The following is a 71,530-nucleotide window of genomic DNA, read 5'->3' on the forward strand; positions in this document are numbered from 1 at the left end:
TTGTAATTTGTTCAGCAGCAAAAGATCTGGATGCAAATGTCCCTCAAATTCAGAATTGTTTTTGTCCAGGGTTTTGGGTTAGACCCATCTTTAATCTCTATGAAAATTCTTTTTTGTTCCTTAACATTTTCCAAAAAAAAATGAGAAAAGGAATGTTGTATTAAAACCTGGTATCGGAAATTATACTTTGGTTTTCTGTTTTTTTTTTCTTTTCCTTTCCAATAGGGTTCTACTATTCTCTCTCTTCCTTCTGAGCATAGTATGGGGAAGTCAGTTTAATCTTAACTTTTGGCACTCAGTGTGGGGGAAAAAAAATCACATGACCCAGAGTGTTTGATTAGACTGTGCTAATGTTCAGAGAGTAGCAGTGCACTAGGAGACCGTTCAGGGGAAGATAATGTTGGTATTTCATGCAAGCTCCCTGGATCAATTCACCATGGGAGAGTTCCAACAGCAACTTCTCACTCTTTGGGGAGGTCTAATTTGTCTGTTTACTCTGGTGAAATGCATTAGATTTTTGAAGGATTTGTTCCCGCATGTATGGATTGCTTTGCCTGCGTCTTTCTTTCGGTCAATGGGAGAATGGGCAGGTAATAGAGCTTTCCTTACATTGTTATTGCTGTAATTGAGTGATGAATTTCTGTGTAATTAATCATGAGTATTTCTTCCCCCTACCCTCTTTCAGAACTAAACTTGTAACTTTTTCTGGGGAGGGAGTTTGTTCAGTGATTTTAGTTTGTATGAAGCAGAAATTTTTGTATAGGTGGGAATACAGGAAAATAATCAGAATGATTATAGAAATGCATAGTTTCTTAATACATATGTATGGATTTTAACTTCCCTGCATTCTTCCCTGCAGTGATACACGCCAGTTCTAGCACCCTTTATTCTGCTTAAGTGTTTTAGTTTTAAGAACATCACACATAAAGCAAATAATTTAACATCAGCATCTGTCCCCATCCTTGGAAGCTGTTTGCTTTTATCTGGGGTTACTTGCTCCCCGTAGAGTTTGTCTAAAGCAGTTACTAGTCAATAATATCATTGTCATTGTCATCAGCCTTTAGAGTAAACTAAAAACTTGTTACGTTGTCCAATTGGCTGCTTCATTTTAAACCTACCACATGTCCTCAGAAGAAGAATCTTTAAATGTTGAGACATGGTTAAAAATAAAATATTTTCTTTATATTGAATACTGAGGCTTTTATTAGGCTTGTTTAACTACTGGCATTAATAGTAGGATTGAGAAATTATTGCAGCTTCTGAATTGCTATAGTATGAGTGTCATGACCTAATAAATTTATCCCTGTCTAAGATACCATAGGGCTTCTTATTTGTGAAGATACAGACTAATATGGCCACCCCGAGACCACTTGGTAGCAAAAATGTCAGCATAATCAAATGCCAATTTTAGCATCAACACTTGTCTCTCCCCAGTTGCAGTCTCAAGATCCAGGTTTCACTTACTCCAGGGGGAGGGATAGCTCAGTGGTTTGAGCACTGACCTACTAAATCTGCAGTTGTGAGTTCAAGCCTCAAGGATTTAGGGATTGTGGCAAATAGATGTCAGGAATAGGGCTTGGCCCTACCAAGAGGGCAGGGGACTGGACTAGATGATCTCCTGAGGTCCCTTCCAGTTCTAGGAGATGCATACATGTGTGTAGTTAATGGGAGTCAATCACAACTTGCTGCACATACTACAATTGGCAACCACTTCTTTTTCAGAAGGCCAGCACAAGGCTCAGGTGTTACTCAAATAACCCCTAAAACCTGTATCAACTTGCAACTTTATTGGCAATACAAGCCTAACCGTGGCTTTCTGTGGGAGGTGGATTTCTTTAAGTGGAAATTCTTTGGTTGAAATCCTGATCCCAATTAAATCAATGAGCTCACTGACAAATGGCAGGTTTATTTAAACAGTTCATTGCATCACATCGAGCAGGATGTTCTAAAGGTACTAATTCAAACTGATAGATCCAGATCTATAAAACAAAGCAGCAGAAATGTAGCACTTCAAAGACTAACAGAATGATTTATTTGGTGATGAGCTTTCATGGGACAGACCCACTTCTTCAGATCAATTACTTTTCCAATACAGACTGACATATATAAGTACAGAGGACCAAAAATAAAAAAAAATGCAATAAAAACTGACAAATCAAATAGGATAGAAGGAATGGGGTGAGAGATAGGGGGATGTTAATTGTCCTTTCTGAGATAATTACCAAAATCAAAGGAAGGGCAGCAGTCCTTGTAATGTGTGAGGTAGTTGAAGTCTCTGCTCATACCATGTGTTAATATGTCAAATTTGAATATGTATTCTAACTCAGAAATCTCACTCTCTAATCTATTATTAAATTCTCTGTATTTCAGGACACAAAGTCTCAGGTCTTTAACAGAATGGCCCACTCCATTTAAGTGTTCACTGACCGGCTTATGTGTATTGAGTTTCTGGATGTCTGCTCTGTGTCCATTTATTCTTTGGTGAAGGTTTTGCCCAGTTTGTCCAATGTACATAGTGTCAGGGCATTGTTGGCATATAATGGCATATATAATGTTGCTGGAAGTGCACGAGAATGTGTCTTTGATCTGGTAACTAACATGGTTAGGTCCAGTGATTGTATCCCCAAAATAAATATGTGGACAAAGTTGACAGCAGGGTTTGTTGCAAGGAAGAGTTATAGGATGTTTATTACTATGGTGTAGCCTGTCATTGGTGGTGAGAATCTTTCTCAGGTTAGGAGGTTGTCTATAGGAAAGGACAGGCCTGTCACCTAGAACCTTCTGGAGTGTAGCATCCTGATCCAGAATAGCCGTGTCTACACATGCACGCTACTTCGAAGTAGCGGCACTAACTTCGAAATAGCGCCCGTCACGGCTACACGTGTTGGGTGCTATTTCGATGTTAACATCGACGTTAAGCGGCGAGACGTCGAAGCCGCTAACCCCATGAGGGGATACGAATAGCGCCCTACTTCGACGTTCAACGTCAAAGAAGGGACCGTGTAGTCGTTGTGCGTCCCGCAACATCGAAATTGCGGGGTCCTCCATGGCGGCCATCAGCCGAGGGGTTGAGAGACGCTCTCTCTCCAGCCCCTGTGGGGCTCTATGGTCACCATGTGCAGCAGCCCTTACCCCAGGGCTTTTGGCTGCTGCTGCGGCAGCTGGGGATCCATGCTGCAGGCACAGGGTCTGCAACCAGTTGTTGGCTCTGTGGATCTTGTGTTGTTTAGTGCAACTGTGTCTGGGAGGGGCCCTTTAAGGGAGCGGCTTGCTGTTGAGTCCGCCCTGTGATCTTGTCTGCAGCTGTGCCTGGCACCCTTATTTCAATGTGTGCTACTTTGGCGTGTAGACGTTCCCTCGCAGCGCCTATTTCGATGTGGTGCTGCGCAATGTCGAAGTTGAACATCGACGTTGCCAGCCCTGGAGGACGTGTAGACGTTACTCATCGAAATAGCCTATTTCGATGTTGCTACATCAGAATAAGCTATTTTGATGTTGGCTTCACGTGTAGACGTAACCAATAGGTTGTAGATTTTTAATGATGCACTGCAGGGGTTTGAGTTGGAGGCTGTAGGTGGAGACAAGTGGTGTTCTGGTGTTGATCTTCTTGGGCCTATCTTGAAGTAGCTGGTTTCTGGGTATTCATCTGGCCCTGTCAATTTGTGTTTTTACTTCTCCTGGTGGTAATTCAGTTTTATGAATGCTTGGTAGAGGTCTTGTAGTTTTCGGTCTCTGTCAGTGGGATCAGAGCAGATGTGATTGTATCTAAGGGCTTGACTATAAACGATGGATAGTGTGGAGTAAGCTGGATGGAAGCTGGAGGCATGTAGGTAAGTGTAGCAGTCAGTGGGTTTCTGGTAGAGGGTGGTGTTGATGTGGTCATCAGTGATTTGTACTGTGGTATCCAGGAGGTGTATTCTTCCAGAGTCTCTTTACCATGGGTCCAAATGATAAAGATGTCATCGATGTAGCGTAAGTAGATGAGGGGTAATGGGACGAGAGCTAAGGAATACAGACCTGTCAAGTCTGCTGCTTTGCCCTCACAAACTACTGCCTTTCAACTATTGTTCTACTGGGAAACCTACTTAAGTACTGGTTATTTTGTTGAAGGGGTTCTGTTTCCATATGATATAGGGGAGTAATATATGTATTAAAAGCTACGATTGGCATTAAAACTGTCTCTCATAATTTAGACTACCTGAATCCATACTTTCCAGGGACCCTCACAAAACAAACTGTTTTAAAGCTCATATTGCACATTTAATTCCATTCATTATGAAGACTTCTTGGGACTACCTAGGAATTGTTCAGTTTGTTCCCTGTGGTCAGTTTGTTTGTTCATATGGCACCCAAAGCATTCTGGTTGCTGTGCCTCTTCCCTGATGATATTTCAAGCCAAATTAAGGGAATTATGAATACAAAATTGAAGGGAACAAGTAGGTGAGTGGATGGGTGAGGGTCACACACATGGCAAATTTGCTTTGATTGCAATCTGTATGGCTACAGTTACGCTAGTGAGTTTTGTAGACAAAACTGGGATTTTGTAGACAAAACTCATGGAGCATGCGCACACACAATGCATTTTGTCAACAGAAACCATTGACAAAAAAGCTGTATGATCCCTTTTGTCAACAGAGCAGATCAAAATATGGATCCACTTTTATGCGTAGATGTGATCTGTCTGCAGAAGTTTGGTTGGAACATCTCTTCTGTCGACAGATCACTGTTGTATAACCATAGCCTCTGTGTTTATGTCTTGCTTGGGGATCATTGCATCTTTCAGCTTTGTTCTCTAAGAGGTTCAGATATCATATTTTAGGACTGGGTGGGGCAGCAGTGGACTGAATGGAACTGGAGTGGTGGGGAAGGATTTGCCAGAGTAAAGGAGTCTTGAGGTGAGACCGAAGGGAAGAGGCAGGCAAAAAGAGAAGAATGCCAGGTGGACAGGGAGACAGACCAGGATGAGGAATTGGAAGGGAGAATGGATAAAAAGGATCAGAGTGCTCAGTAGTGAATTCCACTAGCTGAGTGCAAGGGGGTAGTCCATGACTGTAGTAGCTCCTCATTAGGTGATGGGGAATGATGGGAACTGGTGGGTCTGGTTCACTCCCTGAAGCCTCTGCTTCTAGCTGGAGACCAGGGCAACCACACTTGGTACAGAGAGTTACTGGGCACCTTGACAGGGTACCTCTACACTGCAATGAATAACCCCTGGCTGGCCCGGGTCAGCTAATGCAGGCTTAGGCTGCAGGGCTATAAAATTATGTGATAGTTGTTTGGGTTTGAGCTGGAGCCTTGACTTCTGAGAATCTCCAAGGCAGGAACCATCAGAGTTCAAACTGCTGCAGTGCAGTTTAGTAGTCACACAGCCTGAACATGAGTCAGCTGCACTGCAAACGTATCCATAGTTTGGTCTGAGCCATATGGAGTGGGAAAGAGGCAAAGGGCCTGGCATGTTACTCAGCCCCACCTCTGTCCAGGGAGGGAGAAGTGGAGACCCAGTGGACAAGATTCAGCCATTGCATCTTTTACTTTTGCTACTAGTTGGTGTGAGGAGGAAACTCTGAGGGACATGGGATTTTTACAGGTTACCTGAAGAATCCTCTGGGCTGATGGTATTTATGACAGGTGCTTAAACATGGGGTAAGTCTGGAATCTTCAAGAAACCCATCTCCCATGACTTTCAATAAAGTAGTGCTCCTGACTGCCCCTTTGTGTCCTGAGAGATGAGAACATTTTGGTCAAATTCTTTTGCAGAAACAAATCAAGTCCCTTGCTTTGGTATCCTGCCTTCAGCTGCTCAGAAAACTTTCAAAAAATGCAAAGCCAGTGTAATGGACAATTATGCCACAACATGCCTATACGAGAATTTTCTTCCTAACCACATGCATTGGATAATTGGCTTGTCTCTGACTCAGTTTCTCCATCTATATTGGGGCTAATACTGATCTAAAGGTACCTAATAGGGTTGCTATAAGGATTAATTAACCAATGGTATTAAAATACTTTGTAAATTAAAAGAGCTAAATGAGGTGATACTTAATTGAAAAAAAATTACAATGCCAATAAATGAAATATCTAGGACAAAATGACATTGGTTCAGAATATTGTTCTGCTGACACTTTAAGGGAAATTATAAACCATTGTTTCTATACATTATATTTAATCATGGATTAATGGAAGCAGGTTCCTTGGGAAAAAACTAAAATTAGACTAAAGTTTCTACTTTTAGCTTAGCCTTTTGAGCATTGGGCATTAGTATTTATCAAATTCTAAAGCAGGGATGAGCAACCTTTCTGAGGTGGAGTGCAGAAAGTTGACCCTTGGACCTCTATGGATAGTCCGAGTGCCAGTGATACATTTTAAAGTCACTGATAGTCCTACTTACAACGGGCAGAATTTCTTATGACCCCAGCATTGTCTTATCAATCATAGAATCATAGAATACTAGGGCTGGAAGTACCTCGAGAGGCCATCGAGTCCAGCCCCTGTCCTGATGGCAGGACCAGGTATTGTCTAAACCATCCCTGCTAGACATCTATCTAACCTGTTCTTTAATATCTCCAGCGATGGAGATTCCACAACCTCCCTTGGGAATTTATTATACTCTTTGACCACCCTGACAGTTAGGAACTTTTTCCTAATGTCCAACCTAAACGTCCCTTGCTGTAGTTTAAGTCCATTGACTCTTGTTCTATCCTGAGGCCAAAAAGAACAAGTTTTCTCCCTCCTCCTTATAACGCCCTTTTAGATACCTGAAAACCACTATCATGTTGCCCCTCAGTCTTCTCTTTTCCAAACCAAACAAGCCCAGTTCTTTCTGCCTTTCTTCATAGGTCACATTCTCTAGACCTTTAATCATTCTTGTCACTCTTTTCTGGACCCTCTCTAATTTCTCCACATCTTTCTTGAACTGCAGTGCCCAGAACTGGACACAAAACTCCAGCTGAGGCCTAACCAGTGCAGAGTTGAGAGGAAGAATAACTTCTTGTGTCCTGTTCACAACACACCTGTTAATGCATCCCAGAATCATGTTTCCTTTTTTTGCAACATTATCACTAAAACAGCAAACATGATTCTGGGACGCGTTAATAGGTGTGTTGTGAACAAGACACAAGAAGTCATTCTTCCTCTCTACTCTGTGCTGTTTAGGCCTCAGCTGGAGTATTGTGTCCAGTTCTGGGATCATTTTAAAAGTATAAAGGGCCTTTTTCTGCTGTGATCTGAAATGTTTTTTCCCCAGCAATACACAAAAGTACAGACTTTGTTGAACTACTGATATGCAGTATTTCAAAACCTAACTCATGGTTTTGGACATTTAAGGTTATCAGTATTCTATTTTTTAACATAAAAATGCATAAACAAAAGTGCCTGGTATGTACAGATTAATATCATTGTGACTCCTCTCATGCTCTGCTGTAATTTCTGTTTTTACTGGCACAGGAAAAGTACCTGGTCTTATTTCCACTGGTACACTGGGCTTATGTTTTGTTGTGTAAACATCAACTAATAATTTACCTTGTCAAACTCCACAGTGTGGTCTCCAATTACCAAAGTACTTTCAACAATCATATTAATAGATTTTTCTCCACTTTTACTTGGTACTCTGAAAATCGTGGCAAAGCAAATGTCCCCACAGAGGCTCTGGTGCGGGCTCCAGCCCCAGCCGTGTGCTCCAGCAGGGACTCAGTGGCAGGGGTTCTGCAGCTGGGGATCTGTCGCCTGCCCCGGCCCTGTGCTGTGGTGGGGGCTTTGGCCCCAGCCTTGCACTCTGGTCCCATGCTATGATGGGACATGCACAGGCAGCCCCGGCTCTAGCCCCGCACTGCAAATGGGGCCCTGGTGGGTGCTCTGGCAGGGGTGCTGAGCTCCAGCCCTGTACTTCAGTGGGGACACCACTCCCGAGCCCCACAATCTGGCAGGGGCTTATCTCCCTCTTCCCCCCGTGTTGCAGCAAGGCCAGTGGGGGCTCCAGTTGTCACCCCAACCTCTGCGCTGGCTGGCCTCAGTGCAAGGTCCCAGCTGCATGGGGGGGAGGAGCAGTGGAGCTCAGCTCCCGCCTCATGTGCCTTTAGAAATTGGCTTGCAAGCCAAGCATGGCACGCATGCTGGGGTTGCTGACCCCTGTTCTAAAACATGAAGATTCAATAATGAAGAGATGAAAATGAAAGGATGTTATACATTTATTTTTCTTCCTCTAGTGGTCACAGGAGCAGGAGATGGAATTGGAAAAGCATACTCTCTTGAGGTAAGATAAACACTTTTAAACTCAAAGTGGAAATATGGAGGAGTGGGAAATTTCTTTGCTTGCACAGTAACAGAGAGATGGCCGCGTTAGTCTATATCCTATCAAAACAAAGAAGCAGTCCAGTAGTATTTAATGTCCACCTAATAAATTATTTTATTAGTCTTTGAAGTGCTACTGCCTTTTTCTTTGCTTCCAACAGTTTCTGCAACTGTTAGTAAACTGTTTCTAAAGTTAAGAGCTAACATTATACATGCTTAAGAACCCAATGTTTCTTCTGTTTGTATGCAGAACTTATGTTATGACTTAGGGTAGGTCTACACAGGAAAGTTATTTTGAAATAATTATCATAGTGTCCACATGACACATCCACTATTTTGAAATAAATTTGAAATAGCAGTTGACTTTTTTTAAATTGGTAAACCTCATTTCATGAGGCAAAGCACCTATTTTGAAATAGAATCATAGACTCACATAATTCTAGGGCTGGAAGGGACCTCAGGAGGTCATCTAGTCCAGTCCCCTCCCTAAAGCGAGATCAACCCCCAACTAAATCATCCCAGCCTTGACTATGTCAAGCCGCCACTTAAAAACCTCTAGGAATGGAGATTCTACCATCTCTGTCAGTGATGCATTCCAGTACTTCACCACCCTCCTGGTGAAATAGTATTTCCTAATATCCAACCTACACCTCCTCCTCTGTAACTTCAGACCATTGCCACTTGTTCTGCCATCTGTCACCATTCAGAACAGTCTCTGCTTATCTTCTTTAGAGCTCTCCTTCACAAAGTTGAAGACTACTGTCAAATTGCCCCTCAGTCTTCTCTTCTGCAAACTAAATGAGCCCAAATCTCTCAGCATCTCCTTATGTCATGTGCTCCAGACCCCTAATAATTTTCGTTGCCCTCCTCTGAATTCTCTCCAATGAGTCTACACCCTTTCTATACTGGGGGCTACACCCTTTCTATACTGGGGGGCCTAGAGCTGGATGCAATACTCCAGATGAGGCCTCACCAGAGCCGAGTAAAGGGGAATAATAACTTCTCTAGATCTACTGGAAATGCTTCTCCTAATGCACCCTAATATACCATTAGTTTTCTTGGCTTCGAGGGCACACTGTTGACTCATATCCAGCCACTCATCCACTGTAATCCCCAGGTCCTTTTCTGTTTCACTGCTCCTTAGCGCATAGGTTCCCAGCTTGTAACAGTGCTTGGGATTCTTCTGTCCCAAGCGCAGGACTCTGCACTTCTCCTCATCAAATTTCTTTTGGCTGAATCCTCCCATTTGTCTAGGTCACTCTGGACCCTATTCCTACCCTCTAATGTATCTACCAGACCTGCAACCTTAGTGTCATCTGCAAATTTGCTGAGGGTGTAATCCATCCCCTCATCCAGGTCATTAATAAAGATGTTGAACAGTATTGGTCCTAAAACTGAGCCCTGGGGCACTCCACTTGAAACCGACCACCAACCAGACATGGAGCCATTGACCACTAGCCGTTGGGTCCATCTGTCAAGCCAGTTTTCCATCCATCTTACCATCCGTGTATCCAATCCATACTTCCTTAACTTATGGGCAAGAATGTTGTGGAAGACTGTATCAAAAGCTTTGCTAAAGTCAAGGTATATCACATCCATTGACTCCCCCCCATTCACAGAGGTTGTTACCTTGTCATAGAAACTAATCAGATTGGTCAGGCATGACTTGCCCCTGGTGAATCCACATTGACTACTCTTGATCACTTTCCCCTCTTCCAAGTGCTCCAAAATGGATTCTTTGAGGATTCCCTCCCCGATTTTTACCATGGATTAAGGTGAGGCTGACCCATCTATGGTTCTCTGGATTGCCCTTCTTTCTTTTTTTAAAGATGGGCACTGCATTTGCCTTTTTCCAATCATCCCGGACCTCTCCTGATCTCTACGAGACTTCAAAGCTAATGGCCAAAGGCTCTGCAATGATATCTGCCAATTTCATCAGTACCCTTGAATGCATTAAATCTGGACCCATGGATTAGCGTGTGTCTAGCGTTTCTAAATAGCTCTTAAGCTGTTCTTTCCAGACCAAGGGTTGGCCAGCTATATGAAATAGCTATTTCAAAATATGAGCTGTTAAGGCAGGGAATAACACCTGTTTCAAAATAAGCCATAATGCATCCAATGTCTGTATTTTGAAATAGGCTCTATGGCTACATCTACACTATGCCCTTAACTTGAAATAAGATATGCAATTTGCACTACACAAATTGCAGATCCTATTTCAAGTTAATTTCGGAATAGGCTATTTAGGCTTGGTCCAGCAAATTCTCTCGTTTGGGACTGGTCTGGTCCCAAGAATGGTGGATCAGGGAGGTCCAAAAAACAATTTTTGTTTATTGTGTCCAAACCAGCATCCATTATCCAGGGATCACATCTTTCCAATGCAGCAGAATGAGTCAGTTTCATTATCTGCAGCATTTCTTCTTCCCTTGCCTTTGGTACTGTTCTCAGTGAATGGACAGAGGGTGGTGAATGGATCAGCTATGGAAGAATATGCAGACTAGGGGGAATTAGCATGAATGTCCAATTACATCTTCAAAACTACATTTTTGAGTGCAAATACTTGGAACAGTACATGTAAGCAAGTGTTTGGATGACATTTAACTGATTTGTTGTTACAAGTGGTTGTGTTGCCCTCACACGTGGGTTTTGCATCCATACAAAGGGGTCAGATTCAGCACATACAGATTACTTTGTGCCACTGGACCAATGTAAAGCAACTGAAAACCCATCTTATCACCACATCTATCACTGCTTTGTGTTGCTGGAGAGGTACAGAATATCTTGATTGCTTTTGGGAAGTCTGGCTCTTATAGACCAGTCACTATTTGGAGCATTTGTTAATTATTTTGGCTTTTGAGTATGAGTAAGAGGCAGATTCTGCTATCTTTACTGACACTGAGTAGGCCCTTACTCTACCACTAGCCTTATTGATTTTAACTTTGCTCAGCTAATCTACAGGGTAGAGGCCAAGCACAAGAATCTGTGTCTTGCCTCTTCTGATTTACTGTACTTATTTGCAAGTATAAGCCACTCTGAGGTGCTGACTGTGCCTCATGTTCATTAAATCCTTCCGCAGGCTCAAATATTTGAGGCTGTAGCAGTAGTAGAAGAAGTTACATTTTTAAAAGCAGTTTGACAGAATCTGTTTCTCTTTTCAGTGAGCTTCATCTTTGCAGCCTTTGCAGGGGCTTTGGTGAGGGCTCCAGCCCCAGCCCTGTGTTCCAGCAGGGGTTCCATGGCTGGGGTTCTGCAGCAAGGGCTCCAGCTCCTGACCCAGCCCCATACTCTGGTGGGGACTTTGGCACCAGCCCTGCACTCTAGCCCTGGGCTATGGCAGGGATGTGCGATGGGTGCCGCTGGGCATGGGGCCCTGGTAGGCACTCTGGCAGGAGTGCCTCGCTCCAGACCCAGGTTTCAGCAGGGATGATATGCTGCACCCTGGCCCTGCTCTCCAGTGGGGGTTTGCCTCTCCATGCTGGAGCAGGGCTGGCAGGGGCTCTGGCTTTCGCCCCAGCCCCTACCTCAGCCGTCCCTATTGCAAGGTCCCAGTTGCATGTGGAGGGAGAGGCGGGGCTGAGCTCCCAGCTTGTGTGCCATTAGAAATTGGCTCGTGTACCAGGAAGTTTTTGGAGAATGTTGGGGATAACATCTTGGTACAAGTGCCGAAGGAATCGACCAGGGGCCATGTGCAACTTGACCTGCTGCTCACAAAGAGGGAAGAACTAGTAGGAGAAATAGAAGTGGGTGGAAACCTGGACTGCAGTGACCATGAGATGGTAGATTTCAGGATCCTGATAAAAGGAAGAAAAGTGAGCAGTGATATGCAGACCCTTGATTTCAGAAGAGCAGACTTTGACTCCCTGAGAGAACTGATGGGCAGGATCCTCTGGGAAACGAAGATGAAGGGGAAAAGAGTTTGAGAGAACTGACAGTATTTTAAAGAAGTCTTACTGAAGGCACAGGAACAAACCATCCTGCTGCATAATAAGAAATGCAAATATGGTAGGCAACCAGCTTGGCTTAACAGGGAAATCCTTAGTCAGCTTATACTCAAAAAAGATGTGTATAAGAAATGAAAATGTGGACAATTGACTCAGGAGGAGTATAAATATATGGCTGGAGAATGCCAAGCAGTAATCAGGAAAGCGAAAACAAAATTGGAACTGCAGCTGGCAAGGGATGTGAAGGGTAAAACAAGAAGGGTTTCTACAGGCATGTTAACAATAAGAGGGTTATCAGGGAGTGTGTGGGGCCATTACTGGATGAAAGAGGTAACCTAATGACAGATGATGTAGGAAAAGCTGAAGTACTCAATGCTTTTCTTGCATCAGTCTTCACGGGCAAGGACAGCTCCTACACTACGATGCTAGACAATGCGGTATGGGAAGGTGGAGGGCAGCCACCAGTGTGGAAGGAATGAGTTAAGAGCTACCAAGAAAAACTAGATGTACACACATCCATGGGCCTGGATTCAATGCACCTAAGGGTACTGAGGGATTTGGCGGAGGTCATTGCTGAACCTTTGGCCATTATCTTTGAAGACTCTTGGAGATTGGGAGAGATCCTGGAAGACTGGGAAAAGGCAAATGTAGTGCCCATCTTTAAAAAAGGAAAGAAGGACAATTCAGGGAACTATAGACCAGTCAGCCTTACCTCAATCCCTGGGAAAATAATGGAGGGGATCCTCAAGGAATCCATTCTGGAGCACTTGGAAGAGGGAAAAGTGATCCAGAGTAGTCAACATGGATTCACCAAGGGCAAGGCATGCCTGACCAATCTGATTAGCTTCTATGACAAGGTAACAAGCTCTGTCGATGTGGGGAAGTCAGTGGATGTGATATACCTCGACTTCAGCAAAGATTTTGATACAGTATCCCACAACATTCTTGCCCATAAATTAAGGAAGTATGGATTGAATGCATAGATTATAAAATGGATAGAAAGCTGGCTTGATGGTTGGCCCCAATGGGTAGTGGTCACTGGCTCATTATCTGGATGGTGGTTGGTTTCAAGCAGAATGCCCAAGGCTTGGTTCTGGGTTTAGTATTGTTCAACATCTTTATTAATGACCTGGATGAGGGACTGGATTGCACCCTCAGCAAGTTTGTGAATGACACTAAGCTAGGGGAAGAAGTAGGTTCGTTGGAAGGTAGAGAGAGGATCCAGAGTGACCTGGATAAATTGGAGGTTTGGGTCAAAAGAAATCAAATGTGGTTCAACAAGAAGAAGTGTAGAGTCCTTCATTTGGGATGGAAGAACCCAAGCATTGTTGTATGCTGGGGACTGACTGGCTAAGCAGTAGTGCAGCAGAAAGGGACCTAGGGATTATGGTGGATGAAAGGCTAGATATGAGTAAACAGTGTGCCCTTGTAGTCAAGAAGGCTAACGGCATATTAGGGTGTATTAGGAGGAGCATTGCAAGCAGATCTAGAGAAGTGGTTGTTCCCCTCTATTCAGCAATGGTGAGACGCCATGTGGAATATTGTGTCTACTTTTGAGCCCCCCATTATAAAAAGGATGTGGATTTGCTGGAGGTTCAGGTTCAGCAGAGGGCAACAAAAATGATTAAGGGGCTGGAGTACGTGAACTATGAGGAGAGGCTGAAGGATTTGGGCCTATTTAGTTTACAGAAGAGAAGGCTTAGGGGTGATTTAATAGCAGACTTCAACTTCCTGAAGGTGAGCTCTAAAGAGAATGGAGAGAAATTGATCTCAGTGGTGACAGACGGCAGAACAAGGAGCAATGGTCTGAAGTTACAGAAGGAGAGGAGTAGGTTGGATATTAGGAAAAACTACTTCACCAGGAGGGTGTTGAAGCACTGGAACGCATTACCGAGAGAGGCGCTGGATTCTCCATCCCTTGAGGTTTTTAAATCCTGGCTTGACAAGGTCCTGCCTGGGATGACTTAGTTGGAGTTGATCCTGCTTTAGCAAGGGGGCTGGACTACATGACCTTCTGAGGTCCCTTCCAGCACTAGAATTCCATGATTCTCTGATTCTGTTCTAAGTGTGGCATGTGTGCTGTAGGTTGCTGACCCCTGCTGTAGAAAGCTAAAACAACTTTTGTATAGATCATAATCCTGTAATTTTAATTTATCTGAGAATTGCCAGTTTGTGTATGCAACTGCAGTAAGAGCATGCACCAAAGAAGCCTAAAATCTGTGTGACAGTTTCAGAACTGGAACAAAACAAGGGACTCTGGTGAATAGTCATCAATGGCCTATGCTCCAAGATGTAGGAGGGGTAGAGGCTCATTCTGGAAGCTGCAAAAATGCATTACAAGGTGTATTTTTTTTTACTGGTTGGATGTGTGTGAATGCCTGTCATTGGAGTCTATGCAGTACATTACAATGCTTGCTTATGCCTCCGTCTGGCCCAAGCCTTCTAATAGCCTGTTTCACATGCTTAGACGCTTGTTGCTTGGCAGAAGTAGTAATGATGATCTTGCCTTTTAAGAGTCCCACAAGTTCGTGAGCATTTAAATCCTTTACCACTGGGAGTCAGGATTTCCTAACACAAACAGGTTCATGTTGCATAATGCTGCAAGCTATTGCTTGCCCTCATATCCAGTGGGAAATTCTGCTCTCTAGCTGCATCACAGACCCTGTCTGTAGTAGGGAAATGTATTGTCTTAGAAAGTGCTTTAAATAAGATATTTTAACTAACAGAATATTAAACATAACTTTCCCTTTAAACATGACTGATTAAAAATGAATTTTCTCAGTAATAACCAGGCCATAGTACAGGCTAGGACAGTGTGATTTTCCAGCTTTCTATTTTTCATTGAAAAATTGGCCATTGTCATGTCTCATTTCCATTGAGTTTGCTATAGAGAAGGTAAAATGATGGTCAGTCTTCTGTCACAATCACTCTATGAGGATTTTATTACCTGGCCATAAACATTTATACTTGGCTGAAATTAGGCATCCAAGGTCTTAGCAATAAAAATCACAGTCATTTGCTTTTTTGCAGCAAACTTCAATAAAAATCCATGATGTGTATTTTTTAACAGAGAAGCTCAGAAAAATAGCTCAGTTTTTGATGATATTTATGTTGCCAGAATGTACCTGAATGCTTAAAAACCCATCTAAATGGTCCCAAAATTACAACTTGGAATGAGTGACCATGGAAACAGCGATCATGTCTCTGTTGCCTTCCAAATGGATTGGAAACAGCTTGAGTCAAGCTTACTGTGGACAAAGGGAAATTTGCCAGTACACAGACAATTAGAGTTCTCTTCCTGAGGACTTCAAATGCAGCCCTTCAAATGAGCTTTCAAAACACCACAGTGTCTAAGTGTTTGCATGTCTCTTTGCAGCACTGGACAATTATGTAAGAGTCTCCAAAAGCTCAGAACTGTGAGAATGGTCTTTGTGCTGAAAATGCAAATTTTTTTTCCAATACATTTAGTGGACAATTTCCCCCTCATGCTCTCGATGTAGCAAATTTTTAAACAAAGATCCTTATTTCTTAACATTCTTTTCATTGTTTCAGGAAAGCTCAGTGGGACAAACTGTTTCCCTGGAATAGATTTAGGGGAGAAAGCGTTGCAGGGAGTCAGTTACGGAAATGAATGCCTTTTCATGTGTGGGCTTCATCAGCTAGTTTCTTACTCTAAACCTGGTATTTTCAGATGAGGCTGGCCTTAACTCTGCACATTCATTTAACTCTGTCTCTCCCTGCTTCCATGGACAGCTCTCTAGCTTCAGATGAATTCTCTCTTTTAATCATGCTACCAAGCTCTAGTGTAAGCTCAGCTTGTTAAAAAGGTACAGTCTTACAAGCTGGGGCATATATTTTTTTCAATCTGTGCACAAAGCTATAATTGGGAGTGGAAATGTTCATGGTGTGTGTGTGTGTACAAACACAGAAAAGTTAGATAAAAATATAAAATGCTCTTGATGGAAGGTTGCAATCTAACACTGCTTTATTTTTTAGACTTCTGAATTATAACACGTAAGCCCTGCAAACAGAGACAAAGCAGGCTGCCCCTTAAAACAGCCTTAAAACAACTCACTCCGTCTTAGTCAAGGCTGGCTGGCTTCATGCAAACTGACTGCTGCAAGGCCAAGAACTACAACAAGAAGCCAAAAACTAATCAGAGCCTATGACTATTTGTTTTGCATTATTTTAATATTACTTCACCAACTATAAATAGATTTACGTTAAAAAGTTTTTGCATCTACAAACCTTAACTCTTACTGACATTTGTAGGGATATGCTTTTGCATGCATAAAAGCTCAAGCTTGTTTATTTACTTTACTTGTTTATTTACTTCACCATATGTTATAAAATACAAATTCTAACCAAAGTCCAAAATATATAACCTCTGAAAAACTCATCCCAAAGTTAGGACCCTCCTGCTATTGAATACAACCCATTTAGCCCCTTTTATCCAGGGAACAAAATACACATTGGAACAAGATGAATTATTATAGAACGGCATAGTGATTAACAAATTCAGCTCCTGCTGAATTAATGGGAAAGTCAGTCCACAGCAGAAAAAAGCCATTTAATGTTTGCATCACCAGCATGTCATTGTTTTTAATAATAATTTTAAACACCTCTTTTATAGCTGGCAAAACGTGGATTAAATGTTGTTATGATAAGCAGAACACTTGAAAAACTGCAGAAAGTAGCCACTGAAATTGGTAAGTATTTTGAAGACTGCTTTAAAATAACTATCAAGCAGGGTGGTCTAATAGGGCACTGAATTCATGAGACCCTGGATTTTGTTCCCAAAGTGTTCACAAAACGTGAACTCTCATACCACTCAGATGAGTATCCTTATCCCCCAACTGATAGAGAGAAATACTTTGTGAAGGCATAGAGATTAATTTTTGAACAGTTACATAGATGTGAGGTGAGGCTAGTTATTGAAACCACATCTCCTTATTCTCAGTCATGTACTTTAACCACTAGAGAACGCAGCTGAATTGACAAGGGTTACTCCTCTAACACATTCCACCCCATGAGTTATAGTTATGCCATAGGAGGTCCCAGAACTGGAATTATACATGGGCAGAAGCCCAGAACTAAAATAACATTTATCTGAAGTGTTGGCATGGACAGTAAAATTTCCACCTGTTCAGACAGGAATACTTAAAAAAAAATCAAGATAAGACTTGAGAAAAAGACACGATGTGTGGAGTGCAGACCAGTAAAGCCATTGTATCTGTTACTAGTGTTGTACATTTTGTGCATTGTATGTAAAACATTGATCAAACTATAAAAGTAGAGCTATATTCACATTCAGAGCACTGGATGTATAACTGGACATCACATAGGGTTGCCAACTTGATAATTGCAGAAAACCGAACACCTTTGTCTTCCTCCACCTCTTCTCTGAGGCCCCAAACCTGCTGAGTCCATCTCCCATCCCTCGATCACTTGCTTGTTTTCAGTGGGGTGGGGCAGAAGTTTAGAGTGCAGGCTGCTGGCTGGGGGTACAGCAGGAGATGAGGGGTTTGAGGTGTGGGAGGGGACTTATGGCTGTGACAGAGGTTTGGGGCATGCAGGGGAGGGTTGGGAGGGGTGGTGTTCATAAGACAAGCTCTAAGCAGCCCTTTCCACAGGCACCTCCCAGAAAGCAGTAACATGTTCCCCTGGGTCCCAGGCAGTGGTGCATCTAGAGGCTCTGCACACTGACCTTGTCTGTAGGCACTACACCACTGTGGCCAACCAGTCTTTTAGGGGCTCAGTCAGCAGTACAGTAATGTCACAGTGAGAAGCCGGCTGTGTCCACATTATGGCGGGTAGCTATGTGTGTCAGCGAAAGGCTCTGGAGGACGGGAGGCACGGAGCCAGAGGAGAAAGGCTTCAAGTAGCTCCATTCTGCCAGAGCAGAACTGAGCAAAATATGGCCTGTGACCCAGATTTGGCCCACCAAGCCATGCGATCCGGCCTGTGGGTACAGCAGGAGCCTCAGTCAGGTTCCTTGCCTGCCCTGCCCCCACGTACCACTCAGAAAAGCCAGATGTAGGTCCCTGTTTGTCTGTGAAGAGCTGCCAGCCCAGCAGGAGAGGGGGAGAAGCTTTGTGCACCGGCCCTGCCCCCAGCACAGTCTTGCAGCTCCCATTGGTTAGTTGACAGGCAGCGCTCTCAGTGCTCCTCCCTCCTTCACTCAGGCTCACAGCTGTTCTCAGATGCACATGGCCCCATAGCCAACTGCTTTGAACAGCCTGCTGGGGCATGGAAGTCAGGGAACTTGCTGGGCTGCTCGCTGGGAGTCAACCCAGTAAGTGTCTTCTGGCCACAGCCTGCTTCTGGTACCCCATCCCACCCCATCCCTTTGCCCCACACTCCTAGTTCCCTGCCTTATATAACCCAAACCCTTTGTGCACTCTCCTGCACTCATACCCCCTCCCAGCACTGCATCCCAGTGCCCTGCCCCAGGTCACAAACCCTCCTACCCAGAGTCACAACTCAAACCCCTGAATCCCAGTCTGCTGCCCTTGGTTACAATCCCTTTCATTACCCAAACTCTCTCCCAGATCCCACACACCCTCCTGCACCTTACTCCCTTACCTCAAGCTCCCTTCTGCACTCAACCTCCATCCCAGACCCTGCACCTCTTCCATTAATATCAAGGAATAGTGGGGCCCTGGACCACTTGTCAAATTCTTGGAGTGCTTCTCCATCAAAAATTATTGCCCACCCCATGCCGGAAGTTTTCACTGTTGTGAGGAAAGGTGCTTTTTCTTCTAGGAGTGTCCCTGTGGGTGCTCCACTCTGGATGTTGGTGCCTCCTCATGCTGGTGCTTGGAGATTCTTCTACAGCCATGGTTTCCCACACTGTGCATATGCAGTAGCACTTCCTTGTGTTATCTGGTGCATGCACGACATGAGCCCCTCAGTTCCTTTTCTCCCATCCTTGTCTGCAGATGGAGCTTCACGCTGTCTGAAAGACAAAGAGTTAGGTGGTTAGGTTGTTAGTTTTAATGTTGTTTCCCTTATCAAGGTTTCTCTTCCCATTTGAAGAAAAAAAAAAGAGTTTATTAAGTGTTAGGATTTGTTACTGCATCATCACCATGCTCCCTGGGCTTCTAGTCATGTGCAACGTGCTGGGAAGTCTCTGATGGTCACTCTTCCTACATCAAGTGTTTGGGTGAGGGCCACGAGACCCAGTTCTACACCCAGTACTCCAGCCTCATGGTGAGGGCTATAAGGGGCTGAGCCCACAGGCTCAAAACTTATTTTCATGAGACGTCCCTCTAACCACCAGCCCTGCAGCAGCCTTCTGCTAAGGATTTGGCACGGGAGACCAAAGGAAAGGAACAGTGGCACATCCCTCTTCCTCAGTTGGGCCCCACTCCGGCAGTCATGGACCCTTCTCTGGCATGTTCCTGGCCTATGGCACCAGGTTAATGGGTCACATCAGTGGGAAAATCTGCTGTACTCTCCCCAGCATCATCTGTGCCAGCACCACAGAAGAGGCTGCTCTCAGAACCAAGCCACCAACACTTGTTGCCTCCGACACCGTTGGCACTCCTGGCCTCAGCTGCCTCTACTCCAGGAGCTAAGAGGTCCTCAAAGACTAAGTCCTCACCCTCAGTGCTGGACCCAGAGTGCAAGTGGCACCGGTCCAAGTCTCCACAATCGCTCACACCAGGCACTGGACTTGCCACCAAACAAGTCCAGGTCTGACGCACCGCCCAAATCCCATGTGGCCCTGGAGTCGTCATGGAAGTAGCACCAGGACACCACTTCACTGAAACCTCCATCACCAGAGTGTGGCATGGTGTCGAAAAGGTGCCACGGAAGACTTGCCACTGAGCGCACACACGGAGCTGGTGCTGGCATTGCTCGGCTCTCTGCGCTGAGTGCCCCCATTGTCACTGGCCTTCCTGTGTCCATAGAATTGTCCAGGGTTTTTGCAAGGCTTGTGGGCTAGGCTGCTCACTCCAGGAAGAGGTGTTTCTGACTGTAGGAGTAGTGTTTTTTCATCACAACCCTCCAGCCCCATGCACCCCGACTGTACCTGCAGCCACCACCACTGAAGCTCGCATGCCACTGTTCTCACCCTCACAAACTGACGCTGCAGAGGTCCTCATGGTAGGTACCCCACTGCCATCCCCCACTGGCACCATCCATGGTGTCCAGGGATCATCCCCTATTGCCACAACCTACTACGTCAGCAACATAACCGCTGTCTCAGCACTTTGGGGCCAAGGATTCCCTGTCAGAGGGTGAGCATGGATTTCCTTGCCTTTGTCAGACGATGTGGTGCTCTCGGTGTTTTATCCTCCTGTGGATGATGCCAGGGCATTTCAAGAGTTATTCCAATGGGTGGCCCATGCACAGGAAAAGGATCTGTGGGAGATGCCAGTCAAACAATATAGGCTTCTCCACAACCTGCAGCCTCCTTCTTCTTCCAGAATCGCAATGCCTGTGGACAAGGCCATTATGAACCCCACTAATGTTATATGGCACACACCAGCATCCATCCCTCCTACTAACAAGCGGACGGACATGCAATACTTCATGGCCTCCAAGGACACAGAGTTCTTATTTACCCACCCACAGCCAAACTCACGTGTGGTAGATGTATCTGCAACAAGACAAAGTCCTTCCATTCCACCCTTCAGGACAACTCCAGAAAAAAGTGGGACACAATGAGGTAGAAAGTCTATTTGTCTGCCATGTTACTCCTGCAGGCAGAAAATTATGTGGCCTACGATGAACATCTGAACTATTCCAAATTGCAGACCTTACCTGAACAACAGCACTTAGCCCTCATCAACATTATCTGTGAGGGGCATATTATTGCCTGTTCATCTTTGCTGTCTGCAATGGATGTCGAGGACAAGGTAGCTAAAATCACGGGATCTGACATGGTCATGAGGCATGTGTCCTGGCTCCAGCCCTTTTAAGGTCCCCATAGACCTCCAGCAGAAAGTGGAGGACCTCCCTTTGACAAGCAGCATCTGTCTGCTGAAAAAAAACTGATGAGGTCCTTCATTCTATGAAGGATTCCTGCACCACGCTGCATACACTGGGAATGTACAGTCCACCCCGCCCCCGGTCAAGCAGGCCTGCTACTCTCCCTAACAAAGAGCACAGGAGCAGTTCCAGTGGTAACAGCAACATTGTGAACTGCACCAACTGCATGGGTCCCAGCGGCAATAGACTAACAGGCAACAGTAACAACAATCTGTAGCATCCCAACCTTGACAACCTAAACAACAGTTTTGAGGGTGTGGCCAAGACTCTGAGATCTTTCTGCTCTGGGCATTGCACAGTATGGGCACTGTTCATTTCATCACTGTCTTTGTTCCTTTTTCTACTGCTGGGCCACCTCAGATGACAGGGTCCTGGAGCTAGTGGACCAGGGATACTCTATCCCAGTGAAAACAAAAAAGCAGTAAAGTAGCACTTTAAGGACTAACAAAATAATTTATTAGGTGGGAAGCTTTCATGGGACAGACCCACTTCCTCAGATCATAGCCATACCAGAACAGACTCAATATTTAAGACACAGAGAACCAAAAATAGTAATCAAGATTGACAAATCAGAAAAAAAATTATCAAGGTGAGCAAATCAGAGAGTAGAGGGGTCGGGGGGGAGGGGAGTCAAGAATTAGATTAAGCCAAGTATGCAAAAGAGCCCCTATAATGACCCAGACAATTTACATCCTGGTTCAAACCACGTGTTAATGTGTCGAATTTGAATATAAAAAAGAGTTCAGCAGCCTCTCCTTCCAAAGTAGTGTGAAAATTCCTCTTCAGTAAGACACAAACTCTTAAGTCATTAACAGGATGGCCCACTCCATTAAAATGTTGGCTGACCGGTTTGTGGATCAGGAGTGTTTTTATGTCTGTTTTGTGCCCATTAATTCTTTGTCTGAGAGAGTTTGAAGTCTGTCCAATATATAAAACATCTGGGCATTGTTGGCACATGATGGCATATATGATGTTAGTTGAGGAACATGAGAATGTGCCCGTGATTCTGTGACTAACCTGGTTAGGTCCAGTGATGGTATCTCCAGAAAAGATATGTGGACAAAGCTGGCAGCCACCTTTGTTGCAAGGAAAAGTCCCAGGACTGGTGTTCCTGTGATATAGACTGTGGCTGTTGGTGAGAATCCTCATAAGGTTGGGAGGTTGTCTGTAGGAGAAAACAGGCTGTCACCTACGGCCTTCTGGAGTGTGGCATCCTGATTAAGGATAGGTTGTCTGTCTTAATAATGCGTTGCAGTGGTTTGAGTTGGGGGCTGTAGGTAATGGCCAGTGGTGTTCTGTTCTTGGCTTTTTTGAGCCTATCTTGGAGTAGCTGGTCTCTGGGTACTTGTCTGGCCCTGTCGATTTGTTTTTTTATTTCTCCTGGCGGGTAGTTCAGGTTTATGAATATTTGGTAAAGATCTTGTAGTTTTTGGTCTCTGTCAGTAGGATAAGAGCAGATGTGATTGTACCTAAGGGCTTGATTGTAAACAATGGATCTAGTTATGTGTGCAGGATGGAAGCTAGGTAAGTATAGTGATCAGTGGGTTTCCAGTGGAGTGTGGTACCGATCAGGCCATCCTTGATTTGTACTGTAGTGTCCAGGAAATGTATCTCTTGTGTGGAGTAATCAAGGCATAAGTTGATGGTGGGGTGCAGATTGTTAAAGTCTCTGTGGAATTCTTCTAGAGTCTCTATACCATGGGTCCAAATCATAAAGATGTCATCAATGTGTCTTAAGTAGAAGAGGGGTAATAAGGGTGGTTTCCAAACTTTTCTGTATCACACACCCCCCTTTTGATTTTTCAGAAACCCTCATGCCCCCCACCTCCTTTTACCATCATACAATCCCGCTTTTAACAAAAATTCAATTCATAATTTAAAATAAACACAAAAACTTGGTGTAAAATGCTATTTAAAATTAAAAATAAGCACAAATAATTTTTTCTTGGTCCCTTGTGGGTACCTGGTGCAGCCGCAGCTGGCTGGGTGCCTGAGCTCTGTGCCAGCTGGCAGAGCTGCCTGCACAAGCCACCCACTCACCTGAGATCTGCACTGCCAGAGCTGCCTGCCCACCTGTCCTCCACCCAAGCCCTGCACTGCCAGGACCAGCTGCTTGCCCACCGGCCACCCATCCCAGCCATGTGCCAACCGCCCGAGCCCCATGCTGCAGGGCCAGCCATCCACCTGCCAGCCAGAGCTGCCCAAGCCCCTCCCGCTCCAGCCCACATTTAATTACCTTCGCAGGAGGCAGCTAGCTCCATGTGGGTCTTTGCCGGCTGCTGGTACTTATAGTGGCTACGCCTGCTCACCCACATAAAATGGCAGGAGCTGAGAGCCAGAAGCAAAGACCGGCTCTTTCTTAGGGTGGGGAGAATGATGTGGGGGGCTGGGTTGCCTCACACTCCTCCCACCCGGAATTTCTTCATGCAATGCTCGGGGACATACCCTCCAGTTTGGGAAATCATGTTCCCTCCCATTTACGTCTACTCCTCCTACCCAGCACCCTAACCTGTCCCTCTTCAGGGACCCACTCTCTCATGATCATCTGCTCAAGCAAGAGGTTCAGCACCTCCTCCACATGGCAGCCATCAAACTGATCCCCACAGAGTTTCAGGGCAGGGGATGGCTATGTACTTTCTAACTCAGAAGAAAAACAGGTGGTGGAGGCCCATCCTCAACCTTAGGAAGCCCAACAAATAACATTCTCTATCAATGGTTCAAGAAGATGACTCTTGCAACCATTATTGCAGTTTTGGACAGAGACAATTCGCTCTCAGCTCTCAACTTACAAGTGCCTACTTTCACATTACAATCCACCCAGCACATAGACATTTCCTCTGGTTTACAGTGGGGTCCCACCATTATCAGTACTGGGTCAGTACTGGTATCCTCCCTTTTGGGCTCTCCACAGAGCCCAGGGTGTTCTCCAAGACTCTGGAAGTGGCTGCCCACCTGTGTTGGCACAGAGTCACCATCTTCCCCATCTGGACGATTGTCTCCTAAAAATATCATTATTTCCAGAGTCTCTGCACATGGAGCAGGTCACCAAAGACCTTCTGTTAAGTCTCGGCTTTCACATAAATTATGAGAAGCCCACATTTCAACCCATGCAGTTCCTAGAGTTCACTGAGACTCACATAAACACCACCATTGCCAGGATCACTCTGCCCTCCATGGATTCTAGGTCCCAAGTGATCTCATCCTGGTGATATGAATGTCCCCCATTGTTATAGTACTGCCAAGTATGTGGTCAAACTGACCAGACTTTGCATGAGGTGCCTTCAGTCGTGGCTGGCCACATGCGATGCCCCAGCCAGGGACCCACTGTCCAAGACCATGGCCATCCCACCACACGTTCTCACCTCCTTCCAATGGTGGACATTCCCAGGCAACATCCTCACCAAGGTGCCATTCAACCAGCCACTCCCATTACCCTTATTATGGAGGGCCCATTTGGGTTCTCACATGGTTTAGGACAAATGGTGCTTCACCAAGCAAGCGCTCCACAAAAGTCTCATGGAAATCAGAGTGGTTTGCTATGCTTGCAGGCATTTCCAAAGGCATCTCGTGAGCAGATCGGTCAACATCTTCACAGACAACACTACCTGCATGTATTATATCAGTAATGATGGTTTTTGAGATGTATCCCCCTGTGGGTGCTGGTGGGGTTCAGTCCCCATCCCTGAGCACAAAAGACATAAAACTGTGGACTTGGTGCTGTCAGCATCACATCACTCCGATTGCCACATATCTCCCTGAATTGCTGAATGTAATCACAGATGCCTTCAGTTGCTCATTCAGTGATCACCACAAGTGGGAGATGGGTGTAGCGGCCCTCAACCATGTGTTCCAGCTTTGGGCCAGCAATGTGTGTGACCTGAGTCAACAGAAAGTGTCACCAGTATTTCTGCAAGAGCGGGTCTGGGGAGACACTCACTCGGGGGATGCCTTCTCCATCAAGTGCGAGTGCCCTTTCTTTATGCATTTCCTCCCCTTCCCTTGATTCACAAGCTCCTGGTCAAGGTCAGACTAGATTGGGCCCACTTCCTCCTGATAACCCCTGCGTGGCTGAGACAAACTTGGTATCCTTACCTGTTTCTGATGTCAATAGAGACTCCTTATCCTTTTCCCCCTCAATGCATCCTTCTGTCTCAGGACTTTAGCTGCACCCTTCACCCCAGCCCATTCAGGTTATGTTGCCATGCGTGGCTCCTTCATGGTTCCAGAATGCTGAAATTGCATACTCAAGGAAGTGAAGAGGGTTCTCATTAACAGCAAACAGGAGTCCACATGCAAGTCCTACCTCTAAAGTGGAAATGGTTCTCTCATTGGTTGGGTAATAATCATTCTATGCCTCCTCATAGCACACCCCTTCCTGTCCTCAACTACCTGCTGCACTTGCGTGAGTCAGGCTTAGCCCTCAGTATTGTCAGGGTGGATGCTGTGGCACTGAGATCATTCCACCAGGGCAGACGATGGGGTTTCCTTTCTCACCCATTCCATCACCAAACATTTTCTGATGGGTCTGCAAAACACCTTCCTGTCAGTATGTCCTCCAGTCCCCATTTGGGACCTCAGCCACATACTCAACTGCCTCACGAAACCACCCTTTGAACCCCTGGCAATGTGTTTCTGGCTCCATCTGTCAGTGAATTTCTCAATTTTAGTTGCCATGACATTGGCCAGGAAGATTGGAGAGCTTGCTGCTGTCATGGCTAAACCTCCTTATACTGTGTTTACCAAGGATAAAGTCACTCTTCATAAGTATCTTCCTAAGGTTCCCTCTCCATTTCACATCAATGAACGTATCCACTTACTGAATTCTTCCCAAAGGTGCACTCTGTTCTTGAACATGTGGCATGGCACACTCTGGACGTCCATCAGGCATTAACCTTCTACACTGATCACATGAAGCCTTGGTGTAAATCTCCTAGGCTCTTCCTGTCCTTCACAGAGCAATCCAAGGGCCTGCTTGTTTCTTCTCAATGGCTGTCCAAGTGGATCTCCAACTGTACTAACCCTTGCTATGCACTTCATTGAAGAGACCTTCCAGGTGCTGTCACCGCCCATTCTACCCAGGCTGTGTCCTCCATTGCCACATTTCTCAAGATCATACCCCCTATGGACATATGCAAGGTGGTGACATGGTATCCAGGCAACACATTTACACAGCACTATGCTCTTTCATCTTCCATTGCTTCCTCCATTCAAGTGGGATAAGCAGTGCTGTTGACGGTAATTGTTATTGGGCTCCAAACCCACCTCCAAGCTGTGACTACTGCTTTATAGTCACCCTGAGTGGAGCACCCACGGGGACACTACTTGAAGAAGAAGAGGAAGTTATTCGCTTTGGGCAGTCTTTATGGCTTTTCAAGATGTCTCCACTTCTCTCCCTCCTTCCCCTGCTTTGGAGTGTCCTGCTCTATTTGCTGGGTGGAGAAGGAATGGAGGGGCCCACACTGCATGCACATCAGATAGTACAAGGAGGTGCTACTGCACATGTGAGGCATGAGAAACCACAGCCATAGAAGAATCTCTGAGCACTGGTATGAGGATGCACCAGCATCTGGAATGCAGCACCCACAGGGGGACACATCTCAAAAAACCATCATTATTGCACAAGGGGAGTGACTTCCTCTTCTGCCACCAGAGTCTTTCCCCATAGATTTAGCACTAGATTCTGCAATTAATTCAGGCTCCTCTTGCATTACTCAAATGCAGTAGCTCAGAGAGCACAAACCTGATGTAGATGGCTCCTGTGCCTGCCATTTTCTCCCCACAGCATACTGGGGCGGGGGGGGGGCAAGGAGGGAATAAACTGGAGCTCTGCTCAACTCCCTAACACTGATTGTCTCATGCCATGGATAGTACAGACCCACAGAATCAGCGACTTGTAATTGGCTTCCTGACAGCCTTCTTGTGGTCTTGTCCAAGGCAGAGCTCAGGTGTCTGGGAGATGCAAGCTCTTACCAAAACTGAAGATATGTTGATAACTGAGTGGAATTAGAAGCTTGCAATTTTTGGAAATGCGGGGTATTCTCCTCCTCCCATCCCATCCCAGAGGCCAAGCTCTGTTGCATAAGGGTCACATATGAAAGTTAGATACAAAGACCATCTCCATATTGCTATAGAGTCAGTTTCCATTTCACTGAAGGGAGCTCCTAGACTTTCTGAAGTCTATGTACATCTGAAATGGTCTCTGAATTTCCACTGTTGACAAATGTGTGTGTTCAGATCACCATTCAAGAGTAGGCAGAGCAGAAAGCCGTTCAATTGGTCCTAGATTCATTTAGCAAATCTTTCAGCAAGCCTGGTCGAAGGTTCAAGATGATCTTGAAACCTGGAATCAGGTTTAGTACTAAATATTTCTCACGTGAGTCTCCTTCTCAGGAAAGTTATCATCTGAGCCCTCTCACACAGAATTTCAGGTTTCATTTCTGAAGTCAGTCAATCTCTCTTCCATGTGAGGACAGCATTGAAAATGTAAACATGATATAAACCAAGCAGCTCAAGATAAGATTCTACAGCTGGGTTCCACTTCTGCAACAGAGGAGTAGGTGTGGGAACGGAAAGAAAGTATAGATGCTCTCATTTCTCCATTTATGCAAAACGAGTCGAAGTTGAGGTGTATCCCAAAGCGTTGCCTCAATAATCCTTCCCCATATCCGTAGGCTGGCTGGCCCATCTTACAATGGTGTGATTATGAATAGTAATTAAAAAAAAAGGCTATTTTGTAGTGTGAGGCAACAACGTTTCACAACCTGCCCACAACATGCGAAGTCCAGTTCTACTTGTTAAAATTTTCATTTTAGAAAGAAACGAACTTTTAAAATAATTTGGCAGTCATGTAACACTTTAATGACTAACAAAATAACTTATTAATTATTAATCACCTAATAAATTATTTGTTAGTCCTGAAAGTGCTACATGACTGCTGGTTCGTTTTGTTAGAATACAGACTAACATGGCTACCTCTCTGTTACTTTTAAAATAATTGTATAAAATAGAGCTTACATCAAAGATAGGTGGCCACATTCAATATGTTTCAATTCAATGTTTCATAAACTGCAACTCTTATTTTACAAAACTTCAATTATCCAGACATCTGCTTGGAAAATAACAGAGCAGCACACAAGTTCTCCAACAAGTTCTTGGAATGTGTTGGAAACAATCTTTTGTTTTAGAAGGTGGAGAAAGTACTTGGAGGGAGGCTGTTCTAGAGCTGATTTTAACAAATGGGAGTAACTGGTTGACAATTTGAAAGTGGAAGGCAGGTTGGGTGAAAGTGATAATGAAATGTTAGCGTTCATGATCCCAAGGAATGGTAGAGGGTAGAAGAGCAAAATAAAGATAATGTATAATGAAGCCAGACTTTAGGAAATTCAGGGAACTGGTAGGTAAGTTCTGATGGGCAGCAAATCTAAGAGGAAAAGCAATTGAGGGCATTTTTCAGTTTTTTAAAGAGACATTTTTAAAAGTGCAAATATGAACTATCGCACTGCATGGAAAAGATAGACAGTACCGCAAGAAATCACCCAGTCTTAACCAAGAGATTTTGAATGACCTAAAAAATCAAAAAGTAGTCCGACAAAATGTGGAAACGAAGTCAAATCACAAAGGATGAATACAGAGAAACACAAGTATGTAGGGGCAAAAATAGAAAGGCCAAGACACAAAACAAGCTCAAACTATCTAGCAACATAAAGGGTAACAAGAAAACATTCTTCAAATATCAAAACAAAAAGCAGTCAAGTAGCACTTTAAAGACTAGCAAAATAATTTATTAGGTGAGCTTCCATGGAACAGGCCCACTTCTTCAGACCATAGCCAGACCAGAACAGACTCAGTATTTAAGATTCTCTGTGCCTTAAATATTGAGTCAGCAGCTTAGGTACCTGAGCTTGTGCTGTGCAGAGAAGAGCAGTTTGCAAGGTGTGAATCGGGGGAGTTCCCTGCCAGGTGAGCCTTCAAGGGCTGATTAGACTGGAGGCAAGGCTTTGAGCCAGGCCTGACCAGCTGGGAGCTCTCCCTATAAGAAGGGAGCTCCCAGCGAACAAGGGGTGAGCAGTGAACAGGGGGCAGCAGCTAACAGGGAAGGGAGATCGCCTCTGGGAGTTCGCCGAGGGAGGAGCCCCGTGTTTGTCCTTTTCAGGTATGGTGTTCCACCTGTGCCCTGCAAGGCAGCACTACCAGGAAAAGGAGCCTCTGAAGAGAAGAGCCTGAAGAACGATGGGGCAAGGTGGACCTGGGGGCGCTGAGAGCAGCTGAGGGGAGAGGGGCCAGTGCAGTGAGGAGGCTGGACATGGGAGCAGATGGGGGTAGTGGGCTGGGGAGGGTTCTATGGTGATGGTAGCTGGGGGGAGGGGCGGTGAAAGGTGGGGAGGAGGGGCCTGGGGATATGAGGTCATTGCTCTGCAGGGAGCTATGGTGACTCGTGGTAACAGGGAGGCATGAAGTAGTTGGATCCTTAACCACATTCTCCACACCCCACTGCCTTGTGGGTTATCCTGGGAAGGAGTAAGGCTAAGGGAGTAAACCCTGACAGAAAATCCGGAGTGGAGTCCGAAGGCGGTTCGGTGTCAACTTCTGGCACTGTCCCGGCAACTCCTGCAGCTGAGCTGGTACCAGACGTGGAGGTTATCCTCTCCTTTGGACTATATCAGTAAAGCCGAGAGGGGGACACTGGTGTCTGGGCAGCCCAGAGTCTCCATAATAAGTGCCTAGGCTCGCGCCCGGAGAGGTACTCCGGCATCGCTGAACAGCGTTGCATCAACACGGGAGGCAACAGATACCGGTTATAAGCTCTTGCTCGACTGGCGTAGAGAATGAGCGCCAGGGGTTGCCTTCGATGGTGGGAGAGATCCTCGCATCTCACTGGACAGTCACCGCCCGCCTCAAGCTGGGCAGCCCCCAGCCAATAGGGTACTGTCCCGCCACAGTTCACCTGCCTTGCTGGGTGCGTGAGGTTTAAGGTTCCTGAACCTGACAAGTGACTGAAATTTGGGCACCAGGCAAACCAATAAGAAAATCAAGAAGAAATGAGAAACATCAACAATTTAAGCTTGCTTGCTGGAATGTGCGGACCATGCTGACCGGCTTGACTGAAGATCTTCAGGCCACCAGTGACACCCGCAAGACTGCTGTCATCAACGAGGAACTGAAGAGGCTCAGAGTTGATATCGCTGCACTGCAAGAGACGTGACTCGCAGATTCGGGATCTCTAAAGGAAAAGGACTACCCTTTTTCTGGCATGGTAAAGCCCAAGAAGAACCCAGAGAGCATGGTGTTGGCTTTGCTGTCAGAAACACCCTTCTACAAATGGTTGATTTAGTCATGGGCGGATCAGAAAGACTTCTTTGGATCACGCTTCAAACTTGCGATGGTACTGTCCACCTGATCAGCGCTTATGCTCCAACCCTGTACGCCACACCAGAAGTAAAAGACAAGTTCTATGACGTGCTTAGTGCTGCTGTAGCGCAAATACCTGCTCGTGAACAACTGTACATCTTGGGTGACTTCAATGCAAGAGTTGGAGCTGATTGGGCCTCATGGCCTTCCTGCTTAGGACACTTCGGTGTGGGAAAAATGAATGACAATGGACAGCGTCTCCTTGAACTGTGCTCGTACCACAATCTGTGCATCACAAACACATTCTTCCAAACGAAGCCACAGCACAGAGTGTCGTGGAGACACCCATGCTCGAAGCACTGGTATCAACTAGATGTGGTCATCACTAGGCGTAATAACCTCAAAAACATCCTTCTGACATGCAGCTATCATAGTGCTGACTGTGATACAGATCACTTGCTAGTTTGCTCCAAGCTCAAGCTGAGACCCAAGAAGCTGTACCGCTCTAAACCTGCTGGAAGGCCCCGCATAGACGCCAGAAAGACGGCAAACTCGGAGAAAGCTGAAAAGTTCAGAGAGACCCTCCAGGGAAATCTGCACAGCGGCCCTGGGGGTGCCGATGTGACATCCAAATGGCAACATTTGAGGGATACAGTTTACAATACGGCCTTGTCAGTGTTTGGAAGAAGAGCTAGAAACATGAACGACTGGTTCGAAGCTAACTCTGATGAGATGATTCCAGTCATTGAAAAGAAGTGCGCTGCACTTCTGGAGTACAAACGCTCACCGAGCCAGAGTACCCAGGAAGCACTTAGAGAGGCCAGAAGAACAGTACAGCAGACAGCCAGGCACTGTGCCAACAACCACTGGCTCCAGCTATGCAGCAGCATCCAGACCTGTGCTGACTTTGGTAATCTCAGAGGAATGTACGAGGGTATGAGGAAGGCATTAGGACCCACCCAGAACAAGATGGCACCTCTGAAATCCAAATCTGGTGAAGTCATTGCTGACAAAGCCAAACAGATGGAGCGCTGGGTTGAGCACTACTCCAAGCTGTACTCACACGAGAATGTTGTGGTTGACGCAGCCCTCGATGCCGTTGAGCTCCTACCAGTAATGGACGAACTGGATCAAGAACCGACTGTGGATGAACTGAAGAGAGCCATCGACAGCATTGCAGCAGGAAAGGCCCCTGGTCAGGATGGTATACCACCAGAGGTAATCAAATGTGCCGTGGACACACTCCTGGAACCCCTACATGAGCTACTGTGCCTGTGCTGGAAAGAGGGTGAGGTTCCACAGGATATGCGCGACACTAACATTGTAACGTTGTATAAGAACAAAGGAGACAGAAGCGACAGCAACAACTACCATGGAATCTCCCTCCTAAGCGTCATGGTAAACTGTTCGCTCGTGTCATCCTTGGCAGACTCCAGAAGATTGCTGAGAGGGTGTACCCCGAATCGCAGTGCGGATTCCCCGCAGAGAGGTCTACTGTTGACATGGTCTTCTCTCTAAGGCAGCTGCAGGAGAAGTGCAGGGAGCAGAGAAAGCCACTCTACATAGCCTTCATCGACCTGACCAAGGCCTTTGACTTGGTCAGCAGGGATGGTCTGTTCAAACTGCTCCACAAGATAAGCTGTCCTCCACGGTTACTCAAGATGATCCAGTCGTTCCACGAAGACATGAGAGGAACCATCCAATATGACGGCGCATTATCGGATGCTTTCAGAATCAGGAGTGGCGTCAAACAAGGATGCGTGCTTGCCTCGACATTGTTCGGGATCTTCTTCGCACTCCTCCTGAAGCATGCCTTTGGATCTTCAACAGAGGGCATCTTGCTGCACACAAGATCTGATGGGAAACTGTTTAACCTTGCAAGGCTGAAAGCTAAGTCTAAGGTGCGAGAAGTCCTCATCAGAGACATGCTGTTTGCAGACGATGCTGCTGTTGTGTCTCACACAGAAGACCAGCTTCAAAAACTACTGGATCAGTTCTCCAAGGCGTGCAAGGACTTTGGGCTTATCATCAGCCTAAAGAAGACAAATGTACTCGGTCAGGATGTTGCTGAATCCCCATCAATCAGCATTGATAACTATACATTAGAGGTCGTCCACGAATTCGTTTACCTCGGGTCCACCATCACTGACACCCTGTCATTGGACACTGAGCTAAATAGGAGGATTGGAAAAGCAGCCACAACTCTGTCCAGACTCAGCAAGAGAGTGTGGAATAACAACAAGCTGTACACTCACACCAAAATGAAGGTCTACAGAGCCTGCATCCTCAGCACCCTCCTTTATGGCAGTGAGACTTGGACCCTGTATGCCTGCCAGGAAAAGAGGCTGAACGTCTTCCACTTGCGCTGCCTCAGGCACATCCTTGGAATATCATGGAAGGACAGAGTGGCCAACACCGCCGTCCTCAAGCAAGCTGGAATCCCAAGCATGCACACCCTCCTCAGGCAGCGTCGACTCCGCTGGCTTGGCCACGTCCACAGAATGAATGATGGAAGGATTCCAAAAGACATCCTGTATGGTGAGCTAGCCTCTGGCAAAAGACCTCCCGAACGCCCCCAGTTGCGCTACAAAGATGTCTGCAAGAGAGACCTCAGAGAGGTAGACATCGAGCTGGACAACTGGGAAGAACTAGCAGATGACCGCAGCAGATGGAGGCAGGGGTTACACAAGGGCCTTCAGAAGGGCGAGATGAAGATCAGACAGCTAGCAGAGGAGAAGCGAGCGCACAGAAAGCAAAATAAGGACTTGCCAGACACCCACTACATCTGCAAGAGATGCAGCAAGGACTGTCACTCTCGTGTGGGTCTTCATAGTCACAATAGACGCTGTAAATGAAGTCCTCAATTGAAACTTTAAAGGGCGCGATCCATAGTCTATGCAGACTGAAGGATGCCTACTACTACTACTACTACTAAATATTGAGTCTGTTCTGATATGGCTATGATCTGAAGAAGTGGGTCTGTTCCATGGAAGCTCACCTAATAAATTATTTTGCTAGTCTTTAAAGTGCTACTTGACTGCTTTTTGTTTTGATAGTATATAGATTAGCACGGCTCCCTCTCTGTTACTATTCTTCAAATATGTTAGAAGCAAGAGGAAAACCAAGGACAGTGTAAGCCATACTCAAGGAAGAGGGAAAAACAACAACAGAAAATGGGAAAATGGCAGAAAATGCTGAATGGCTTGTTTTGGTTTTCATCAAGAAGATTTGTGGTGACTGGATATCTAGTTAACATAATGAATTCTGGAGCAAATAGGTAGGTTCAGACCTTAGAATAGGAACAAATTAAAAATTACTTTGAAAAGTTAGATGTCTTCAAGTCTCCAGGGTCTGATTAAATGCATAACATAGCATTATATATATTTGTATGTAAAATTTGTGTTTTAATTTACAGAACAGGCCACAGGTAGAAATGTGAAGATCATACAAGCTGACTTTACAAAAGATTCCATATATGAGAACATTGAAGAAAGTCTTCAAGGCTTAGAAATTGGCATTTTGGGTAAGTAAGTGGCATTTTGGGTAAGTATTAGTCTGTATCTTTGAGAACACCAAGAAGTTCTGGGGCACCTTATAGACTAACAGATATTTTGGAGCATACGCTTTTGTGGGCAAAAACTCGCTTCATCAGATGCATTTTGGGGTAAGTTAACTAAACCCATAAATTGAAGAATATTTTAATAAATGCATCCATACTTTTTATAATGTATTAAGTAATTGCTGCTTACTTTGCAGCTAGAAGCTGGCATCACTTGTTTTAGAAGATAATGTATATGTCACTAACAAGTTGGATTTAACACACAAATGTTAAAACCAAACGTGCACTTGCTTAATGCACTGCTTTTACTTGTTTGTTTTATGGATTGTAGAGGTGAATGAAGACATTCTGTGGATTTCCTATTAATCCCGTAGGATAAACTGATTTCTTCACCATCTAAGCCAATCTACCACCTGCAGAATGGTATCCATTTTGGCTGCATCTACACTAGCCCCATCCTTTTGGAGTGGGCACGGTAATGAATGAGTTGGGAAGATGCTAATGAGGTGCTTGCATAAATATGCATAAAGGTGGTTGTGCACAACTAAAAAGTGCCGCTTTCGAATTGCACACCACCAGTGCAGATGGGGGCCTTTTAAAAGGACCCCCAGACTTTGAAAACCCCTTCTTCCTAGCTGGTTTTAGGAAGAAGGGGCTTTCAAAGTCTGGGGTCTCCTTTCAAAAGGCCCCTGTCTACATGGGCGGCCTGCGATTCGAAAGTGACATTTTTTAATTACATGCAGCTGCCATTAAGCTAATGAGGCGCTGCATATTCATGGAAGTGCCTCATTAGCATCTTCCCAACTCACTCATTACCGTGCCCCTTCTGAAAGGAAGGGGCTAGTGTAGACGCAGCCTTTATGTGTTGATTCTCTGGGTGTGTCTACAATAGGAACTAACGTCACAGTTAACTTCGAAGTTAAGCACTACATTGAAGTAGCCAGCAGAGAGTCTACACACATTTTTTTCCCTTACTTCGAAGTTAACTTTGAGCCCAACTTCGAAGTCCTTACTCTGTTCCTGGGAATGGAGTAGTACCCCACTTCAAAATTTAACTTCAAAGTAGGGTGTGTGCAGATGCTCTACTTCGAAGTTGCTTTCTTCGAAGTTGTACTTCAAAGCAAGCAACTTCAAAGTTACCTTTGTAGTGTAGACACAGCCTCCTTGTTTAGTCACAATTAATTTATTTTCAGTATTTGTTTTACAGCTTTGTGGAATTTTTGTCTTAAACCTGAAAGCCAATAAAAATGAACTTTCAGTTAAAGCTTACTGGAGTGATATCAATAGGAAAAAAGGTATTTTTAAGTATCCTTGAATGAATCAAAAATCCAGTAATAGTCTTGTTTTACTTCTACTGTATTGATGACTTCAAGGAAAACAAGACAGACACTGACACAGCATTTCTCTTCACATACAGCTTAAAAGCTTCTTAAGGAGAAAACTTTTGATTAACCATTACTTAATCCAAATATAGTTCTGATTTTTCTGTTTCCATCCTGATTAGTTAACAATGTTGGAATGCTTCATAATCAGGTTCCATGCCATTTCCTCAATGCAGCAGGCACAGATGAGGTACGATTACACTGTGATGCTGTTATTTTTTTCTTGCAATGTAATAATTAGGGCCAGAAGTTCCATTTAAACAGGATCTGTCCCTTAGTCCAGGAAGGCTGGTGGAAGTTGCACTGGTGCCTTCAGTGAGAGGAGAACTGGATACTAACTGAACTTGCTGAGGTCCCTGGACTTTCAGAAGGGAAAAAGGATATTAGAACTGGGCAATATTGATAGAAGGGCAAACCAGTTCCTTACGTTTAATAATCAAAAAGGAAGGAGCTCCTGGCCTACAGTGTAGCGAGGGCTGAGTACATGGGTGCTGGAACTAGGGTGCAGTGAGTGGGTGGGTGAGTGGGTGCTGCAGCCCCCTGGGTTCCCAGCCTAGCACCCAGGACCCTGGCTGCCTCCTTGCATACCGTAAGCTCTGCTGTGACCAGCTGCTGCTCCACCTCAGGCCCTGCCTCTCTCCTCCCTCTCCTTACCTGTTCTCTACCCCAGCTCCACCCCGACCCCGTTTCTTCCCCCTCCAACTGAGGCTGTCTGGGGAGTAGTACGGCTGGGGGCTGGCAGCAGGGACCCACTCTACTCACACTCTGCAGCAGTAGGAGGGGAAGAAGTGGAGCAAGAAGTCCCTGCTGCTTTGCTCTCCCAGGCACCCTGTCATGCTCCTGTTTGCTCCTCCAGAGCTGTGTGGCTGGGAGAGAAAAACAGCTGAGCCACCTTGCTCTGCTTCTTACCCCATCACTGCTGGTGAGTGTGGGGTCAGACCCCTACTGCCAGCTCTGCAGCCGGTTCCTAGCTACTACTGGCATGGGGCCTGGGGTCCCAGCTGCATGACCTGCATGCTCTGCTTCCAGCCCCATGCCCCGGGTGCTGACTGCTGGCCCCATACACCAGGGCTTTGTGCCTGGCTTCAGCTGTGTGTGTGTATAGGGGGAAGACAGGCACAAGGGGCAGTGTAAGCACTTCCCCCTTTTAAAACAGTGCCATGTCACTGGCTCAGTAACTTCCAGGATTGTGATTTATATGTTTGTACAACGTCTACTGCAATGCAGACTAACATATATGTTAAGCAAATATGTAACAGAATATCCTTGTTCTGAAACCATTGTTTCTTGTGTAAGTGGAAAACTGAAAAACACAACATAGGGGCCCAAGTTTACTTTCGCAGGGAACAGTGGCACTTGGTATGTGCAGGGTACTTTTAGAGAATTAATGACCCAGCTGACTGGCTAAATCTAAATCTCTTGAATTTCAGAAACTAAAAGGTAGAGTAATTAAACTAAAATCCCTGGAAGCTGCATGGAAACTGTTTAAAGACACCATACTAGAGGCCCAACTTAAATGTATACCCCAAATAAAAAAACACAGTAAGAGACCTAACAAAGAACCACCATGGCTAAACACCCATGTTAAAAAGGCAGTGAGAGAGAAAAGGGCAGCTTTTAAAAAGTGGAAGTCAAATCCTAGTGAGGAAAATAGAAAGGAACATAAACACGCCCAAATTAAGTGTCATAATGTAGTAACAAAAGCCAAAAAAGATTTTGAGGAACAGCTAGCCAAAAATTCAAAATATGATAGTAAAATGTTTTTTGAATACATTAGAAGCAGGAAGCCCGCTAAAAAAGCAGTGGGGCCCTTGGACGATAAAGATATAAAAGGAGCGATCAAGGAAGACAGTGCCATTGCGGAGCGATTAAATGATTTCTTTGCTTCAGTCTTCACGGCTGAGGATGTTACAGAGGTTCCTAAATCTGAGCCAGCCTTTTTAGGTGACAAATCTGAGGAACTCACTCAGATTGAAGTGACATTAGAGGAGGTTTTGGAGTTAATTGATAAGCTGAATAGTAACAAGTCTCCAGGACCGGATGGCATTCACCCAAGGGTTCTGAAAGAACTCAAATGTGAAATTGCGGAGTTATTAACAGTGGTTTGTAACCTATCCTTTAAATCCACTTTGGTACCCAATGACTGGAAGACGGCCAATATAACACCAATATTTAAAAAAGGCTCTAGAGGAGACCCTGGCAATTATAGACCGATAAGTTTAACATCAGTACCAGGCAAATTAGTAGAAACACTAGTAAAGAATAAAATTGCACGGCACGTAGAAGAGCACGAATTGTTGGGCAAAAGTCAGCATGGTTTCTGCAGAGGGAAGTCGTGTCTAACTAATCTATTAGAATTCTTTGAAGGGGTTAATAAACATGCGGACAAGGGGCACCCAGTGGACATAATATACCTAGATTTCCAGAAAGCCTTTGACATGGTCCCACACCAAAGGCTTTTATGTAAATTAGGTGGTCATGGGATAGGAGGAAAGATCCTTTCATGGATCGGGAATTGGTTAAAAGACAGAAAACAAAGGTTGGGAATAAATGGTAAATTTTCACAATGGAGGAGGGTAACTAGTGGTGTTCCCCAGGGGTCAGTCCTGGGACCGATCCTGTTCAACTTGTTCATCAATGATCTAGAAAATGAGGTAAGCAGTGAGGTGGCAAAGTTTGCAGATGACACCAAGTTGTTCAGGACAGTCAAAACCAAAAGGGATTGTGAAGAACTACAAAAAGATCTCAGCAAACTGAGTGATTGGGCAGCAAAATGGCAAATGAAATTTAATGTGGGTAAGTGTAAGGTAATGCATGTTGGAAAAAATAACCCAAATTACACGTACTACATGATGGGGTCAAATTTAGCTACGACAGATCAGGAAAGGGATCTTGGAGTTATAGTGGATAGTTCTCTGAAGACATCCATGCAGTGTGCAGCGGCAGTTAGTAAGGCAAATAGGATGTTAGGAATTATTAAAAAAGGGATCGATAATAAGACAAAAGATATCATACTTCCCCTATATAAAACTATGGTACACCCACATCTTGAGTACTGCGTGCAGATGTGGTCTTCTCACCTCAGAAAAGATATATTGGCATTAGAAAAGGTTCAGAAAAGGGCGACTAAGATGATTAGGGGCTTGGAACGGGTCCCATATGGGGAGAGGCTAGAGAGACTGGGACTTTTCAGTTTGGAAAAGAGGCGATTGAGGGGCGATATGATAGAGGTATATAAAATCATGAATGGTGTGGAGAAAGTGAATATAGAAAAATTATTTACCTTTTCCCATAATACAAGAACTAGGGGACACCAAATGAAATTGATGGGTAGTAGGTTCAAAACTAATAAAAGGAAATTTTTCTTCACACAGCGCACAGTCAACCTGTGGAACTCCTTGCCCGAGGAGGCTGTGAAGGCCAGGACTCTATTAGGGTTTAAAAAAGAGCTTGATAAATTTTTGCAGGTTAGGTCCATAAATGGCTATTAGCCAGGGATAAAGTACGGTGCCCTAGCCATCAGAACAAGGGCAGGAGATGGATGGCAGGAGATAAATCACTTGATCATTGTCTTCTGTTCTCCTTCTCTGGGGCACCTGGCATTGGCCACCGTCGGCAGATGGGATGCTGGGCTGGATGGACCTTTGGTCTGACCCAGTATAGCCATTCTTATGTTCTTATGTTCTAATTCCTCTTATTCTTTTATTATGTTATCAAAACACTATAAATAAGTATCTAATTATAACTCTTTCCCCCACTCTCCAAAATATCCAGTTCATGCTAAGGGAAGCCATACTCTAGAAAAAGTCTCAACCTGACAGCTGAAATTTTGTTCTGTGTCTGTTTAATAAGATTCTACTTGATTTGATTGCAACAATAAATTTTTCTTTCCTCATTGTCCAAGTTTTTGAATGCACAAAGGCTCGGCTTCCAAAAGTGATGCTGACAGAATCATAAGGATGTACAAATGTCAGGTTTGAAGGCTACATTTAAAATACAAAGAGTCAAGAGGTTCATATGCTTTTGAGCCCCTTGTGTATATACAGGAGGGTCACAATATTCATGAGGGTTTGGTGTTGAGAACCCTTGTGAATGTTGAATTTTGTGAATATCATTTCACGAGTATCATTTTACCCTGGCTGGCCTCCTGGGCAGCTCTGGGCAGCAGTGGGGGAAGGCAGAGACAGAGTGGTGGGGTGCCATGCCCCTGCCTGGCTCTTAGAGCCCTGGGGAAGCAACCACTGGCACTCCTCCCTAGGAGCCCCAGCGAAGCGGCGGCTGCCAGCACTCCCTGCCCAGAGCCCTGGGGAAGTGGCAACTCCTGGTGATCCCCACCCACAGCCCTGAGGAAGCGGCAGCCACTGGTGCTCCCCACCCTGAGCCACAGGGAAGCGGCAGCCACTGGAGCTCCCCACCCTGAGCCACAGGGAAGCGACAGCCACTGGCGCTCCCCACCCTGAGCCCTGGGGAAGTGGCAGCTGCTGGTGCTCCCCACCCTGAGCCCCGGGGAAGTGGCAGCTGCTGGTGCTCCTTGCTCCAGAGCTCCGGGGAAGCAGCAGCTGCTCGGGAATAATTGAATTCACAAACATTAAATTAATGACTGTCGTGACCTTACAGTACAGTGATTGAGCATGCACGACAAACTGGATGGTTGTTTACATGTATAGTTAGAGTAAATGTGCATGCATTTTTGCAGCCTCTTTTTGAATTATTTTTAGCCTAAATGTTCCATTAGAAATTTTTGCAAACTGAATCCTCTTAGTTCATAGATACCAGCTCAGTAACACCTCAAAAAGTGGCTACATTCGCATTATTTTCTCATTTCCAACAGAACCTCATCAATTGCAACATTATCTCTGTTACCAAGGTATGTACAGTACACAGAGTGTAAACAAATAAATGCATTTCTACCACAGGAAGGAAAACTCATTGTCACTGTCTGAACCAGTAGTTATCTCCTTGCATTTTGGCTGTTTTCTTAGTTGCTCATCTTGAACCTTAATGGAAGCATTATTGACATAATCGATTCCACTACATTGGAAACATTTTGATTAGAGCTGGTCAGAAAGTTCTCAAGGAAATAATTTGTTGACTAAGTATATTTTTGGCTTTGCTTTGCAAAAATGTATCAATTTTGACAAACCTTTGAGAGGAAAGCTTCTTGTCCACTGTGACCCGAGAGAGAGAGGTTGAGAACATGATCTTTTTGCTTCGAAAAAGAAGGTGACACAATTTCTCCTTGTGAAAAACATTTATTGCCAGTAAAAGGATTGGTCAAAGACGGATTTTGAAACCTCAAAAGTTAATTCAAAACAAATGTGTTCTCTGGCCAGCTCTGATTTTGAATAGCTACTTCCCTTTCAACCACAGTATTTTATCACCTCTTCAGCTCTGATTAAGGTTTGTTGCTCTGCTTTTTGAAGCAACATGTTAACCTGAACTACAACTAAATGCTTCATAGTTCATCTCAACTTCAGCTGATATTTTTATAAACATGACATGAGAGGCCCTTATTGACACATTCTTATCTTTAATTGTTAAGAGTTTTCTCCACATATCAAACACATACCTACCTCCACCAATGTGGCTTATTTGATCGCACCATTTCTCGAATGTGTTTTGACTATAACTCTGGCTCTTCTCTGAGAATTGCTTTGATTGCTTATCAAAGAATCTCTTCTTGAAAGGTGTCTGAAGTTTAAAATAGAGCAACTCCCATCCATATCATTTTTAGATGGGGGATAGAATGCTAAATTCAAGTATGTAGAAGTGGGACACACCAAAATAAGCAGTGTTAGCTAGTTAGGCAAATGATTTATTCTTCAATGTTTGACATGTAAATCCTTTCAATTTGTTCAAATAAAGTAAACTGTTTTTTCTTGAAGAAGAACAATCTGTTATACATCCAATGAATGGAAGAGTAAAGCTTACATTTTACTAAGGTTAATAAATGTAACCCATACAAATAACAAGCAATCCTGTAGTAACTTAAAGACTAACAAATTTATTAGGTTATGTGCTTTCATGGGAAGAAGTGTGTCACGACCTAACACAGTAAACCCTTGAGTTAAGTGTGGCTTGCATTCTTGCAACCCCCGCATAACTCGAATTTTCGCACAAGTTCGGGGGGGCGAGGGAAGCAGGCTTGCAGGATCTGGGAAACAGACCTAATTGGTGCCCATAAAATTTCTACAGTCCCCAGCATTTCAAAGATCAGATCCACTTATTCAGATTATTGGACAATAATTATCATTATTGGAGAGTTATTAATTATTACATTTGCTGGAATGACACACATCCCACTTAATTTGCTTCTTCTACTCATCCTATTAGTGACCCCCCTTTTTTCCCTCTTTCCTTCCTGACCCCTGCTATATAAACCCTGGATTCTGTTTATCTACTCCAGATCTGATGAAGTGGGTCTTACCCACAAAAGCTCATTACCTAATAAATACATTTGTTAGTCTTTAAGATGCTACAGGACTGCTTGTTATTTGTGAAGCTACAGACTGACATGGCTGCCCTCTGGAAACAAAATTTCAAAGTAATTTTTTAAAAAGACCTCATAGGGCTCAGACCACCCTCCCATGCTTTCAGAACTCAAGGTTAGCACCTTTTCTCAAAGCACAGGGAGAAGGGATGTAACTCATAACCTTTTTATTTCTTGTAGATGACACAGATAATACTGAAACAAATGGAGCAAAGGTAACACTTCATTTTTTCCCTTTAGCTTTCTAGGTATTCTAATTCTAGCAAACACTTGCTAACTCCAATTAGTACTGCAAAGCTACTCAAGTTTCTGCTATGTCAGTGCTCTGTCTAATTTATTCTCCTGATGCTGTGTCAACAAATGGTAGGAACTGTAACACACAAATAAAAAATAGGGCAGATCAGAAGATGTAACATACTAAGGTAAGTTTACAAAAAGATATGGTTGTATAGCATATATAAATCTGCCTATTATGAGACTAATTAGTCATGCAAATACCTTTGTGCACATTAATATTTTCTAAAAGTACTGCAGAGTTTGGAACAATAGTATTTAAGTGTTACAGATAAATTACAGTAGCTTGATTTACTAAGAGCAATTAATTCAGTTCCATGAATAAAGGGTTCTTTTTCTTACTGATTTCAAGGGAGCATATATTTAAGTCAGAAATTTTAAACAGATGGAAATTTAGTTGAAGAAATTAAAAAAAGTGTGAGGATTTATTTAGGATACAGTAAACTTTTGTTTTAGCAACACTAAATACAAGCTTTTTACCTTCTAGTTTTCTCTTTGGTTATTATGAAAATGGCTGAAACATATCTTGTACTGTATATGGGGAAAATAAGGAACACATGAAGAGATGGGAAGACTAATGGGCTGGTTAAGGAACCGTTATGAGCATGAATTGTTTTCTTTGAATTCTTCAAGTAACTGACAATATTCATGCTCACACGTACAACAGCATAAGCAAAATTTGCCATATTTCTGTTGCACTGTTCACTTAAATTACACTTTTAAAATTTTCCTGTTGGTGTATTTGCTTTTAGCTAATTAAGCACTTAAAGATTTTTTTTGAGAACGTAGCCTATTCTGTTTGTATAATAGAAGAGTTCTGCCTTCTGGAGGAAAAGACTTCAGTTTTTATGTGTGTAATTATTACCCTACTGTAATATAATAAAAGGCAAATTCAATGTAACTTAAGTTTAATTTTAATTTCAGACAAAAAGGACTTATTCTGAATATTTCTTCTGGTTTGAGCACCTTTCCTTTTCCATTATATACTATATATTCAGCTTCTAAAGTAAGTCTTTCATATTTCTTTGTAAAGCAGTGTTGGTGAAATGTTCACCCAAAACACTAGTAGTGGACGCTACTATAGGGCCATACCCTCAGCTAGTGTAAATCCATGTGGCTTCACTGCAGTGTATAGAGGTGATCCATTATCTGAGAATCTGACTTATACTGTCGACCTTTTCAGATACAATTAGACATCACCCTGGTTTCATCATACCCCTCCAAACTCAGGCAGAGAATAGGGCAGTGGTGACTTCTGTAGGGACAGACTAACTGGCTTACTCAAAATTGAAGATGCTCAAAAGGTGACAGATTCTGCTTGAGGAGCAGAGAGTGACACTTTGTGCAGTGGAAAGATGGATGAAGTTTGCCTGAATTTACATTGCCTGTTCCATTTGGAGGCATGACATTAAGTTAAAACTCCCAAAATGTAAACTTCATACTGATGGGATTCACTTTGATAATTTCCAGTCAACACCATAAATGCTGTAGCCTCAGCTTTTGTTGGGTCAGCCTTGCACCAAGCACTCTCAAAACCCAGACAAAACAAAAAAGCAGTCATGTGGCACTTTGAAGACTAACAAAATAATTCATTAGGTGATGAGCTTTCGTGGGGTAGATCCACTTCTTCAGATCTGCCCATGAAAGTTCATCACCTAATAAATTATTTTGTTAGTTTTCAAAGTGTTTCATGACTACTGGTTTGTTCTGCAAAGATACAGACTAACTAATTCACCCAGACAGAATTTGAACAAGTCCAGTCCTAATTTCAGGTACATTGAAACCTGAGCTTTTAGCTGGATTTTTTTGTTGCCCAAGTTTCTTGTGGCTGTAGTCAAACGTGAGATCAAATTCAAATACAATATTTTTTAGATTGAAAAAAACTTGCTCAGCTTTATCTAAAATTTTTGGCTGGCCCACTGGCATGTTCCTGTTTTTTAGACACTTACTATGAAAACAGGGGCCGTGGATCAGAGAACCTTTCACTCTAATACCATGGTGTGAAATACGCTTTCCGTTCGCCACGTGAACTGAACACCACGGTGTGGCAAAGTGGCTCATTGAACTCACCCTTCTACTTAGTGAAACAAGTGCATGGTGGCAGGAGGAGAGGTGGCTCCTCCTGCAGCTGTGGCCGCCCCACAGGGCTAGCAATGGTGGCTCCAGCTGTGGGGGCAGGTCACACAGGGCAGCTCCAGTTGTAGGGTGGCTTTAGCATGGTGGATCCAGCAGTGGCAGTGGCTCCAGCGAGTCTCCTGAAGGTTGTGTGTTGGGGAGGGTGACTGGCTGGGGAAGGCTGGCGCCTGGCTCTCGGGGGACGATATCTGGCTTGTGGTGGGGGTAGGGATGTGTGTGGTGACTGCCACATTTCTTTTGGACGCGACTGCACTTATACATTTATAGGCACAAGACCCATGTGACGTAGCATTTCCCCATTATCCCCTATTTCCCCCGCCAAACTTTCTATTTTTAAACAACTCACCATTTGTAATCCAGGATCATCATCTTTCGGGCCCATCTATCCCATGATTTTTGAATGGTTGGCAAGACATCTGAACAGAGAAAGTACAAATATATGTCCACATTCCAGCCCTGATTCTGATTTCACTCAACAGTAAACTGAGACTAACTCCTATGTAGTCAGTAGTTACTCTACTGTAAAAATCAGTGTGGGTGCCTTGTCCCAGGGACTGCTCTACTCACCCCTTGGCAGGGCCTCTTTGTGATTCATTGTGGAATTCGCTCTGCCGTCTGGTCTGATGATCCCTCCTGCAGTTACTTGGTCATTCTAATTCCCATGTTCCTGGAGGTGCAGTATTCTCCTCTTCAGAGCTCAGCCCAGGGTGCCAGGACAGGGGTTGAGGGAGATCTCACATCTCTCTGGAGTGTGGGAGGTCTGTACTGTTCCACTTTTCATCAGCCATAAGGGGCAGGGAGGAGTGAGTGTAAGGTGGGACCTCAGAGGGAAGAGGAAGGAGTGGCACAAGGGTGAGGGCCACAGCTCAGGCACTGGTGGCATCCTCCACTTCTTGGGAGCTTTTGCTACTCTTGGTTTAGCCTGCCAGCCAAACTACATTAAAGCTCTCCCCCTATCCAGGGTATTGAAAGCCCTTTGATGCAAACTGTCCTAGGCAGGCTGCTCTCCACTGCTTGACCTGTATGACTTCCCCATGGCTGTTACGGTAACCTGAGCATATCCTCTGTGCTGGGTTCCAGTTTGGGACCCCTCAAACAACAACATCAGATTACTCTTCCAGCTTTTACTGCTCCTTCCCTGGTCTACATCCTACTCTGTCCTTGTAGCCTCTTGCTTTCCCCCCCTTGTACCAGGAAATGCAGCTGCAGGTTATCTGCCAAATTCATCTCTTCAGAGATTCTGCCCAACTTCTTTTCGCACCTGGGCTTACCTGTAGTTAGATTCTAGCACTTCCTAGGTTTCCCCCAGATGCAGCCTCTAGGCTGATGGCCTAAATTTACTCCTACAGGCCTGAGGAGGGTTGGATGTCTTATCACATGCATCAAAAGAAGAATGTATGATACTCCAAAGCACAGCTCAAGCAGTTTTACACCACTGTGTCTTTACCATTGCACTTCCATAACCTGGGATATACTTCTGAGTCCCTTGAGCACTCGGACCTTTTTTCAAGTCTGATTTGTGCTGCACAAACTTTTCTGTGTAGAAGAGCCCTGCGGGATCAGACTCTTGCCCTCCTTTTCTAACTGTGGTACAGCAGGAAATTGCACGAAATAACTTTCTGCTAGGTTTTGCATATACATTCATACCCCGCCTGTGTTATATTTGGGTTACTTTGGTAAGCTGTGTATAAATGCATATATGTACACAAGTAATTTCAGTTCCATCTCACTATGTCTATTCAATTTTGTTCTTCTAGGCTTTCTTAAACATATTTTCCAAAGCACTTCAAGCGGAATATAAGGCAAAGGGAATCATCGTACGGGTGATGTAGCATCTTATTATTTGTCTTTATTTTCATGAATACTGGAATTCCCCTCAGAAAGCCCAATCCCATGAAGTGCTGGGCACCCTGGGGAAGCATTGAATGGCCCAGTGCCCCTGATAAATTTCCTCCTCCTTTTCACTGTTATGAAAGAAGTGCTTCCTCTTGTCATTCCGTGCAAAATGTGGCTGCCATTTGACAGATGTTACATGTACCATCTATAATGTGTTAAGGATCCTTCTAAATAAAAAGCACTAATTCTTGTGATCTTTATTTCCAGGTGGTAACTCCTTATGGTGTTTCTACTTCAATGACAATGAACCAAAAGCCCAGTCTCATAATGAAGGCTGCAGAGAATTTTGTTACAGAATCACTGAATTACATTACTGTCAAAGACGAGACATTTGGTTGTTTAGCTCATGAGATTATGGTAATTAAATTTAATTAGATGGATTCCAGGGACTGATCCAAAGCCCACTGAGGTTAACTGAAGTCCTCCCATTTGGGCTTTGAATCAATCAGGTCTAATGCTGTTTGTGAATGTCTGATGCTTGTATTTGTCACCAATTAACCATAGCAGGAATTAGGTACAAGCTAGCATAAGTGCTTACATATGATAGCTGTTAATTCCCAATATTATTTGGTACAAGCACTGAGATGAGAAGATTTTGTCAGTTAGAAACTGGGGAAAAAATTCCACTTCCCAAGTGAGATACTGACTGTGGCAATATCACTGGATTTTTCAATGCTGATAATTACAACCAATGTACGTGCTGATCTGATTTCTGTCGAGCTGCCTGTAATGATGGTTTTGTTTTGTTTTTGTTTCACTGTTTCAAGGGGTACATCCTGCAGCTCATTCCGTTATGGGTATTCCACAGTGACAGATTTCAAGAGCTGTTCCTGCACGTCTCCTCAGCTGCTCAGAAAAGGAACCAGAGGAGACCCTAACAAAATCAACTTTGAATTTGGCCCAGCATGCTTACTGAAAAGTTTGCTAAGGGTCTGATCCAAAGGTCATGGAAGTCTATGATTTTCTGCTGACTTTAATGAGCTTTGGCTCAGTTACAGAGGGTTACTCCTGACGCTGTTGCTTCTTTAAACTGAGCTTGCAGGAGGAAGGTAACTACAGCTGTTTGATGTTCACAGAAACAACTGGCATAACTTCCGCAGAAACACCAGTCCTGGAACTTTTCCCCACAATAAAGCCTGTTGCCAGCTTTGTCCACATATCTATTCTGGAGATACCATCACTGGACCTAACCAGGTTATTCACAGAATCACGGGCACATTCTCATGTTCCTCAACTAACATCATATATGCCATCAGGTGCCAACAATGCCCAGATGCTTTGTTAATTGGACAGACTTCAAACTCTCTTAGACAAAGAATTAATGGGCACAAAACAGACATAAAAACACTCCTGATCCACAAACTGGTCAGCAAGCATTTTAATGGAGCGGGCCATTCTGTTAATGACCTGAAAGTTTGCGTCTTACTGAAGAGGAATTTTCACAACAGATTGGAAAGAGAGGCTGCTGAACTCTCTTTTATGTTCAAATTCGACACATTAACACGTGGTTTGAACTGGGATGGGAATGGGAATTTTTTAAGTCATTATACGGGCTCTTTTGCATTCTTGGCTTAATCTAATTTTTAACTCCCCCCCCTGCTGCCCTTCTACTCTCTGATTTGCTGACCTTGATAGTATTTTTCTGATTTGTCAACCTTGATTACTATTTTTGGTTCTCTGTGCCTTAAATATTGAGTCTGTTCTGGTCTGGCTATGGTCTGAAGAAGTGGGTCTGTCCCATGAAAGCTCATCACCTAATAAATTATTCTGTTAGTCTTTAAAGTGCTACTGGACTGCTTTTTTGTTTTGATAGTATATAGACTAGCACGGCTTTCTCTCTGTTACCTTCCAAACATAAGTTTGTTTGTTTTGATGCTTTCAGGAAGCCTCACATGATCTGTGAAGATACTTTGGTTTCTTGTAGTAGGACCAAGTTTTTGTAGGAGGAAGAGGAGGAGACAATGATAAGAGGCTTTAGGTGGAAGGAATCTGTGGACAGAGCTTTGGAATGTGTGCATGTGCATTAGGGGAAAGAATGTTGGAGTCAGCCAAAGAATGTTTCATGGAATCTCTGTCAGAGAGAAGACTAGGTGGACCTCCAGTATGGTGATTTACATTCCTGTGCTTGTAGGAAGATTAAGACTGAAGGTGAAGACTCTGAATCCAGATAATTATAGAATGTTACAAAAAAAAAAAAGATAATTCCTGAATGTGTAGAATCAAGAAGTGAGAGTCTTTAGAGACTTTACAAGGTTATTTTGCTGGTCCATTCCAAAAAGCTATTCGATAAAGAAGCACTCAGATATCAGCAGTTTTATTTGAACCAGCTGGAGTGAATATATGTTTGCATTTTTTGGCCAAATGCAATCTGAGGATGTCCCTGTAGTGTAAGCGTGATAAGGGGTACAGCTGTGCTCCTACTTAATTTAACCACTAAATAGATCCTAGTGACTAGTTCCTTTGAGATGCCATGTGACAAAAAGCTACATAGTGACATATGCCAGATACTGCCACCCCACTGACACATGACAGCATAGCAGCTTCTTTAGATAAAATACCATGTTAAAATTGCATAGTATGTCTGACTTACATCAGAAAGACGAGACAAGAAAGATCCTAACTCTCACCTTATGCCACCACAAAGTGAGTGTTCTGAATTTTAATTCAGAAGCACAGGAAAGAACCCTGCAAAGCAGACTGCGTATTATGGTGTTTGGGCACACATGTATATATATTTAGAAACAGTTGATTCTGACACACTGATTGTAATTAAAATAATTACTTCAACCTCCAGGAAACAATGAGCACACTTCAGTGTCACGCAATGCCTACCTATCCACCTGCAGGGTGCACTAATCTTGTTCTATGGAGATTGTGAGCAAGGCCTCACAGAAGCACCTAGTAATTCTACAGAGCTAAGTCATCCCACTGAATTCAGTGGGGCTATTTCACATTTACTGGACATCCAGCTAGTCTTCTACTCTGCAGAGAGTTACCAATTCCAAAGTCTCCCCTGCCACACATCAATCTCCTGCCCCAGCCCTGAGCCCACTCCGACCTTTCAAAAAAATCATGTCAGCCCCACAGTTGTGATACTTAGCAGCACAGCCCACTCCTTCCTACACTGTGCTGAAAAGTAAGCAGAGGAAAGTGAGCCAGCTTCCTCAAGTGGGAAGACAGTAAAGGCAGGAGAATGAATTCTGAAGTCTCCTATTGTTTGGAACATGTCTTCAACCTTCCCTTGAAAGGAATAGTTAAATTTCAACAAGACATGTGGGGGCAGAGATTTGAATCCTAACTCCAGAAATGTTGCCAAAATTTTAGGTAGCCAGACAACAGTTGTGCACATGTGGAAAAGAGCACTCTGCTGCTTTGTGAAGAAAAACAAGTGAGGAATTTGCTTAAAAACAACACTGCATGTAGGGCGTGTTAATAACAGAAAACCACTAGGGTTAAGTTTTCCAAAGGGCCTATGTGACTTAGCTCTTAAGTGCCATTAGGACTTCAAAGTTATTTAGACCCAGATCCTCAGAGGTATGTAGGATAGTATTTCAATGGCAGTTCTGTGTCCATGAATCCTGCAAACTCAGTCATAAGGACCTCATCTCATGCTGCTTCAGAGGGTGATATTATCCCAGCAGTCTCTATCTTCTCTGTGCTCCATTCCAGATAGTCTATGTTTGTTTCCTAAGTGACTTGTCCAAACACAGCCAGCCCTTGGCAGAGCAAGGAATTAAACGGGGGCTGGATTAACACAGGGGCTTTAGAGGGTGCAGCCTTGGGCTGAGGGGGGCCCTACAGGCCTGTGGTGTCCTGCTGCTTCTTTTCACCTGGCCCACAGCAAGTCTCCATGCCACAGGCCAGACACCGATCCCTGAGCCTTGATGTCCCACTGCGGGGTTCCAGCTTGCAGGAATGTCCCTGAGGCCCCTAGGTGAAAGGCATTCAGTAAATCTCTGTTTGCAGCCACCCCCTGCCCCCGCCTGTTCCACAGCTCCCATTGGCTGGGAAAAACAGCCAGTGGGAACTGCGAAAGTGGCGCCTCTGGGCACAGAAAGTGTGCACTGTACAGAGCAGCCTGACCCCCTTCACACAGGGGCTGGCCATTCCAGCCACCTCGGGGAGCAGAGCTGTGCAGAGCCAGGGCAGACAGGAATCCTGCCTCAGCCCTGCTACGTTGCTGGCCAGGAACCACCTGAGGTCCATGCCTGCCAGCTGGAGCCTACACCCCACTTCCCCTCCTGCACTCAAACCCTGTACCTCAAACCCCTTTCCCATCCCTGGCCCCATCTTGAGCTGCACCCCCTCTCATACCCCAATCCCCTGCCCTAGTCCTGAGCTCCTTCCTGAACTCCAGGCTCCCAGGGGTCCCACAAAAGCGTAATAGCCTGACTTCATGGGAAAGTTCATCCAACCCTGGTCTCCCATGTTTCTCAACAGCTGGCTCATCCTTCCTCCCCTCAGTGGGTGTTGGCAGCTCAATTTCCTTTGAAGAGCTGGGCCAAAAGTGCTTTTGATAATGTTGTGCACTCTATTAATTCAGCCTAAAATGAATGTCTCTCCTATTCATGAACAACAAAAAGTCCTGTGGCACCTTATAGACTAACAGATCATTTGGAGCATGAGCTTTCATAGCAAAGACCTGCTTTGTCAGATGCTTGCAGGGGGTGGTCCAGAGGAGTATTAAAGAGTGGGGTCCCAGTAAAAGGGAGGGCCAGAGCTGACAAGGTCTATTCAGCAAGGCAGAAATGGCCCAGTATCAGTAGTATGTATCAAAAGAGGAAAAAAACAAGTCAGATCAGACAGTGGGGATGTGGCCCATTGTCAGAATCTAATGTGGAGATATTAACACCCAGGGCAGAGAAGCTGCTTTTGTAAGGGGCAAGCCACTCCCAGTCTCTGTTTAATCCTTGGTTGATTGAGTCAAATTTGCAAATGAATTGCAGCTCAGAGATTTCTCTCTCCATTTGATTTTTGAAGTTTCTTTGTTTTAGTAGGACTGCTGCTTTTAAATCTGTTAGTGAGTGTCCAGGGAGATTGAAATGCTCTCCCACAGGCTTCTGTACATTACCATTCCTGATGTCTGATTTATGTCCATTTATTCTTTTACATACAGACTGTCCAGTTTGGCCAATATATATTGCAGTGGGGCATTGCTGGCACATGATGGCATATATTATATTAGTAGACGTGCAGGTAAAGGGTGGCCATCGTCCTATGGAAACTGCCACCATGGACAGTCACCAATCCGTGGGCCACCAGGTTGGGGTGGGCAGGGTCACTGTCAGGGCCATCCTCAATGGGGGCAGGGAGTGGGGACAGGTGTGCATGTTGCATCCCCAGCCACACTCACGAGCACGCCCACCCCCACTTACATGCAGGTAGCTCAGGCCATTAGCAAGGTGCTCCTGAGGCAGCTGATCCGCATTGGGGACCTGGACAATCCCACGCGGGGCTTCCAGGAGCTGGGCTTCCCGAACTGCTTTGGGGCCCTGGACAGCACGCACATTGCTATCAGGGCCCCAGAGCACTGTCACGGGGGCCTATGTAAACCGTAAGGGCTACCACTCCATGGGCCTGCAGGCACTCGTCGACACCAACAGCCAGTTCCAGGACATCTGTGTGGGCTGGTCCTCCTGTGCCCATGACACCAGGGAGTTCTGGAACTTGGGGCTGGGACACCACAAGGTCGAAGGGACCTTCATCCCCCGGTGGGAGCTGCCCATCGGGGGCAACAAGATACTGTCCTGCGGTGTGGTGGATGCGGCCACCCCCTGCAGGCCTGGCTCATGAGGCCATACACAGGGCACACCCAGCTGAGCGAGGACCTTTTTAATGAGTGGCTGAACTGGGCCCACAATACTGTACAGCAGGTGTTCAACTGCCTCAAGGGGCCCTTTAGGTGCCTCCACATGAGGCTGGAGATGGGCCTGGCCAACATCCCAGCAGTGGTCGGGGGACCTGCTGCAACCTGAGAATCTTGGCGAGTCCAAGCAAGAGCCATTTGTGCAGGGGTGACCCACCGAGGCAGGGTGTGGGTACGAGCAGCCTCCTGCTGCTCTGTGCCACTAGGCCCAGCAGGGTGGGGTGTGGAGCCAGGCGGCTCTGTGCCAGGCCTTCAAATGGGGGCCACAGTGACCCCCCCCACCCTGCACGTGTGCACACACATGCACCCCCACCACCACACATGCAGAGGGGTCATGGGGGTAGAACACAAAAATAAACTTTTTACTGAACAAAACTGTGCGCCATCCTGTTTTTGTGGCAAGTATTTATGGGGGGGGGTGGAACAGTTAATGGGGACTGGGGGTAGCTATTTATATGTGGGGTGGCCCCAGGTGGGCTTCCTGGGAGCTGCATGGGGCCCCTGTGGAGGGGTGCGGTGTTAGCCCTCCAGGGGGCTCGATGGGCAGGATCTCCATTGCCTGCCCCTTCCCCCTGTGTCCAGGGGCCTTGTCAGGGCTGGACTGGGCCAGGGCCGGTGGCATAGGTAGGTAGGGAAGTGGGTGGGGTGAGGCCCCTGTGGGCTCTCCGGGGTCAGTGTGGGGGGAATTGGGGCTGAGGGGGCACAGCCTCTTCCTGGCTGGCCCTGACCAGCAACATGTGGGCCAGCTGAATGAGGTTGGCTGGGGCAGGTAGATCAGGACCAGGCCAGCAAGATCAGGCATTTGGTGGGGGGGTCACTGCGGGGCGGGGGTAGGGTCAGAGGGCAGATGGGGGGGAGGCTGATCGGGGATTCGGCGGGGGGGGGGAGTTGGGGTGCGTAATGGGTGGATGGGGGATGGTGGCAGCAGGAAGTGCAGCTGTGGGACTGGGTGGTGATGGGGCAGGAGTTGAGGTCAGGCGGCTGACCATGGCCTGGGTCAGGGCATTGAAGTTAGTCCCAGGCCTGCCGCTTTACGGAGAGTCACTCCAGCAGCACGCCAGCAAGGTCCTGCAGTGTGGGCAGTGTCGTCCGTCTCATCCTCCCCACTTGGTGGCACCGGTGGCCTGCACAGTGGCAGGCCCATGCAGGGATGGCATGGGGTCCAGGCTGCTCCCCCTCCCCCTTGGTGGTCAGGCTGGTCTGGCTGCTGGAGCTGTGGAGATGGAATGGGAGGAGGAAAGGGCCATTAGTTCCAGGCACAGACCCTGTGCCCCATCCCCAGGGGCTCTGTGATGCCCAGGGTTCCCTGCATGGATGCCAAGGGTGCGGGCTCCTCCCTCCACCCCCGCTACTCCCCAGCCCCTCCACGGCCAGCCAGCCCAAGGTGCTGTCCCAGCCACGTGGTGCTGAGCACCACCCCTCGCCCCCCACCCCATGGCCCCCCCAGGCCCAGGGAACGCAGCCTTCCTGAGTCCACAGGCCCCAGGGTGGTGGCCATGTGGGAGGGCTGTGGCCACCCCGAGCAGGACTGGATACTCCCTCCCCCACCCCAGGGTGGCTGGTGTACACACCATCTCCCTGTGGGTCCCTCTAGGGGGTTGGGTGACACACAGGTGGATGGGGCCTGGCTGGACTGCCTGCATGGGATGTCAATGACAAGGGTCCCCTCACTTGAACCCCCATCATCACGGGTGGTGTCCATCCTCTGTGGGTGCCTAGGGCTGGCCACAGGTCTGGGCTGCTCCTCCCCCTCTGGCCCCATCTCGGGCTCCTGCTCCGTCCCCAGGTCCACTGTGTCTAGCAGCACGGCTTGGGGTCCTGTCTTCCTGGGCCCAAGGAGGTGGTCCAGAGCCATGTAGTAGGGGCAGCTGGTGAGCGCTGTCCCTGAGCACTTGGCCATGTCCCAGGCCCTACAGCAGCCCTGGCGCAGCTCCTTCACCTTGAACCTCACCTGGTCTGGGGTCCGGGTGGGGTGACCCCGGCCGGTGAGGCTCTTGATGAGGCACTGTAACGCTGCTGCATTTCTGCACCGGACCCCGTCTGGTGCAGGACCTCCTCATCTGCCCAGGGGTCGAGGAGGTCCTGCAGTTCAGCTTCCATCTAGGAGGGGGCCCGGCACCTGGGGAGTTGGTTCCCCTCCTCTGAGGGCTCCCCAGTGTCCTTGGGGGGCCCCTGAGGTGAGCCAGGGTTGGGGGTGCTGGCTATGGTGCCAGGGAGGGTGATGGGCTGGCTGGAGCATCGGTGCAGGGAGCGGGCTGAGCAGCAGCATGGGCTCCTTGCTGCCTGCATGCTTTCAGCTTCCTGCCTGAGGGTTTCCGGGAGCCTGCATCCTTCCAAGCAGCCAGACACTGAAGCGCCATTTGTGCTGTGAGCGGTGCTGCTGCCTGCCAGCTGATCGCCACCATGGAGGACTCCCTCTTTCGAAAGACCAGGCTGCAGAGCCTCTACACTTGCTCTCTTTCAAAATAATCTTTTGAAGGAGGGCGCTCTTCCCACCTCAGGAACGGAGGACCAACTTCGAAGGAACTCCCCGTTCTTTCGAATTTACTTTCGAAAGAGCGGTGTGTGTGTGCGTGCGTGTGTGCGTGCGTGCGTGCGTGTGTGTGCGCGTGTGCATGTGTAGATGCTCAGCAGGTTCTTTCGCAAGACTGCAATCTTCCAACCTGGATTTCGAGTGTACGAGCCAGTGTAGATGCACCAAAACTGACTAGAGCCTTAATACAACTGACATGTCAAGTTCTCCAGGTGTATGCAGTGTAAGACTAAGAAATAGTTTGTTTCTATCCAATAGGATTTAAATTAGAGAAAATTGCTTATTTGCTGAATTCCCTATTGAGTTTCAAAAGTGAAAAATGATCACTCTAGTTTTGTTATCCAAGCAGAGTGAAAACACAAAGCTAAATAAACTGGGCATGTGACAAGACAAAAAATTTTTAAAAAGGATAGTTTCAAGAAACATGGCTAAACAAGACCATTGGTGTTTGTATACACAGACAAAGTGATTAGTGCTTTTGGGTGCCTTAAATTCTGGGTGACCAAACAGAGGCATTTGAAAGGGTCCCTGACTGTCACAGGGGGATTGATCAACACTTGTTGAGCATCAGGCCATATTAGTGCCTCAATTTGGACAAAATCTGTTATTTTTGAAAGTCTAGACTATAAGATTTCATTGGGACAAATTTTCCTCAATAGTAAGATAGGTCCTTCTTTCACAATTAGTGAGAGAATGTTGTCTACTGACCTAACAATGTTTTACACAGCTGTGAAAATGTGAACAACCTTCATTTACTTATGTTTCAGCTATTGAAGTAGCCTTGTGTTTGTTTGTAGAGGCAAAGGGAACATTGGTTCAGCTGAAAAAAAAAAAGTGTAGCCAGCCACCGAGCATACTACATGAAAGAAAATAAAGGCAATTCAGGGCCAGATTGCTTTTGACAATAATGATGTACTCACTCAGTGGAATACCTCAGGGCATAGCACGAAGTCAAAGTCTTACTTTTAAAGAGCTTGGAACTGCAAGTCTGTCTAAACAAGCTCCAAAATCTAAACCATTGACTCAGAGTTGTAAACACTTTTATCAAGCCTGGTAATACAAACAGGATCCTACTGTTCTTAAGGACCACCCATAAGACAGAGAATTTGATGTGGCAGCTTGCCCAAAATATTTATTTGAGATATATGGCTGTGTGGCCTTAGGAGTGAAAAGTGTTTGCTGAGTAAGCAGCTGATGAGGTTGGCCCTGACAATGACAGCAGTCCATATTTCACAATGCGATAGTCCTAAAAGAACAGCATTGGAAACATAATTGCAGGCTATTCTGACCCATTAGGTAATTATTCTTTGCTCAGCAGTGGGGCAAGGCTCACACACTGATGGGGAAATGCATGCAAGGGTTAGTTATTCAAATTTTATTGTGAGGAACATCTTTAGTTATAAACATTCTTGCACATGCTATGCATGAGCCTTAAATTCTTGCATCACACCCCCTTGCACTTTTGAGATTCAGGCAGGCTAAGAATGCGATACAACATCCAGGAGTTTTCAACAATGCAAATCTCAGCACCAGCTGATGTCTGGTGCAGTGTGAGACAATGGATGGCGGCTTGACACTTTCATTGATACCCTTCTCCTCTCGCTGTGGAGACCTGAGGGATACTGAAAACTGGGCTTAAAGAATCTTGGGTGCCGAAAGCTATGTACCTAATTCTATATTTAGAAATCTACACCCCTTCTATAACCATAGATGCAGTTTAGAGTCAAGTTTTTGGCCAGCTTGCACAGTAATGCAAGGGATTAAGGGGGCTGTATCCTCTTTCTTCCCACCCAACGCCCACCACACTGAACGGCCATAGACCACTGGAGGCTTGTGGGCACTTTCGCTTCTCTGAAGATCTATGGTTTTGATTACTGAATAAAGGAAGCTCTGAGTTTGGAACAGAAACTCACATGTGACTTTAGTAAAATGGAAATTTAGCTACTGTACCAAACCGCTACTCATTGAAATGATAGTGAGCAGGTGCATGGAATGAGAATTAACAACTTGAGGGTCATCAAGAAAGATGGAGAAGCTAGCAAGAATGGTGCGGGTGCTAAACAAGAAAGGGAGGAGGTATGGACTAAGCATGAACACTGATAACATGAAAACAATGGTATCTGGAGCTAAGGAAAAAGGAAGGAAATCAGTGCAGATGGGATTGAACTAGAGAACACAGAGAAATTCACGTAGCTGGGGAGCAGCGTGATGTAGGTTCTAGACTGCAGGAAGGAAACAGTGACTAGAATAGCAAAAGCAAGAGCAAGTTTGGAGGTGATGGAAAATCAAAGCGATTAGCTTAGAAATGAAGATGAGCATCTTGAAAATAGCAACAGAGAGATAGCCGTGCTAGTCTATAGACTATCAAAACAAAAAAGCAGTCCAGTAGCACTTTAAAGACTAACAAAATAAGTTATTAGGCAATGAGCTTGCACAGGACAGACTCACTTCTTCAGATCATAACTATATCTGAAGAAGTGGGGCTGTCCCTGGAAAGTTCATCACCTAATAAATTATTTTGTTAGTCTTTAAAGTCCTACTGGACTGTTTTTTCATCTTGAAAATGTGTGTAATCAGCAGCATGTTGTACGGGTGTGAGACATGGGTGATAATGAAATATTTGACGAGAAGGATGCTAGCATTTGAGAGGAGTTGTTATTGAAAGATCCTGAGAATAAGATGGATGCAGAAGGTCACCAACAAGGAATTACCCAGTGTGGCAGGACCAGGCCTGAGGCTGCTTCAGGGAGGGAGAAAAGCAGCCCAAACAGGCAGAAGGACATGCTAAAAACAAGCAGGGCAATTAGAAGAAGCTGGGTGGGAGCTGGCTCAGCCAAATTGGGGCCAGCTGATTCCACTACTGGCACAGAATCATAGAACACTGGAACTGGAAGGGATCTGGAGAGGTCATCAAGTCCAGTTCCCTGCCCTCTTGGAGGAACCAAGCACCATCTAGACCATCCCCAATAGATGTCTATCTAACCTGCTTTTAAGTATCACCAGTGATGGAGATTTCACAACCTCCCTAAGTAATTTATTCAAGTGTTTAACTACCCTGACAATTAGGAAGTTTTTCCTAATGTCTTACCTGAACCTCCCTTGCTGCAGTTTAAACCCATTGTTACTTGTTCTATCCTCAGAAACCAAGGAGAACAATTTTTCACCCTCTTCCTTGTACTCTTTCAGGTACTTGAAAACTGCTGTCATGCACCCTCTAAATCTTTTTTCTAAACTAAACAAGCCCAGTTCTTTCAGTCTTCCCTCATAGCTCATGTTCTCTAGACCTTTAATCATTGTTGTATCTCTTTTCTGGACCTTCTCCAATTTCTCCACATCTTACTCGAAATGTGGTGCCCAGAACTGGACACAATACTCCAACTGAGGCCCAATGAGCACTTAGTAGAGCAGAAGAATGACCTCTCTTGTCATGCTCACAACACTCCTGTTCATACATCCTAGAATCATGTTTGCTTTTTTTTGCAACAGCATCACACTGTTGACTCATATTTAGCTTGTGGTCCACTGTGACCCCCACATTCCTCTCTGCAGTACTCCTTCCAAGAAAGTAGTTTCCCATTCTATATTGTAACAAAGTCAGCCCTATTCCTGGGTCTCTGTCCTCTGTTCAGTCCATTAGGACCACTTAAGGGCCCTGTTGCCCTCGCTAGGGCTAGGGGTGGTCTGGGGGGAACCTGGCCCTCCCACTCTTGCCGGGTTCCAGCCCAGGGACCCTGTGCAGCTGCAAGTGGGAGGTGCTGACTTCCTTAGCTCTTGGCACAGCAGCTCTCCTCCCTGGGCCACTTCTCCAGACGATTCCCCCTGGTACCTTCTCCAGGCCATAGCAGTCACAGGTCCTCACTCTCGATCTTGTACAAGCTCCTGCTCTCCCTCTGTGATCTCCAGAGTTCCTGCTGCTCTCCTCTGCTCCCCTCAAACCTGTTTCTCTCTCTCTCTCTCTCTCTCTCTCTCTCTCTCTCTCTCTCTCTCTCTCTCTCTCTCTCTCTGCTCCTGTCTCCTTGCATCTTTGCATCTCTCTCTCCCCCTGCCCTTCCCACTGTGAAGGGTTTTAAAGGCCTCTTATTGGCCCAGTCTTTGGGGCTAGCTGGCTTTAATTACTCTGAGCCATCTCCCACCCAGCTGCCTCTGATCGCCCTGCAGGGCTGCTGCTGCCGTGGGACCCCCCACCCCACGGCTGGAAGGCGAGCTGCCGGGAGCTGGCCAGTCCCTGGCTGCCTGAAGCCCCCGCAGGGCTGTCTTCCCCCTGCTCCTTCTGGGGTCAGCTTCCCTCCTGCCTCGGGCAGGCAGGCTCTCTCCTTCTTTCCCCGCTCCTCCACCCTTCCAGCTAGTTCTCTTAGGAGCTGCTGAGCGGGTGGGGGACTCTTGCCCCCTGCCCTTTAGGAGGGGGGTTCCCCCCCTCTTTTCCATCTTCCGGGGGGGAACTGCTGGCCCCCCATTTGGGCCCACCTCCTCATCCAGCAGCTGCTGCATCCTCACCACCTGGGAAAGGTAAGGGGCTTAAAGCGGCAGTTGGGCTCCCTCCACAGCCTTGTGTGGAGTGGCTTGCGGAGGGGTTTGTTTGGGCGGGGCCCCTCTTCACCGGGGCTCCAGACGGGCGGCTGCATAGCCATGGGTGGGGTGTTAGGGTGTGGCCGCTGCCCCACCCCAGCACCCACCCCCTCCCTTACTGCCCCCCCCACACCCAGCTGCCGCTGGGGCCTCCCCCACCTGGGCCCCCTTAACTAGCTGCCCCTTCCTTCTCCCCCTGGTTTCTTGAGGCTCTGCAGCGGCTGCTGTGGGCCCACCCCTCAGGCGCACGTGGGCACCCCCCCCCCCATTACCCTCCCTCTTCCCCTAGGTCGGCTGTGCCACCCCTCCTTCCCCCCCTCCACATGCCCAGGCCCCCTCCCCCCCTTATTTTTGTTTCACCTAAGCGCCTGAGCCCTCCACACGCACAAGCTTTGATTCCCTCCACATCCCAGTGCAGAAACAGGAGCCATCTTGTGCTGGGAGCTGTGGCCTTTTTTGTTCCCCTTTCCCTGACCTCACTCCCCTTGCCCTGCCCTTCCCCCATCTGACTGGGTCCTCAGCCCGGCCAGTGGGGGAGGGGCAGCCACGCCTCACTCCTTCCTTCCCTTCCACTCTCTCCCCCCTCCCCCGCTCTTTCTTAAAGGCCCCCACCCCCAATAAACTTCCTCCCTCTTAAACCCACCAATATGACCCCCATGCCCACTGGAGGGTCATCCGGTGACCCTTCCCTCCCTCTCCCCTCCACTGTCACCCCTCCTATCCCTGAAATGGTGGCCCACTCGTCCAGGCCCACCCGGAACTCTGTCACCATGTCAGCCAAGGGCACGGGCGCAGGCTCCGCGGCTCCTACTGCCACTGCTGCGGCGCCCATCGGTGACCCAGCCCCAAACCCTCCCCCGCAAAAGGGCAGCAAGGGCCAGGGGAAAAGAAAGGGCAAGAGCCCCACCCGGAAGGCCAAACCTCCCGTGGCGGGGACTCTTACCCAGGCTGCCCAAACACCCACTGCAGCCTCCCCTTCTTTCCTCCCCCCTGCTCCCTCCACCGCTCCTGGGCGCCCAGACCTCTCAGCCCCAAGGTCGTATGCCCAGGCAGCGGCTGCTGCCCCCCACCCTGCTCCTTCTGTCTCTGCCGGGACTACCATCCCCGACGGTCGCGGCCCCCTCCCCGCGCTCACCAGGAGGCACAGAGTCCACTGCCTCCTGGTGGCTGCCTCGCCCCATGTGGAGACCTATGTGCGGGCGTTGGCACGGGTGGTGGGGCCTGCGGCCGTGGTGGCGGCCTCCCGGATGTTCGGGAAGATCGTTTTCTTCCTGGTTTCGGAGGCTGCCGCCCAGGAGGCGGTGGAGAGGGGCCTGGCAGTTGGGGGCGTGCACGTGCCCCTGGAGCCACTCGAAGACCTGGGCGTGCGGGTGGTTTTTTCATCTGTCCCACCCTTCCTTCCCAACTCTGCCCTTCCTCACCGGCCTGGGCCGGCCTTTGTCGGTCCTGAGTCCCCTCCCCCTAGGCTGTAAAGACTCCGCCCTACGGCACGTGCTCTCCTTCCGCCGGCAGGCCCGGGTCCAACTGCCGCCGGCGGCAGCACAGGGCGGGGTGGCCCAGGAGGGGACTATACTGGTGCCCTATCAAGGGACCCAGTACCGGGTCTTTTATACCCTGGGGGAGGCCCGGTGCTTTGTGTGCCGGGCGGCGGGGCATGTCCGGAGGGATTGCCCCCTGGCCCGGCACGAAGGGGAGCCCAGGACCTCCTCCGACCCGGGGGGTGTCAGCCACGAGATCGGCAGCGCCCTGACCGCGACAGGCCCTGGGACCGACCCTCCTCCCCGTCGCGTACTCAAGGAGGTGAAGGCTGCCCTGCTGCCCACTGCTCATATCTACCTCGGTCGGGTCCTGCGAAAGGGTGCACCCCACCCGCCTCTCACTCCTAGCCCTCCGGACCTCTCCGTGGGCCCCCGGCTTCGCGATCCTGCCCACCCCCCTCCCCCCCCACCTCTGCCGGCTGCATACCTTGCAGCTGGTCCCCTTCTGAACCGCGCCTAGACATCTTCTGTACGCGCTCATGCTTCACACGCTCCACTTCCCCACCCTCGTGTCCCGCCCTGACCACAAGTGGTGGGACCTCTCGCCGCCGTCAGAGGGTGGGGAGCCCCAGTGGGCCAGCCTCTACTCCACCTCGGTTCCGCGGCCGGCCGGGGACATCAGCTGGAGAATCCTCCATGGAGCGGTGAGCACGGGTGTGTACCTGGCATGGTTCACCCCCATTCCAGACACCTGCACCTTCTGCGGCATGAGGGAGAACCTGGCGCACATCTACGCTGAGTGCGCCAGGCTGCAGCCCCTCTTCCGGCTCCTCCAGAACCTCCTCTTGAGGTCCTGGCTGCACTTTTCCCCACACCTCCTCATTCTGTCACACCCTATCCGTGGCCCCACAAAGTCACGGGACCTCCTCATCAGCCTCCTCCTGGCTGTGGCCAAAATGGCCATCTACAAAACCAGGGAGAGGAGGCTGGCAGAGGGGGCGACCTGAGACTGTGAGGCCTACTTCCATTCCTCCCTCCGGTCACGAATCCGAGCAGAGTTCCTCTGGGCGGCGTCCACCAACTCCCTGGACAAATTCGGGGAGTGGTGGGCACTGTCCTGGGTCCTCTGCTCGGTATCGCCCTCCGGCTCCCTTATTTTAAACCTTTGACCCTCACTCCCGCATCTATTTGGGACCGGGTGTTTTTAGTGGGTCCCCCCTCACCGTGAGAAGGGCCTTTTAGTCATGGGCAGGCTATGCCTGCACACCTTCCCCAGCATTTCCAATATGAGGCCCTTCTACTTGGCTGGTACTCCAGGCAGGATGCCAGAGGCCCCCTGGGAGGCTCCTGCATGGCTGCTGCTGTCGCTGCCTGGGACCCACCCCCGGCCCCCTACGGTTGTAAGGCGAGGTGCAGGGAGCCAGCCAGCCAGCCCCTGGCTGCCTGAAACCCCTGCAGGGCTGTCTCCCCCCCGGCCCTTTCTGGGGTCAGTTTCCCTCCTGCCTCGGGCAGGCAGGCTGTTTCTTTCTTCCCCCGCTCCTCCACCCTTCCAGCTAGTTCTCTCAGGAGCGCTGAGCGGGTGGAGGGTGGGTGACTCTTGCACCCTGCCCTTTAGCGGGGGGGTCCCCCCCTCCTCCTTTCCATCTTCTGGGGGGGAAACTGCTGGCCCCCCATTTGGGCCCACCCTTTATCTAGCAGCTGCTGCATCCTCACCACCTGGAGAAGGTAGGGGGCTTTCTTAAAGTGGCATTTGGGCTCCCTCCACAGCCTCCTGTGGAGTGGCTTGGGGAGGGGTGAGTTTGGGCAGGGCCCCTCTCCACCGGGGCTCCAGGGGGGGCTGCATAGCCAGGGTGGGGTGTTGGGGTGTGGCCCATGCCCCACCCCTGCAGCCACCCCCCCCCACTGCCCTCCCACACCCAGCTGCCCCTGGGGCCTCCCCCTGGGCCCCCCTTCTAACCAGCTTCTCCTTCCTTCTCCCCCTGGTTTCTTGAGGCTCTGCAGCAGCTGCTGTGGGCCCACCCCTCAGGCGCACGTGGGGACACCCCCCCACATTACCCCCCCCGTTCCCCCTAGGTTGGCTGTGCCACCCCTCCCCCCCTTATTTTTGTTCTACTGAAGTGCCTGATTACCGCCCCCCCCACACGCACACGCACAGAGTTTGATCCCTCACATCCCGGTGCAGAAACAGGAGCCATCTTACCATCTTGTGCTGGGAGTTGTGGCCATTTTTGTGTTCTTCTTCTCCTGACCTCACTCCCCTTGCCCTGCCCTTCCCCCATCTGACTGGGTCCTCAGCCCAGGCAGTGGGGGAGGGGCAGCCACGCCTCAGCCCTTCCTTCCCTTCCACTCTCTCCTCCCCTCCCCCGCTCTTTCTTAAAGGCCCCCACCCCCAATAAACTTCCTCCCTCTTAAATCCACCAATATGACCCCCATGCCCACTGGAGGGTCATCTGGTGACCCTCTCCTCCACTGTTACCCCTCCTACCCCTGAAACAGCGGCCCACTCGTCCAAGGCCACCCAGAACTCTGTCTCCATGTCGGCTGAGGGTGCTGGCGCAGGCTCCGGGGCGCCTACTGCCTCCGCCGCGGCGTCCTCCAGCAAACCAGCCCCGAACCCACCCCCGCAAAAGGGCAGGAAGGGCCAGGGGAAAAGCCCTGCCCGGAAGGCCAAACCTCCCATGGCGGGGACTCTCACCCAGGCTGCCCAAACACCCACTGCAGCTTCCCCTTCTTTCCTCCCGACTGCTCCCTCCACCACTCCTGGGGCCCCTGACCTCTCAGCCCCAAGGTCGTATGCCCAGGCGGCGGCCGCTGCCCCCCACCCTGCTCCTTCCGCCTCCGCCGGGACTACCATCCCCGACAGTCGCGGCCCCCTCCCCGCGCGCACCAGGAGGCACAGAGTCCGCTGCCCCCTGGTGGCTGGCTCGCCCCATGTGGAGACCTACGTGCGGGCGTTGGCACGGGTGGTGGGGCCCGCGGCCGTGGTGGCGGCCTCCCGGATGTTCGGGAAGATCGTTTTCTTCCTGGCTTCGGAGGCTGCCGCCCAGGAGGCGTTGGAGAGGGGCCTGGCAGTTGGGGGTGTGCATGTGCCCCTGGAGCCACTCGAAGACCTGGGCGTGCGGGTGGTTTTTTCTTCGGTCCCACCCTTCCTCCCCAACTCTGCCCTTCTGCCTTTCCTCACTGCCTTGGGCCGGCCTTTGTCGGTCCTGAGTCCCCTCCCCCTAGGCTGTAAAGACCCCGCCCTACGGCACGTGCTCTCCTTCCGCCGGCAGGCCCGGGTCCAACTGCCGCCGGCGGCAGCACAGGGCGGGGTGGCCCAGGAGAGGACTATACTGGTTCCCTATCAAGGGACCCAGTACCGGGTCTTTTATACGCTGGGGGTGGCCCGGTGCTTTGTGTGCCGGGCAGCGGGGCATGTCCGGAGGGATTGCTCCCTGGTCCAGCACGAAGAGGAGCCCAGGACCTCCTCCGACCAGGGGGGCGTCAGCCACGAGACTGGCAGCACCCCGACCATGACAGGCCTTGGCACCGCCCCTCCTCTCGTCCCGGACGGATCCATCGCCAATTGGGCGTCAGAGGATGCCCGGCTGCATGGTGCCTGGCAAGAAGAAGCAGACGCCGGCGCCCGAGCAGGCACAAGAGCCGGGCCTGTGGAGGAGAGGGAGGCAGGGCTAGTGGCAGGACCAGAACAGGGCCCATCCCAGGTCGGGTTGTCCCTTTCCCTTGCTGGCCTGCCCCCCTCTTCCCTCCCTCCCTCCCCACCCACTCTGGCCCCTCCTCCTCAACCGCCCAGCCCGCCTCCTCGGAGGGCTGGATACTGGTGTGGGGGAAGTGGAAGAAAAGAAGTGCACGCGCCCGGCACCCCACCTCGTCAGAGGACGGGGTGGAGGTGCCGCGCAAGGCACTAAGAAGAGCTGCTAGCCCCAATCCATCTGCCGAACCCCCGGCTACCAACCATCTGCCAGGGGCGACGGAGGCCGCCGCAGCGGCGGCCAAAAAAGACAACATCCCCTCTTCCCTGGAGCCAAAGCCCAAGGAGGCTGAGACGGCCTCTTCTGCGCCCGTGCCCTCCTCCGACACTCCTCCGGCTGCCATCCAAACCGCTGCTGCGGAGCGCCCGGAGAAGGTGGGCCTCGGCTTCACCCTCCTCTTGCAAGAGGTTGAGGCCCTGGGCCTCACCCCGGTGGCCCTGGACGTAGATGGCCTACTACTGGAGGCCTGTGGGCCGTCCATTCACTCTACGCCACTCCCCCACCCTCCCCCTCCCCACCCACCAGTGATCCCCCAATTACCACCCCCCTCTGCTTTGAGACATCTCAGGGGGCGACCCCCCCTTAACCAGGAATGACCTCCCAGCAGAGATCGGCCTGCTCTTGGATGCCCCAGAGGAATCGGCATTTCCCCTGTACCCCCCCTCACCCCTAGAACTGTAAACCCTGACACCTGCCCCCCAACCTGTTGGCACCTGCCGCCGAGTGTGCTGGCACCTCACCCTTACCCCCCTCTACCCCCACACCACCTGAGGAAGCTCCCCCTCCCAAGACCCCTTCTGTCCATATCCCCGCCCCTGCTCCCACTTTAGCCCCACCACTTGCCACCACCCCTGTACCTTCTCCCAGCCAATGCCCTGCCCCAGAACCCGCAATCCCACCCCTTCCAGACCCTCCCCCTCCTCCTTTTCTTCCACTCCCTCCTCTCCCTCCTCCCTGCCCCCTTACCGTCCCCCTCACGATCCTTCCCTTGCCCCTATGATTTCCATCCCCCCATCCCCACCCCTCCTCTTCCTACCCCTCCTTTCGACCCCTGCCCACTCATAACTGCCCCCGAGGCCGTAACCCCTCGGGAGGCCCCCCTTGTATCGCCCTCTGCCAGCCCTTCCGGGGCTGCTCTCCCTCTGCCGCCTTAATCCCTCCCAAAACCAGACCCCAGTCCCCACCTCAATCTTTTTTCTGGCTGTGGGGCCCAAAAGCACATGAGGCCGATGGGTACTCGAGACCCCGAGGTCTCGGCACCCCATGCACTGGTGGGTGAGATGCGCCAGTTCTTGGAGGACGTTCACAGCTCCAAGAACAAGGTTGCTCTCGCCCTCCAGCACTGGGGGGGACTTCCATTCCATCTTAGAGTCCGTGAGGGCCCTTCTGAAGGAGGGCAAGGGGACCGGGAAGAGGGACGCCATGGCTTACCAACGGGCCCGCAGCTTCTGTGACGCCCTCGTCACCTTTGGGGTTGGTCACGGTTTGCTGCATGGCCCCATGGGAACCGTCGGTGCTCTCTCTGGCGAGGATCCTCCCCAGCCCTCCAAATGGCACCAATCATCTTTGTCACTCTAAACGCCAGGGGCTGCGGGTCGGGTTTCCGCAGGTGCCGAGTGCTTTCCTTCCTCCGGGAGGGGAGGTACTCAGTCACCTTCCTACAGGAGACCCATACTACTCTAGCCACCGAAGCCAAGTGGCGGCTGGAGTGGGGAGACGGGGTCCACTTTAGTCACCTCTCTGCCCACCGGGCCGGGGTAGCAACCCTGTTCTCCCTAGACCTGCAGCCCGAGGTGCTGGGGAGCATCGAGGTTGTGCCGGGCCGCCTGCTGTATCTCCGGGTATGGGTGGAGGGGCTGCCTCTCCATCTCGTCAAGATCTATGCCCCGACAGTCATCCCGGAGAGAACACCCTTCTTCCAGCAGGCGGCAGCCTTTCTCGACACCATCGATCCTCGCGAGTGCCTGGTCCTTGGCGGGGATTTCAACTGCACCCTCAAGAAGCGGGACCGCACGGGGACCGAGCAGTGCCAGGCCGCTGTGGATGTCCTCAGGGAGCTCATCAACCATCGCTTCCTGGTGGACGTCTGGCGCAGCCACCACCTGGACGAGGACGCTGGCTTCACCTACGTCCGAGTGGTGGGCCATAAATCCGTACACTCCCGATTGGACCGCATTTATATCTCGCGGCACCATCTCTCTTGGGCCCACGCCTCCAGTGTGTGGCTGGCTCCCTTCTCGGACCACCACCTGGTGGCCGTGAAGGCTTCCCTCTCGCTGGGGAAGCGGGGGTCGGCCTACTGGCATTTTAACAACAGCCTGCTGGAGGACGTGGGCTTCGTGGTGTCCTTCCGGGAGTTCTGGCTGGCCTGGCACGGGCAACGGCACACCTTTCCCTTGGCACGGTGGTGGTGGGATCTGGGAAAGGTGCGCGTGTGGCTCTTCTGCCGCGACTATACTCGGGGGCCTGCCAGCGGCAGGATGCGTTGATAGGGCAGCTGGAATGGGAGGTTCTTGAGCTGGAGAGGTGTCTGGCCACCAGCCCCGGAGATCCATCCCTCTGTGGCACGTACCAGGAGAAGAGGGATGAGCTCAGCGCCCTTGATGCCCTTCGGGTGCAGAGGGCCTTTGTGAGGTCGCGGATCCAGCTCCTTTGGGAGATGGACTGTGGCTCCCACTTCTTCTATGCCCTGGAGAAAAAGAGGGGTGCAAAAAAACACATCCTCTGCCTCCTCGCGTAGGATGGCACCCCTCTTACAGATCCGGCGGAGATGCGCGAGAGGACTCGCGCCTTCTACGCCACCCTTTTCTGCCCGGATCCAACCGACGCCGACGCCTGCAGAGTGCTTTGGGATCATCTCCCTTCGGTCAGCATTAGCGACCGGGACCGGCTGGAGCTTCCTCTCACTCTGGCCGAGCTCTCGGAAGCCCTCTGTCTCATGGCCACCAACAAATCCCTGGGCATGGACGGGCTGACCGTGGAGTTCTACCACGTGTTTTGGGATGTCCTTGGCCCAGACCTGCTCAGCGTCTGGGCCGAGTCCTTGCAGAGCGGGGTCCTCCCCCTGTTGTGCAGGCGGGCCATCCTCACCCTGCTACCTAAGAAGGGGGACCCCCGCGACCTCAGGAACTGGCGTCCCATCTCGCTCCTCAGCACGGACTACAAGATAATCGCCAAAGCCATCTCCTGTCGCTTGGGGTCTATACTGCAGGACGTGGTCCACCCCAACCAGATCTACACCGTCCCGGGCCATACCATCCTCCACAATCTGTCCTTGGTCCGGGATCTCCTAGAGCTTGGGTGTAGGGACAGCCTGTCGTTCACCCTCCTGTCCTTGGACCAGGAGAAGGTGTTCGACAGGGTGGACCACGGGTATCTCCTGGGCACTCTGCGGGCCTTCGGCTTCGGACCCCGTTTCATTGGGTTTCTCCAAATGCTGTACGCTGCCTCAGAGTGTCTGGTCAAGCTCAACTGGACCCTGACCACTCCGGTCAGCTTCGGGCGAGGGGTGCGTCAGGGCAGCTCACTGTCAGACCAGCTCTACGCTCTGCCCATCGAGCCCTACCTCTGTCTCCTTCGGTGAAGGTTGACAGGGTTGGTGCTCCGTGAGCCAGAGCTGCGGCTGGTCCTGTCGTCGTACGCCGATGATGCACTCCTCGTGGTCCAGGACCTGGAGACCTGATGCGGCTGGAGGCCTGCCAAGCCGTGTACTTGGCTGCCTCCTCTGCCCAGGTCAACTGGGTCAAGAGCTCTGGCCTGGTGGTCGGGACTGGATGGCAGACGAGCTGCCTCCCACCCGCGCTTCAGGCCATCCCGTGGAGCGCGGGTCTGCTGTCCTATCTGGGCGTCTTTCTATCCGCCACGCATCCCTCTCCACTGGAAAACTGGCAGGGTTTAGAGGGCAGGGTCGCTGAGCGGTTGCGGAGGTGGACGGGGCTGCTCCAGTGTCTCTCCCTACGACGGAGAGCACTGGAGCTGAACCAACTAGTCCTGTCCATGCTCTGGCACCGTCTCAGCACCCTAGTCCCACCCCCGAAGTTCCTGGACCAGCTCCAGAGGTTAATCCTGGAGTTTTTCTGGCCAGGACTACACTGGGTCCCTGCAGGGGTACTCCACCTTCCCCCGGAGGAGGGGGGACAGGGCCTGACTTGCATGTGCACTCAGGTCCATGTCTTCCACCTCCGGGCCCTGCAGGGACTCCTCAACACCAAGAGTACAGATAGTCCGGCATGGAGTACGCTTGTGCACGCTTTCCCCCGCCGCTACCTAGGGCTCCGATATGACCGGCAGCTCCTTTATATATCCTGGAGAGACCGTCTGCGAGGCCTCTTGGAACTGCCGGCCTTCTACCAGGACCTCCTCCGCACTTGGCAGCTGGTCACAGCCTCCAGGTCCTTAGGAGCTGCCATGGGGGAAGACCTCCTCGCGGAGCCCCTGTTACACAACCCCCACCTTCGTGTGCAGGCGGCAGAGTCTCCCATGGTGCGCCAGAGGTTGGTCCTAGGTGGAATCAGCAGGGTCGGGGACCTCCTGGACTACGACTGGGGGGACTGGATGGAGGCCCCGGCGCTCTCCCGGTGCATGGGGCTCTCCACCCTATGCTCCCCCTGGCGCGTACTCAAGGAGGTGAAGGCCACCCTGCCACCCACTGCTCATATCTACATCGGTCGGGTCCTGCGAGAGGATGCGCCCCGCCCTCCTCTCACTCCTAGCCCTCCGGACCTCTCCGTGGGCCCCCGGCTTCACAATCCTGCCCACCCCACCACCCTCACCATCTCAGCCGGCTGCATACCTTGCAGCCGGTTCCCTTCCGAACCGCGCCTAGACATCTTCTGTACGCGCTCATGCTTCACACGCTCCACTTCCCCACCCTCGTGTCCCGCCCTGACCACAAGTGGCGGGACTTCTCGCCACCGTCAGAGGGTGGGGAGCCCCGGTGGGCCAGCCTCTACTCCACCTTGGTTCCGCGGCCGGCTGGGGATATCAGCTGGAGAATCCTCCACGGAGCGGTGAGCACGGGCGCGTACCTGGCGCGGTTCATCCCATCCCAGACACCTGCACCTTTTGCGGCTTGAGGGAAAACCTGGCATACATGTACATCGAGTGCGCCAAGCTGCAGCCCCTCTTCTGGCTCCTCCAGAACCTCCTCTTGAGGTTCTGGCTGCACTTTTCCCCACACCTCCTTATTTTGTCACACCCTATCCGTGGCCCCACAAAGTCGCGGGACCTCCTCGTCAGCCTCCTCCTGGCCATGGCCAAAATGGCCATCTACAAAACCAGGGAGGGGAGGCTGGCAGAGGGGGCGACCTGCAACTGTGGGGCCTACTTCCGCTCCTCCCTCCTTTCATGAATCCGAGCAGAGTTCCTCTGGGCAGCGTCCACCAACTCCCTGGACACCTTGGAGGAGTGGTGGGCACTGTCCGGGGTCCTCTGCTCGGTATCCCCTTCCGGCTCCCTTATTTTAAACCTCTGACCCTCACTCCTGCCCGTTTTTTTCCTTCGTTGTCCTCCGCATTCATTTGGGACCGGGTGTTTTTAGTAGGTCCCCCCTCGCTGTGAGAGGGGCCTTTTAGTCGTGGGCAGGCTATGCCTGCCCACTCCTCCCAGTACTCCAATATGAGGAACACTTATTGAACTTCATCCTGTTTACCTCAGACCATTTTGCCTGTTTGTCCAGATCATATTGAATTATGATGCTATCCTTCAAAGCAGTTGCAACACCTCTCAGCATGGTATCATCTGCAAACTTAGTAAGTGTTCTCTCTATGCCAATATCTAAATAGTTGATGAAGATATTGAATGGAACCAGTCCCAAAAGAGATACATGCGGAACCCTTCCAGCATGACTGCGAACCATTAGTAACTACTCTTTGAGAATGGTTATCCAGCCAGTTTTGCACCCACCTTATAGTGGCCCAATCAGAGTTGTATTTGCTTAGTTTATTGATAAGAAGATCATATGAGACAATGTCAAATGCCTTACTAAAGTCAAGGTACACCACATCCACCGTTTCTGCCTTATCCACAAGACTTGTTATCCTGTCAAAAAAAGCTATCAGATTGGTCTGGCATGATTTGTTTTTTACAAATCTATGCTGGCAGTTACTTATCACTTTATTTTCTTTCAGGTGTTTTCAGATTAATTCCTTAGTCATTTGCTCCATTATCTTTCTCGGCACAGAAGTTAAACTGACTGTTCTGTAATTTCCTGGGTTGTACTTTTTTCCCTTTTTATAGATGGGTACTATATTTGCCCTTTTCCAGGCCTTCTGGAATCTCTCCTGACTTCCAAGACTTTTGAAAGATGATAGGTAAAGGCTCAGAAACCTCCTCTATCAGCTGCTTAAGTATTCTAGGGTGCATTTCATCAGGCCCTGGTGACTTGCAGACTTCTACTTTTTCTAAGTAATTTTTAACTTTTTTTTTTAAATTTTATCCTCTAAAGCTACCCGCTTCCCACAAGCATGCATTATGTTAGACAATTCTTCATCAGCCTTAGTGAGGATCAAAACGAAGTCATTAAGTACCTCTGCCATTTCCAAGTTTCCTGATATCGTTTCTCCCTCCTCACTGATTAGTGATCCTACCCTGTCCTTGGTCTCTCTCTTGCTTCTAATGTATTTATAGAATGAATTTTTGTTACCCTTTATGTCTGTAGCTAGTTTAAGCTTGTTTTGTGCCTGGGCCTTCTAAGCTTGCCCCTGCATACATGTATTGTTTGCTTATATTCATCTTTTGTAATTTCTCTTAATTTCCACTTTTTATATGTCTCCTTTTTGATTTTGAGATCCTGCAAGATATCCTGGCTAAGCCAAAGTGGTCTTTTACCATACCTTCTATCCTTCCTATGCAGTGGTATAGCTTGCTTTCGGGCCCTTAATAATGTCCCTTTGAAAAACTGCCAAATCTCTTCAGTTGTTTTTTCTCTCAGTCTTGCTTCCTGTGGGACCTTACTTACCAGCTCTCTGCATTTACTAAAATTTGCTTTCCTGAAATTCTTTGT

At 48.3% G+C, this 71,530-nt stretch overlaps 1 protein-coding gene across 4 annotated transcripts; it reads left to right on the top strand.

Moving 5' to 3' along the window:
• The first annotated feature begins 379 nt into the window (after window positions 1-379).
• HSD17B3 (hydroxysteroid 17-beta dehydrogenase 3) lies at window positions 380-52,557 on the top strand. 4 transcript variants are annotated; one of them, XM_074995113.1, is made up of 11 exons: window positions 380-590; window positions 8,202-8,248; window positions 16,861-16,936; window positions 33,991-34,098; window positions 35,639-35,706; window positions 40,348-40,383; window positions 42,187-42,221; window positions 43,225-43,306; window positions 46,194-46,259; window positions 46,540-46,689; window positions 47,100-52,557. In XM_074995113.1, the coding sequence occupies exons 1-11, from the start codon at window positions 398-400 to the stop codon at window positions 47,208-47,210; spliced, it is 972 nt and encodes a 323-aa protein (XP_074851214.1). In that variant the 5' UTR covers window positions 380-397; the 3' UTR covers window positions 47,211-52,557. The 4 variants fall into 4 exon arrangements, 3 of the variants coding, with proteins under 3 accessions (XP_074851214.1, XP_074851215.1, XP_074851216.1); XR_012645703.1 differs by lacking the exons at window positions 43,225-43,306; window positions 47,100-52,557 and having other exon boundaries at window positions 46,540-46,609; XM_074995114.1 differs by lacking the exons at window positions 35,639-35,706; window positions 43,225-43,306.
• The last annotated feature ends 18,973 nt before the right edge of the window (window positions 52,558-71,530 follow it).

This window comes from Carettochelys insculpta, chromosome 5 (assembly GCF_033958435.1).
Source record: "Carettochelys insculpta isolate YL-2023 chromosome 5, ASM3395843v1, whole genome shotgun sequence".
In the NCBI taxonomy this organism is placed as follows: Eukaryota; Metazoa; Chordata; order Testudines; family Carettochelyidae; genus Carettochelys; species Carettochelys insculpta.

Excerpts from the sequence above, each read along its gene's own strand:
- HSD17B3 (XM_074995113.1), top strand. The coding sequence starts at position 398 with ATGTTGGTATTTCATGCAAGCTCCCTGGATCAATTCACCATGGGAGAG. Across the intron at positions 591-8,201 it reads GTCAATGGGAGAATGGGCAG|TGGTCACAGGAGCAGGAGAT; the intron begins GTAATAGAGCTT and ends TTCTTCCTCTAG. Across the intron at positions 42,222-43,224 it reads CTGAAACAAATGGAGCAAAG|ACAAAAAGGACTTATTCTGA; the intron begins GTAACACTTCAT and ends TTTTAATTTCAG.